Genomic DNA, 54,416 nt, shown 5'->3' on the forward strand with positions numbered 1-54,416 from the left:
CAGCAGTTCAGTATCACTCAAGTTAAAACATCCTCTTCCACTCTGAACAGGCCATGAAAGTAAGACTTGAAATTCACTATCCCTTCTTCTACAGTCCCATTTACTTACTGTGTTGGTGAGTGCCTAAGGGCCATGGATCCTTTTTGCTTACAGCATGTATTATCAAAGTCACTGATCTGTACATCATTTGAAGACTGAAATCCAATTTAATGTTTTCTCATTTACACTAGACATAAGTTGTGCAGCAAACTTTTAAACAATGCTTCTAAATTCACAACACATTTAATCCAAAACTCCTGAATATTTTTGCACTTGGGTTTGTTAATGTTTGCTAAGACCCAAAACAGTCTTCAGCTGACTAAAAGTTTTACATCCTTAGAACGTAAAATCTAAATATAAATGTGGTGGGCGTATGTGGATCTTTTCTCTCTGAGGAGGCTCTGTTACGAATTTCCACTGTTTTACGCCACCACCAAGCCTCTGCTAAGCCGTGACACCTGTTCAGAATTTTCAGCTTCTTAACCCCTTATTACACTTCCTACCATCCACAGCAGAAGTGCAGGAAAAGAGTTCCATCATCCCGGACTTGCTGTATTAATTCTCCATGTCTCTTCAGTGTCCTTCAGCATTTTATATAAATACCCACCTTAAGGACAACTAACTTCATGGATGAACTTGCCTCCCTCATAACATATGCCAGTAGATAATCTGGTTATCAAGCAGACCCTGGAAAGAAAACCTACAAATTCCATAGAAGGAATACCAAAGATAAGACTGTTAATAAATATTATTACTGATAATAATAAATGGTTTATACAAAAATGAAACAGCACTACAGCTTTTATGTAACATTACACTAAATGTATTCTTATAATTCACATTAATAAGATTCACTACTCTTAGGTTTGATATATTTAGCAAACACTGGCAGTGCGAAGTGCTACAGACAAAAAGCCCTTTTAGCATTGCTATGTAGATGCTGTTTTTAACACTTCTGCAAAAATAAACCATGAGGATATCTCCCAGATAAAAGTCAAAATACCTGTTGAGACAAAATGCCTCCATAAGAAAACCTGATTCAAAAGACTCTTTTTCATTAAAAACCACATATATGACTCAAATTCACCACAATATGAATTTTGACCTGATTTATTCACACAAATCAATCCAAATTCATTTTAGGTCCAAAATATATATCATAAGGATACTAGTAAATTTTTCCTAGAGAATCCTGTATAAATGTATCTGTTCGAGTGCTTCTCTGTCAACATCCTTTTCCATATACACATCATAGTTTAGCTGCACCTCTTCAACCCATTGACTGAGCTGTACATCTGCCTGAAACAATGAAAGCAGATCCTTAAATCAACACCATGTTAAACAACAGCAGCAGTTTCAAGGTTAACTAGTTTCAACATTAAGAAGGCAAGACATAATATGAGAGATTAGTCATTCCAAATTACATGGCAACGATAAAAAGCCATTTTAAACTCAAACAGGAGATAATAAAGGTAACTTTAAAAATTATCTCAGTCAACAGTCTAGATATTTTGTTAGCATATTACAACCTCCTTTCTTTATACATTTGTATAGACCTCAAGCATCCTTATCAGAGGGTGACATTCTGACAGATGTTCTGAGGGAGCAGCTAACAGTATCACGGAAGAGTCACAGGTATTTTCTTGTTTTACAACCAGGCAGTATTGTATTAAGGCTACAAAGGGCTTCTCAGTTGCTCTGTGGCTACAGCCTGCTCCAAGAGAAGTTCAAATGACACCACTGCTACTCTTGGGGCTGAGGGTCTACTTCACCCATCAGCATATAGGCAATAAGTGATTCAGTTTCTCAAAGACTAACTACTGTCACAAGTAAGTCACTTTATACATAACCTTGTCATATCTGATGAGTGTTTTGTTTCCCAACTAAAGCTAGGTAATTTGACTAGGTATCACACACATGATCTGATGACCAATGGCAGAATGGACAGAGAGCAGAGCGTGGCCCATTGGGAGTAGTTCCTACTCAGGGAACAACACAGAGCATTCAACATCTTTGACAGATGCACTGTCACTGTGTTTCTTCCAACTGCAATTTAAAGTCATGTAACTGATTCAAGATGCCTGATGGTAGTCACTTGGCTACTTGGGAGACCACATCTCACTAATCTGTACTTCCAAAAGCTCATACTGCCATATTAATACACATGCTAATACAATGATTCATGCAGCCTACTGACACATGCTGGGATTTTCCTTTTCATATGAGGACAATCAAACTACAGGAAGATGTGTTGGTGGCCAATCTCAAAACAGAATCCAGAGTCTTCCACCTTTCAATCTCTGCACAAAGTTATATATATCCTTCCTTACAGCAATACTGACAAGCAGCTAACTACAGAAATTCCACTTTGACAGAAAATAACAAAATGTGTCAGCTGAAACAGGCTGATGGAACTTACCTGGAGCTTTGAAAGTGATTCCTCAAGACTTGGAACTGTCACTAATAAGGACCCTCTTTTCCTTACATTACAAGCAATAAATTCCCAAGCTCTGAAACATATTTAAAGGTAGGTGACCAGTTTTTTTGGGAAAAAACACCCATATTTGATATACAATGAATCTAACACTTGCAGTTTATTGGCCAGAGGTAGATTAAGCTTAAAGACTTACAACACATGCTTATCAGTCATTATTAATGTCTAAGCAAATGTATTTGCAGGAATAAAACCAAGCTTTGTATTAAAAACACAGGACATATATGATCTTACAATGTTAGATTTTGTAACTTTATAATTCTCATACATACATGCATATCATTTGGAAGTCAGGACTTTGAATAAGGATTAAATATTGAGATTTGATACATTTTTCATTTTTGAGTTTGAAGAAAATCCAGTTCTGAAGTGCAGTCCTTTATTAATCTTCACAACAAGCTGCTCTTTACACACATACTTCGTGTACAGTCGTGACAAAGTACTTAAGACATTAGTAATCAGAGTATTTAAATATAGCCCCCAGCATTCCTTTTTTTAGGTTTTGCAAGATAATTTCTCATGACATGGGAATTCAGACTAAAGTGAATTTAATTTCCAGCCTTCTTCAAATGTCATTTGTCTTCATGCTATTAATGCAACAGTAAACCACTATCCCCAAGTAATGACATAATCAAATGAATTCTCAGCCTGGAAACATATCTCCTGGTACTTTGAAACAACCATTATCCTTCACCCATCTACTCTGTGCCTCTCTGGTTAGCATTATCACCTGCTACCCAGGGCAGCATGGCAAGCCTCAGTTGAAGCTGCTACAGAATGTCAGACTTGGCTGGGACCAAGTGGAGACACAGGTACTCCTTCTCTATCTGACTGTCCATTCTAAACTTTGGATGATCAAGTTATTTCCATTTTAAACAGATGCAGCTGGATTAGCAAAAGCTCACCTGTGAGTGTCTTGTACCTGAAAGAGAACCTCAGCCACAGGTTTGTTTGCATCCTTACGAATCCTTATGAATATCTACTAGAAACATCATTCATAACCATGCTTTGTAGTCTGTATGTATTAAAGCTCTGACATCACAAGTCAGTAACCCATCTTACTTCTGAACATTAAGCCTTATGCTAATACAGTAATTTCAGATTCTTTAGCAGCAAGATATTATTTTAACATATCAGAGCAACGATTCAAGCCAAGGTTTGGGTAAACAAAGCAGCAGTGTTTAGTGGGTTTAACAATAAACAACTGCCAGAACACCTTAGCAGTTAAGTATAACAATTAAAAGCAGGCAGTATGAAACAATTTCCTTACATAAATTATGTATGTGCCTTCAAAAAGCACAACCTTAAGGTTTTCCATAATTCACAAGGTTACACATATATTGCCAAAGAAATAGGTAACTTGTTTGGACACAAAGCTTACCTGGCCTGTTCCTGTCTGTCAAGAAAATATTCAAAGACATTATTCATTACAACAACATCAGCCTTCTGCAGAAGTGAGGGCTGAGTACAGATGTCTGCATGAACCACCTGAAGGAGAAAAATTTCCCAAGGCATAAATTAAGAGATGAATACAGCCTTTGAGAAGTCATGACGCTTGTCAGCTTAATACAGCACCTGCTACCACCCTTTTGAACCAGTCACAAAAACAGGTATTTCACTGGCTTCAGAGCAGATAAAACTATCATATGCAACCATAATAACCTTTCAAAAATGAAAAAACAAAAACCAGATTTAACCCTTCTAATCAAAATACTCAATCCATTATGCTAAGTAAAATAAAGTACATCTGAATTTTGGTTTAGAACTGTGTGCCATAAAAGAGGAGATTATGTATGTTATGGCTGTCACTTCCCTATATTTTAACACAAATGTCCAGTGATTTCAGGAAATAAGTTAAGCTAGTTGAAGCTATTTTGAGGATATTAAAAGGAATCTCACAGGGTCAGTGGGTTACTGAAGGATTATAACTAGAAAAGACACTACAGAACCAGATTTGACAGCTGAATTCTCACAATGCATATTGGGACTGGGAATGCTGGAAAGGTAGGATGCTCGGTAGGACTGGAGGATCCTACTAAACAACTGCCTTTCCAGTCAGCACAGGAGGAGCTGTTTTGATTTCATCTATCTTCACCTATATGATATTAGCACATCATGTCATTTTTCAAAACAAGTGAGACAGGAGAATATGGATGCTCATTAACACTCTGATGTGTTTCATTTCTTCTTAAAGACAGAGAAATCAATCAGTCTGACTCAATGATCCACATGGGTCTTTTCAACTCATGATATTCTATTATTCCGCATCCCAAATCTGAAGAGAAATGTAAACTGGAATATCTTTTGAAGGGATAAGTAGTAGTCAGCATGGATTCACTAAAGTTAAGTTATGCTTAACCAATCTGATTGACTACTGTGATGAACCAACTACCTGGATGGATGAGGGGAGATCAGTGGATTTTGTCTGCTTTGACTTCAGCAGGGCTTTTGACACTGATTCTCACAACATCCTCACAGGCAAACCCACGGTGTGAGGGCTGGATGAGTGGACAGTGAGGACTGAGAATTGACTGAATGGCAGATCCCAGAGGGTCATTCACAGTGGCACAGGGTCCAGCTGGAGGTCTGTCACTACTGCTGGCCCCCGAGGCTCAATACAATACTGGGTCCAGTATTGTTTAATTTATCCAGGAACGACCTGGATGAAGGGAAGAGGCCTCCTCAGCAAGTTCACTGATGGCAGGAAGCTGGGAGGTGTGGCTGGTACCATAGAGGGATGGGAAGAGAGGAACCTTCTGAAATTCAGAAAAGGCAAGAGCAGGGTCCTGCACCTGGGGAGGAACAACCCCAGGCACAGGACAGGATACTAATGGCAGTCCTAATATTTTAAACGACAATTCAGAAAGATGCTTAAACTACTGGAAAACTTTGAATGTATGTTGATGTTTCCTTGACTTGAATGATACTTAAGACTTGACCTAAAATGTCTGCATTTACAGAGTAGGTGACCATACTGACCAAAGTGACCTAAGCACCTCATTCTCCCCAAACACATCCTCATTCCTCTTGGGGAATTTGGGACCACATAAGCACGTGTGGCTGAGCCAACCCAGGTACTGCTCCAGTCAAAACCCCAATATTGTTTGGTCTGGTTTCAGGGGAATCGGTTCTCTGATCAGCTTGGCTGTATGCCAGTACAACAGAGGAGGCAGCAACTGATTTTAAAACTGCCTTGTCATCCAATGGAATACACACCATGTCTTTCATGATTACAGGCAATTGTTGAATTAAGGTCTCAAGTTTCCTAAGATCTGCTGAACTGTTTACTTTCCTCCCAGCATCTGTTTCCTCAAATGGCAAAAGATGCTGAGCAACCTTCTATGTACTTTAACAAACACCATTAAAGATACAATTTCACTTTGCTATCCTTTAGGAACTATTCTAATAAAAATTCAGAATATCTTGAAAAAAAACAATCTCTATTTAAGAAGAGTCTCTAAAAAGTTTTTCAAACTTGTATCATGAATTATGAGCAGCATCTGGATTCTCACAATTTTTCAAGCTAATATGTACCTCTAGAGAGGATTCATCTGGGGGTGAAATAAAAATCTAAGATTGAAATGTTCAAAGCAGTGTGATTACAGGAGTCACATGACTAAATTAGCATTTAATGAGACTCAAATAGCTAAGTCCTCGGGCACTACTTTGAAAATCTATTATCTTATCTTTATGCTCCAAAATGAATACTTCAGCACAATTACAAGGTGTGAAGAAAATACATAAAAGCTTATAATAAAAAATAAACAGGGCTGAGAAGCATGCTTACAGAGAGAGTTCCAGCTCCACTGAATTAACTTGACAGAGTTTCTAACTGTACTTTCAGTTTCATCACAATAAAGTGTTATTAACACAAAACATACACAAAACCCAAAGGTTATGGATAAACTGTCAGCAACTGTGAATTGAGCAACCCAATGATACTGCTTACCCTGTATTAAATATTTTATTTTTATTATTTCTTTCTAGTTTAAAATTGGGTTACCTTAATACCCAAGAAATTACTATACTCAGCAGTTTGTATGACTTCACTCAAGAGCACATGCATACAAGACAGGATTAAAGCCAGTATTCTACTCAGCATGTTCTACTTACCAACTTTTGCTGGTAACAAAATAATGGGTATGATCCAGAATGGAATTTTTTTTTTCCTCTTTATATTAGTATATAAATATATATATATATACTAATATAAATATTAGTAACAATTCCCATTTTGAAACATTCACACAATGATAGCATTTTGTTTGAAACCCATTTTGTTTGTGGAAGATACACATACATTGACATTCTATAAAGGAAATATGGATAATTTTAAGTCCTTTAGATGTCCTTAGATGCAAATTTGCAAATCCTACAAACATGTTTCTGCTAACAGAAGTGAATCATAGACATTTACTTTTGTGTTTGTGACAGAAATCCTTTATATACTTAGTTTCACAGATGTGAGTGGCAATGATGTCATTGATTTCACTGGGAGAATCAGGTAAGATGTATCTGTTTTGTGTGAGCCAATGGGGTAAGTCCAGTCAAGGAAAAAGGCTTCGTATTTTGTTAATTTCCCCCTTCCTCTGTGCTATAAGATCTTTTTTCCTAATGCAAAGCCTTTGTTTAGGATCAAAACAAGCAAAGGCAGAAACTTCACAGAACGCTGATTTACCAGCCACTCACTTAAACCAGGTATCTTGAACACAGTGCTTAGAAATACGTAAACTAAAACATATATTTAGTTACCTTTATTCTGTCAATGAACTCGTACTTTGTAATCATCATTTCTTGCAACTGGCAAAAGTCTGCATTCATTTCTACTCCATACAGCTGGGAAGCTGAGCTATAAAGATAACCCTACATTAGGAAAAGGAAATTTAGTAACTGTGATGCCTTTAAAACAAGTTAAAAATTCTCATTTAAAAAGAAGAGAATAAAACACGAGTTAAGATTAAAAAAACATTTTAAAATAGAGAATTGAGAAATGTCTTTCAGTGGATGTGAAATATTATTCAGAGCTTAGCTCCTGATTTGGCAATTCCCACTTAAGCCTCACAAATTTTAGTAAGAGATCCAAAATGACACATCAAAATAACAAGAGGAGAAGGAAAGCTCCAAGTTCATTTCAACTGCAAAACAGATGGAAAATAGTCTAAGAAAGAAAAAAGGTGTACAAAACAAGTTACGAAAATAGTGTGAAGGGAAAAATTCTACATGTAATTTTTGTTTCTTGAGAGAACTGAAGCAGAAAATATCAAGAGGAAAGAACAAAAACATGAGATATAAAATAGTCAAAATGAGTGAACATGGAGGACAGTGTACCAATAATATAGTGAGATATTTTGATACCAAATCTTTGTCAGCACCTCTTAGTTACTGTATTACTGACATTTTCAGATGCTTCATACAGGTACCTATGCAAAAAAAAAAAAAAAAAAAAAAAAAAGCTAAATTATGACTTAACAAGCCCCCAAAAAAAGTTTTGGACTAAGGTTTTGGGAAGTTGTTGGAAATGTTAGAGAAAAAAAGTACAAATACTTGAGAATAGGATGCCCTAACAAAAACTTTTTGCTTTTAAGTCTCCACCGAGAATAATAATTACACTTTGCCAACAATGGCAAAGACAAAAAAAGGTGAAAATATGGAGTATCTGAGATTCACATATATTATAACTTCATTATTAAGATTTTCTGAAACCATTCAACTCACAGAGTAGAAAAGCCACCTGTCAAGGTGAAATCACCCCTCCTCCAAGGCAAGACCATGTTACAAAGCAGAACTCTATTTTGAAAGAGTGCTTTGAGAGTATCTTCTACTGTAATAATACAAGCATTTAAATACTTCAAAACAAATTCAGCCTAGCAAAAGTGTTACCATTTAAGGACCCAATGCTGCAAATATTTACAAATGGGAGTAACTTTCCTCATTTGAGTGATCCCAAAATTAGACTATTCAAATGAGTAAAATCACATGCTCAAGTGTTTGCAAGATTGAGCCCTAAACACACATTGACTTTTTAAAGAAAGTAGTAACGTGTTTTTTGCATTGCTGTTGGCCATATGTTGTACCAGCCATGCCAAAAGCAATCAAAATTGCACTCAAGTTTCTCGATGAAGTATTTTATGTGCATTTTGAAAATGCAGAGCAGGACAATATGTTTTTGGAGACAAATTCATATCAAAGTCTTCCTTTGTATATTTTAACAGTTTATCAGCTTCATAAAGGGATTTAACATAAATAATCTATATATAGGCATGGTCAAGACATAAGAGGACAAACTTACTTATGAAAGAGACAGCAGGAATGAGCAAAGAAGCAGCATGTGTGATAGCAGCAATATGCTACTCTGTTGGACAACAGACTTTTCCTCTCCATAAGCAAGATCATTTGTATTCCCTCTTGCAAGGAACAGAGGAAGAACTGAAATTGCTAGTAAACAGCACCTTACACTATTCAGAGAGTCAGATCAGAGGTGCCTCTCAGAATGACCCATCCAAGATTGAGTAATGAGAGTAGGCAGTCAGAAAAGAGGGAAAATGTTTGTCACAGTAATAAAATATGAATTCCTGTGCTGGAAGTTACCGCAAATAGCACTGCACCAAGCCTGGAGCCAACGTCAACCACTACCTTTCCTGTCAGGTCAGGCAGTACATGTTGATAAAGAAACTTCAGTTCCATGAGGGAAAAGGAATGCGAAATAAACTCTGGGAAATAAGAACAGAACAAAGGTGTTGGGTGGGCAGTACTAACTACTGTGTAGTTAACCACTGAAATAGTAACCTGAAGATTCATCTTCATGGAAAACTTGTGTGGTTTCTTGCCTGCACTAGTGCTGGGCACCCTGGAACACCAGGGTTGCAGATCAGAGGTAATCAGCCAAGCAGCTCTCCCAAGTCTTGGGATTCCTTGCCTTACATGGAGAATTTTGAAATCCTTCATGAAACTGAATTACCTTTTTCTGCATAGTAACTCATGTTAAGGAATAAAAAACAAAGTAACTTGGAACTTTGCAGTACCTAAGGCTCAGCACAATCTGTGCAAAACTTTTTATGGGCAGACATATTAATAGCTTTAATTTCAACTCCAAAATTTTAATGAATTGAATGTTCTACACATAAACCATTCCTTCAATGGCTGTGCTATACTGGCAACAGCACTGATCTGTACCACACCACACTCCAGCTTTAAGACAGATGGTGCTTTCTACTGTTTTTCAGCATGTGTGAGGAGACCAAGGCTAACTGCATGGACTCTACAGTACAGTCTTCCTCTTGCATCTTCCTCTCCAGTGGTACCTAGCCTGCCTCTTATCTGCCCAGTTTTTGTGGGCAACAATTGTCACTCATACACTGCAAATTAATTCAACTTACACATGTAGGAAGCTCCTTCCATTGGTAATGAGAAGTAATTCCAGCCTGTGTATTGCACCAGTCTGGACAAAGTCCTCCATCAGCTGGATGTTGTCTTGTCCAGCTGAGTCACTGCACAAACCAGTTTAGTTAAACTCAATTTGTTTCTCTTGTTCCCGAAAGAACACTTACCTAAAGATGCAGTTTTGTATGAGCCACACTCTGTGCAGTAGCTCCTACTCATTTTTCCCTCCTCACACAATGAATCAACAACATCATCATCATAAAGGAATGCATCGACATGAATCATGGGCAGTGGATGCTGGTGTATCTGAGAAGAGGAACAAAACCTTAGAAAGGCATAACCAAGTCTCTTAACTTCAATTACATTGTCACATGTTAACAGTCCCACCATCCTACCTTTCCCAAAATCTCTGAGATCCATGTTTTTCCTGATGTAACAATTACAAAACAAAACAAAACAAAACAAACCCAAAACAACAGAAATCCTGCATGTAAACTGGACCATCAAATTCCACTGAAATAACCAGTAAGCAGAAGTTGACAAATTAAAGCAAGCTGGTTTTAATACCTGAGTACAGGGGCCCGATGTGAATTTTGTCTCTTTAGTGCTTGCTTGGCTATAGAGAACATATATGGTAAAGGAAGCTTCTTTTCTTTTAATGAGGAGAATGTAACTCAAATTTAGCAGAAAGGTCAATTCTGCTTCTCAGCCTCAACTGACTATTTTCATCATCATGCCTTATGCCTCCATCTAGAAGCACCCCTGATTAACATGGGCGTCACTTTCAATCAAAAGCATACCAGTTGGGACGCTTGCCTTCTCATCATTTCAAGGGGCATGATCTTCATCCTCCTACTCATCTTTCCTCCCTTTTCCAGGCTTGCTGCATGTGGCCAATCCACTTTTCCCATTGAAGAGCCACACACTACTTCTCTGGCAAATGCATTGATTTTTCTTGTATCCTGACAGCTCAAGTAGAAAAGGTGCACTCTCCTCCCACAGGGCTCACAGCCCACCTCTTTCTGAGCCATCAGAATCTGAAAAGAGCTGGATCTCATCTCTGGGCTGCCCACATTATGACAACAGCAAAACACTGGCCCTGTGTTCCTGTTGTCTTTAAGAGGGCTGTTACAGTCTGTTATGGAGCTAGCATTAAAGAATTACTGTGACAGGTGCCATACCACACAGAATGAAAGCTATCCCAAATAACATACGATCGAAGTATTAAAAACTATGAAGCAACTTTCTTGGAGTCATGCAAACATAGAGCAACAGACCTGAGAACCAAACTGAGATTTCCTATACTTTAATCCTTGTTCATTCCCTATTACAAACTACTGCTGAAAATTATATCAGAATAAATTACGTGGTTTCAGCAAAAGCAGACCATAACAATTAGCTTACTTTCTGAAGAGCCTGATGTTCCGAAGTAAACATTGCCTCGATGGGTAAACGATTCCGCAAATCTTCAGCGATATTTCTGAGCACAACATCATCGTTACTCACCACAAGCTCATCAAAGTCATCTACAAATCAAGCAAACAAAAACCCCTGAACAATCATATGCAGATCATGTGGACTAAGTGATAACCAGTACAACACAGTTGCAAGACATAAACAACACCAGATGGATAAGGTTTTTTATTCATATGTATTTTTCAGCCTTTGTTAGCTTTTCCAGCCACTGACAGATTTGGATTGTAATAACTTTGCCACGTAAAACAAATGCACTGCTTTTCTGAAATCCCAGATTGTTTTCATATTTATAAATTTATAACTCACATATGATGGTCTGGGTTGCCACCAAAGTGATACTGTTTCAGCTTAAGATATAAAAAACATCAAAGATGTTTTTGAACTATTGGAGAAATTACAAAATTCAATAGTTGCCTGAATGCAGGCTTTTTTTTTTTTTTTTAATACAAGTTTCTTTTTATACATATGATCTTTCCAATAAACTTACAAAAACTTGGGGGATAGTGCACAGTTCAATAGTTCAACTGTTCAACTCACAATATATTTTACATTAGCTAAACTATCAAAATATTTCAAATGAGAAAGAAAATAGGAATGGATGTAAACCAACACATTTTCGCAAAGCCGCACTTAAATTTTTTCTATTTTTCCAGGATGGTCCTGCATTACTTTAGCACATTTCTTTAAAGACATCTAGGAAAAAGATTGAAAAGGAAACCATGTGAAGACACTAATCCTTTCTTCTTCCAAGGCTCAATCAATAGTAAGTGTCATTACTTCTCCAAACTGCACTTTTAAAAATGCTTGTCAATGTTGGAGACTCTGTAACTACCCTTAGCCATCTATTCCAGTGCTTGACTACCCTTAATATTAGAAAGGAATACCCTTCTTATTTACTGATTTAGATTTCCTTTACCACGACATAGTATTTTCTGCCCCACTCACAATGGAAGTAGAAAACTTTGTTCCTCTCCACTATATAGTAACTATTTACTTCCCTGGAGACTTATCATGTGTCACATCAGTCTTCTTTCCAAGAAAAACCAAGATTTGCCTATCCAGACCTTTCCTGTTTGGTTGGTTATTTTTGTCCCCTCAAGTGTAATGATTCCCAACACTTCCCTTTGGATCTCCTGGACTCTCTCATCCTTTCTGACCTGCAGTATTAAGAACCAGACATTCCAGCTAAAGGTTTACTTCCTCCTACCAGACTTTGCACATCTTGCAGGCAACATCCTGTTTATACCCCCCAATTTCATGTTAAGAGTATGATGTTCCTAACTGGCATTCAGCGCAAGATCTGCTGTATGCCTGTACCCTGCTCTTTTCTTGTTACATTTTCCTCAAAAGAAGGAATAGATGAAATTTCTTTTTGTCTGGACATCTCACTGCTTTGAGAATGCTGAACTGATTCTAAACAAAGGCACATCTCAATTCAGACCTGTAAAAGACAACCACCACCAACAAAAAGCAACCACTAATCTAATCCTGAAAAAATATACCAAACCCATCTATTACGTCTCGTCTAATAATGAATGTCCTCTCTTCCCCACCCCTTCTGGTTTTCTTCTTGTTTTATTTAGACTGCCAACATGTTGAGCAGCCTTTTTAAATGTATGTACACCACTCACAAAAACAAAATCTGACAGCTTTTACAGGTGTTTTAAAAAAAGGCAATGTTTCCTAGCATTGCTGTTCCAGGTGGGAACATTAGCACAGAAAAACTTGATGGCAAACAGGCTCAAAATAAATCTGCAAAACACACTAAGAGTTTCTCTTTGCTAATATATTTTAATCTTTCTTGTGGATCACAGGAAATGAAAGAAAGAGTGAGAAATTTAAGGTTAGTATAGGAAATCAGAAACCTGCAAACCTTTAAACTATGAAATGTTTCTGAAATGGTTTTTGCTTAAGCACTGTAGTGAGAACAGTATGGTTGAAGAAACCATCATTCATGGGTGCAAAATGCCCTCTTCTTAGGAGTGCAAATGTAAATTGTTCTTTTGACACATCTGAAAATGGACCCAAGCAGATACTTCTGAATCCCCTGTAGAAACCAGCAGGAACTTTAAATTATCTGTATTCCCTTAAGATATATTTGGTTTATAATTTATTAAACATACAGCAGTAATGCTCCAAGGCCCTGATTGGCCATTACCATTGGTAGTTTTTATACTTCAGGAAGGCAATTCACTGCTCCAAAGTGCTCACAGTTATGCTCTCCAGAACCTCGGCACCTAAGGAGATGCACACTTTGCAGCAAGGAACACAGGAGGGATAGAGGCAGCAGCTGCAACAGCAGCAACACCAACCAACAGGTGCAATGCAGCAGCTCCAGCTTGTCAGCATTTTAATTTGAACCCTCTAATGAGCACCCATCCAGTGGAACTCACAGCCCATCCAACTATTTGCAGATTTGTTACAAACATCCCAGAAGCAGAGTGATTTTTCCAGTCAGCTCAGGGGAGATTTCTTTAGATGTGACACAGCAAGAAGTAAATCCAGATATTATGGGAAGAGAAGGTGGGCAAATCTAACTGTAGCTTAACTGAGACCATTAGCACCACAACATGCCCTAAGAGTGCCAAGGCAGCAGTTTGCTGAGGTGGATAACATCTGAGGGGGCAAGGGGAAAAATCGTGCTAAAGACAGAACAAGAGAGTAGAAAGCTGACATTAGCAGCTGAGCAGATCAGTGCCTGTGGGCAATAAGCCTCTACATCTGGCACTTGCTTTAAAACAATACTATTACTATGCAAGAGAGCTCATCCAGCTGTTACAGTGCCTGTTAAGAGTATCGAATTCATATATAGCATTTAATGAAAGGCAGGAAGTGTTGCTGGACCACCAGGCCAGCCACATCACACTGCAAATACAGAACTTCAGCTCTCTTCCTCCCAGATCTAGTGCGTCAATAGGATCTGATCCCTCATGGCCTGGGTGACCTTTCCTGGCCAACACCAGTGACGGATAGCTCTCACTGTTCAGTGTTCCAGCTCCACAGAAGAGGAACACACACGTTCGGCGGGACACAGGTAGCACATCCATCTTCCTCTAACCCAAAATAACCCTTCCCTGCCCAGAGTTCAGCCACAACACTCACCATCTTGCATAGGGCCCTCTGATTTCTTCTTGCAAAACAAAGTATGACACACACAAGTTCTTGTACAAAACAAGTCCTAAAGACAACACATACAGCTCAACGAAGAAACTGTTGGAACTCTGACACTGAAAAATAAATTACAAATGGAAATGCTCTTTTCTAACTATCAGTTAATACTCTAAAGCACGATAAACAGGAACAAAAAAGGAGAAGGAGGTCTGAACAGACTTGATCCTAGATGCCAAAATGGCAGCTGCAGCAGAAGCTGTGTGTGCAACACTCCACACCTGTGTGTATAGGCTGTGACTGAACTCTGACACAGAGAGTAGACTCCTTCCTGTCAAAGCAAGAAACAGCAACAGCTACCACAATAACTCATTTACTTTTGCAGTATGTAAATATTTGTAGATTGCCATCAAGTAGGAAACACCAGTGCCAAATACGAAAATATGCATCTCTGCTGGTAGTTTTATCAACTCCACCCTCGTGTTTAACAAATTGTTCACTCTTGAGAATCTCAGTATGCCTTAAAAGGGATCTTCAAAGAAGAAACAAAAATAGAGAACTATTTTATGTACCATTTTAGTACCTGTTATGTACATGAAATGTATACAACACAAAATGGAGAGTGTGCAAGCCAACTTGTGTTCATTGAACACAAAACTAACCAGGAAAGAAACGTACAGTTCATGAAATACTGCAAGATGAATCACAATCATTTGTTTATGGAGGAAGCCTGAGTGCATAGTGTTTGTATTTTACTTCAAAAACCGGTTCCACTGGATTTACTCAACATGCATTTATAAAATTTAATTAACACGTTGCAAAAAGCCTCATTATCACCCTGGTGCTAGTCAGCCTTTCTACACAAGCTAAGAAAACATCACAAAGCCTCACACTAGATAGAGAGCATCACCTACACCAACATCTGAACACCCTGGCACTGCAAAATACAGGATTGAAGACAAGCAATGTGCAATTTCCAAATGACAACAGAAGATTACATGTCACTGAAGAAGAGGAAAGAAGAGGATTTAGCACATGCAACCATAAACGCAAGCACTTACGGTATTCTAGATATATACTCCGACTCACAGAAAAGAAAAGCAAATATTAACAGCCATGTTACCCAATAAAAGATTAAATTAGTAATTCAGCATGTTTTAATAATACTGGACAACTAAGTCAAGGAGGAAGCACCACATCCCTAAAACTTTAGTATTGCCCTTTATAGTTAAACAATTTGAGAAGCAATATGTAACCTCAGTATATCAAGTACCTCAGGAACCCTAAATATTATTTCTATCCCAAAGCATACATAGTTATTGGTAGAAAGTAACTGGCTTTTTCCAACAGAATTATAACCAGATCTCATTTCATTAGTTTAAGTCTTTTACATTAGTTAGTTGAAAGCTTTGAAGTTAAATTTTAAACAAGGTAAGTCTCATACCTAGTTTTCCCCACCACTATTGAGTTTCAATGACTAACAACTAAGAAGTATTTGGTATTCTTGAGACCTCTCTCACACCAGTATCACTTGTCACAACAAAGGAAATTAATGCAAATTCCCAGAGTTGATGATTCATCCAATTATAGGTAACATCCCATTTTTGTTTATCAAATAGAATAGTGGAAAAAGTTTTTTGGTATGGTATCATTTTAACAAATAAATCTATTCCAGTTAAAGTGAAAATGCAATGTTATTTTTATTTCTTCTGAAAGGATATTTTACTTGAATAAATCACTTCTACAAATTTGGATATGAAGCCTTGTACTAAATTACTTTTTCACACACATACAAACACAAAAACACATACTATATTTGTCCCATTGCAGAAACACACATTTTCATCCTTTTTGAAGATACTCATTCCACTTTAGTTCTAGATGCAGTGACTAAAATGAAACATTTAAAGAACCACGTTTTTTCTTATAATGTTTCCTTCTCTTGTCTTGTGAAAATTATAATCTGATAACTTTACCTAGCAGGTCAGAGAACATGCTAATTCCTAGATAATAAAGTACATGATACAAAATGCTGGACACACGTGGTCTGCTCCTGTGAGTATGATGAGAAGTTTCTTCTCTGTATGCAGAACACTGTACTAAAGCAGCACATTCTCCACAATCAATTAGGTTGATTTGATCAGATACTCCTCTCTCACTGCCTGTTAAAAGCCTGAATTTACAGCACTGACTGCCCTAAACTTTCAAGTCAGAAGACTGAATTGTACACCAACCTCTTAAAAAGCTGGTTTGTTCCCAGTACAAGTGAATCCACAAAAAAATTAATTTGTACTTCATTATATATTGTTTATCCTTACATTAGAAGATTTGCAATGAGATTTAGAATAATTATTACTCTATTTTGAGTAATACTCTTGATATTGAATAGTTTGAGTACAGTAGGAACAATCAGCAATTCACACAGTATATCACTTTGAAATCTTAGCTTCATATTTAAAAGTTTCTCAGGAAATGTATAGATTGGACAAGGTTTGCAGGAGTGTTTTATTACATTGTTACATGAACTGAAAAAATTTTAGAAGTTAGTATCACAACAGTAAGTTTTAGCCCTGATGGAAAAATATTTCAATCTTAGACCCCATGGCAGAACACAAGCATGAAAGGATCTTAGCACCTCATCTGTGCTTCACTGACTTTGACTGAGAGACAGGCTTTGTAATCTGCATTTAAGTGCTAAGTACAGCAAAAGCATACAGTAGTTGCCAGTAAGTAGAGTGGTTTGGTGACTTCAATCTCAAACTCAAGATTCAGATGCCTGTATTTACTTCCCCTGATTCCTGTGTTTCTGTTCATGTAAACAGATAGCTTGGTCAATTCACTGGTTATCTCCTCCAGCATTCACTCTTACCAACGTATCTTTTCTGCTACTGGAAATTCTAGAAGTCTGGGCAGTGGAAGTTCAAGTGGGAATATGTCCCAGCTACACATGAAATAGTGAGACCCAAGTGAGGGGGATCATCAGGGAGGTTTCCCCAAGTGGTTTGAATTAGCTCTTGGGCTTCACCCAGGTTTTCTTAGCCGGAACTCCTGGAACACGGTTATTGCAAAAGGATATTAAAGCATTAATCATCCTATTATAAAAAAAGTTAAGACACCAAAAGTTCCTGTTCTTTTTTCCAACTCTTATTATTTAATTTTCTTTATGATCTCAGACTAACTCAAAAGAAAAGCTGGAATGCAAGTCACCGTGAAATGACGTACATTTCACTGCAGTGTGTGGGAAGAGCTGGCTGATTGTGAAACAGCCAAGCAGTGTTGCTAAGCAGCTGCCTTAAAACAGTAAGGTCTTCTTCCATCACACATAAAGATTCGGAATTTCTAAAATTCTCAATACAAAAACCCCCACATTCATACAAAGAAAAAACAAATAGAATCTTTCATTCACTTAGATTCCCGTAATTACTAAGGAAGGCTAGTCAGAAATCATTGGAGTGAGAACACATTCAATATTCTTCCAGTTCAAAATATGTAAGGCTTTACTTCAGGTAAGATAACTCACTTCACTATGAATCAATTTGTATCTTCCATGAAGTTTTTCAATAACATTTCATGCATTCATTGTGTGAGTCAGAAAACACCGGCTAAGTTACAGTAATAAATAAGGTTGTCTTTGCAACAACACTAATCCTAAAGGTCAACAACTTCATGCAGGACTTTAAGGATACGTGTACACTTTAATTCAGAGAGAGGCGTGAAAACAAAAAAGTCTGACTACAGCTAACACTGGAATCATGCCCAGTTCTCCTCAGCTGGAGGTAAAACTATAAGCTCAACATCTTGACAGAAACAGGAATGGGATGCAGACACTTGGCAATGTCTCTCCTAAGAACCCGTTTGGGTGGGAGGGCTGCATGCCTGTCAAGGACAGTAAACGCTGTTCCCAGCTGGTTCTCTTCCCCTAAATCCAGCAGAGGGCCTGCTCCACCTGAGAAGGATCTGTCCTGCCTCTGCATCTAAGTGATTCTGGGAGCTGCAAACCACAGGGCAACTGAGTTTGCAGTTCCAAGTGTCTAGACAGCTAGACAACTTCTGCATGTCAGAGCTGGCCTTTGTGCCAAGGTCCCTGTGTGCTGGCTTAGGAAGTTGTTTTCACCCTGAAGTGGACATGCTGGAACAAAGACCCAAACAACAAGCACAACCCGAGCAAAGCAAGGCATGACTTGGGGAAGTACTGTATTGTATGATGAATGTCTTCTAACACATGATCATCAGAGTAGGTTTATCATCCCAGGAGAAAATCATTAATAAACAGGACACACACACAGTGGATGCCTGATCACAAGATTGGAGGGGTCTTCCAGATTCCTATCTGCAATGGAAAAATACACATATACCCTGAGACTAAGCAACACTTAGACTTTATTCAGCACGGCACTATGTGACTACAGCTTTAAGGCACTGCCTATGTTGAAGTTTCTCGTGTCATCCTTTAGGTTCAGTTGCAAATTTACAGCTTCTGCAATCACCCATATTTCCTTTCTTCATCTGCCACAAAATGCAGAGTGCAATACACAGATGAAATTACATCCAGGCATAAACAAGGGAGTAAACAGAAAGCTATGATAACTTAAGATGACATAAGTGCGGAAATTAGCGCTTGTAAATTAGCTCAAACCGCTATTTCCAAACTTCTGAAAGACTGCTGTGAACACGTGTGAAGCCGAACAACGCAAGCCTACTACCTAAAGCTGCCGCTTTAGCTGCGGCAGGAACGGGGCGGCTCCGCACGACCTGTGCTGTTTGAGGGTCACCCCGCCGCCCGTCCTGCTCCGCGACACAGCCGGGCCCTGACACGGCACCGTGTGGCGGCACGGCCGGCCCCGGACGGGCAGGGGCAGCTGCGGCACGGCCACCCCGACCGGAGCCGGGCAGGGCGGGGGCACCGGCCGCGCTCTGCCGGCCGCCCCGAGCGCCGCAGCCGGACCGAGCCCCCAGCCAGTACCGCCGGTACCCGGCGAGCCGCGTGCCCCCGGAAGGGGCGGCGCCCGGCCCGGGCACGCTGCCCCGCGCCCAGGGTCCGCTTCCCGCCCCCCGGCCCTGGCTGCCGCACCGCGCCGCTGGGCCCGACGGGGTGCGGGCCGAGCCAGGGGCGCGGTGCGGTGCGGGCGCGGCGCTTACGGGTGTTGCGCATCCAGTGCAGCAGGCGCGGCAGGTCGGCGGCGCGCGTGCCCCTCACGGCCGCCAGCACCGCGCGCCGCGCCGCCTCCAGCTCCATCGCGCCGCCGCCGCGGGGGGGCGCCACGCGCGCCGCCTCACGCACGTGCGCGCCGCGGGAGCCGCCCCGCCCACCCACCGCCCGCAGTGCGCATGCGGGAGGGCGGCACCGCCGGAAGGGGCCCTTCGCGCATGCTCAGTCCCGCCCTTCGGCGCCCCCTCCCGGCGCCTGCTCGCGCTGCCGCTTGGCGCCGCTCCCGGTCCCGCCCACGGCTGATGGGGCGGCCTCGGAGGGGAGCTCCGCCCCCTTCCCCGCCCACGGCCGCGCCTCCCTCCCGTTCTTAAGGCGGTACGGCGCGGTTCCCGCCTATGCCGCGCCGGGTGCGGGGGGCGGTGTCTACACGGAGCTACCTTAATAGTGCAGCGGGACCGCTCGCGGCCCGGAAACGGAAGCCAACAGGGGCCTGTGGGGCGACAGCTAGTGCTGACGTTTCCCTGGTCGGCAGCGGCCGCGGCTCCTTGCGCTTCCAGCGGAGTCTCGCTGGGCGGCCTCGCCCCGGCGGGCTGGGCGGGCCCCGCGCCGCGCTCTCGGTGAGTGCTCGCGCTGCCGCCGCGGCTGCTCCGTAAGCTCCACCCGCGGCGGTTTCTCGTGACGCGGAGGGTCCCCCGGCCCAGTCCCGGCGGGGCGGAAGGAGGCACCGGCACCTGCCGACCCCGGGGATAGGCGGCGATCTGTGCTGCGGCAGCCTGGGCCCTCAGTCCGCTGGAGCTTCGCGGGAGCAGTTCTGGGCCTCCCGGACCCAGCCGCCGCTGGCCGCAGCACCGGGACGGGACTCGCCCGGCCGGTGTCCCCCCGCTGTCCGCGGCCAGCCCTGGGTGCCCGTGGGAAAGGGAGCGGCCGGGCAGATATACCAGGCTATGCCTTAATCATTTTTCCTTTGAAAACGAGGGCACTGGGCCATAAGTGAGACAGCCGTTCCCTGCTGCTGCCTTGGGGGCGCCTTCCCGTCATCAGCCGGGTAATTTTAGAAGGTGGAAAGTCGCAAGTTGAGGTTGTGTGTAGCTGCAGTAGCTCAAGGCATTCCCACCTGTGAAACAGCCGCTTCTCCGTTACAGAGTTAAACTTGTAGTTGGTCTTAATCCATGTAGTTGTAGTTCAAGTTTACTGTACACTTTTTAACTATTCCTTTTGCTTGTTATCTTTTTAAAATGCTGTTATCTTTTAAAGCAGCTGTTCAGACTGCTGTTACTCGTTAAGCCTTATTGTTTTTCAAAATCCTGTACATTGGAGTATTACTAGTTTAGCTAGACGAATTTGGTTGGAGGTTTATGCTGGGTGGGTGGGCAGTCTGTCTCTTCAGAGCTGCTTCACTGCTGGTTTGCTGTGCCATGGTGAGACATGCTGCCCCTTTATGCCTGGAATGCCCGTTTATGGCTGAAGCACAGAGCTCTCGGGGCTGCAGCAGCACCATGACCTGGGAGCTCAGTGTGGAGGGGGCTCAGACTGCGCAGAGCTCGTGGCCTTGCTCAGCCCGAGGTCTGCTGGAGGCAGCCTGGCTGTGACCTGGGGGCCCAGCTGGGTTTAGCCCTGCTCGGTGTGGGGTGCTGCATTCAAGCTAAACTTTCCAGAACTATGGCTGCTCAGCATATACAAGTTCTGCAGTGCAGTTATTGCTAATGCCCTTCTGGCTATCTGCCAGCCCAAGCTGGCTACCTGCTAAAACATCTTATGTGTCTTTTTGTCTGGAGTGTGGCTCTTGACTTGGATGGACCATGTCACAAGTTCTGTTAATTTCTATACTTGGATGACCTTAGAATTTCTGATGGCTTATGATTTCTTAATGTGCTATTGAGAGCAGTTTATATGAAAATGCTTGAACTCACCTCTTTAGCAAAGGATTTGAATGATTCCTATTGCAAGGCCATCGAAGAAGCTTTTGGAATTCTACAGAGGAAACATTCACTTACTAGGATATAATTAACCTTCTGTGTTTGGAGATCTGTACAACTCTGGAAACTAATTTTAAATATTGAGTATTCAATGACTTCTGTGTGTTGGTCATCCTGTCAAATTTCTTAACTGATATATCCATGTATTATAATTAAGTTTTGTCATTGGTTGCCATTTTAGTAGCTCAACTCTTAGTTGCAGTGCCATTTTTAAAGGTTTGGGATTTTGTTTTTCCTTACACATTGGGATTATTACAGAAAATGACCTGGAAAATGTTTTGAACATCTGTTTTGCTGAGACTGTTTGATAGAGCCTATTAATAATAATGCTTTTTTAGAACTAATTTTGCAATAATGTGATTTGTATGTCTTGTAAAGAAACCTTGGAGTTTTACCACTTCAGGTAACATGTAGAAGTCCCCTTCCAGCAATGTGAAAAGATGGACATCAATTTCTATTGGTGTACTGGTTTGCAAATACTCTACTGGCGGAGTTCCTTAGGAAATATAGACTAACTTTTAATTATTGAGATGGCATTGTAATGGATATCATTGCTCATACATTCAATGTACATTAAATCTAAAATGTGTAAATATATTTATTTGTGTCATTTGCCATACCCAACTCTCTTACATGAGATTTATTTATCCTACATCTTCTGAAGCCCCTGGAGATTTTGTTCTGCATTGTGACCTCAGTATCAGGGGAGGGTGAGTTAGACTGGCAGTTGGTTTTGGGGTTTTGTTGCTGGTTTAACCTATCAAGTTGGTAACAATAGTAACTCTCAATTAGACAAAGCAATCTAGAGATTGGCTTACATGGGTGCCTTGTTTTAGCTCTTTTGGAATGTATCTTTTAGTATTTATCAACGCATTTTAAACCATTTTTAAAATGGCTGCTTGGGATTTGTGCAGCTGATAAATCTCAATGTGTGTATGCAGTGAGCTGCTTTGTTAGCCACATTGGAGCCCTCCCTCTTAAATAAAATCAGAATGTAGCTAGTGGTGCATTCTTAATTTCCGTAAATGGACCGACCTTTTTTTCTGGTTTTTTTCTCATTTGAGGCAGGAGGAAGTCCCAAAAATCTTTGAAACTCTCATCTGTTTTGATTACAGAGAAATAATCTCCCTTTATTGAGAATTTGGCTTTCAGTTGTGAAAGGAGGAGCCCAAATGTGAGGCTCTGATTTGGGCTATCAGCAAATAAGTAGTTTCAGCTGAGTACAAGAAAGCAACACAGAAAGTGGAAAATAAAAAGCATTTGAGGTGCCCCATTTCAGCAGTAGCTGCGGTGTTGCAAATTTTTGCTCTTCAGATAAGTTTTCCTTTATTCAGAATTTTAGATTGCTGATTCTACCATGTGTTCTCCTGAATATCTTGCCACTTAATATGGGGGGAGTGGTTTAGCATGTTGACTAGAATGTAACCTTCAGAAGTTAACGTTTTATAGTTTCCCAAGTGTAAGTTATGGTATGCTTTAGACTTACATATAAGATTTGTGTCTCTAGTGAGCAAAAAAGTCTTTTTCCAATACAGCTATTCAAAACTACTATATAAATTTTGATTATTAAAATGCAAGTATATTTGTAGGGTTACTGAAATGGGAAACTCAGTTGGATTTAGTGAAAGTTAAATAAAATGCAACTGATTAATATTGTTGAATTTTGCTAGCAAAATATTTTGCTTCTGGTTATACTGTCCTTGCAGGATGCAGAGTTTCTAGATTATTTTGCTTGATTTTATTCTGTCATGTAGCATATTGCTGGTAAGAGGATAAAAAGAAGTTGGCATTCTTTCTGAAAGTCTATGTGGACTGTTTTGGGTTCTTTTCATGGTGAATTCAATGCACATTTATTCTACACAGTGAAATCCTTCCTAATTGAAGTATGGTATCTCTTTAAGTAGGCCATCAGGATTGCCTAAAATTAACTTCAGGCCAATATTTCCTAAAAATAACTTTAAAAAGTAAAACTTGTGCAGTTTCTGGAATGCAAAACAGGATTCTTATGCAAGAGTTACTTGAATAATTACTTCGTGAAGGCATAGCTTCAACTAGTTTAAAATTTTTTATTTTTTTTTTCCAGATCCTTCTGAGTTGTACTTGAAGCCGCCAAAATGGTTCTGGCAGATCTTGGAAGAAAAATAACTTCAGCATTGCGCTCACTGAGCAATGCCACGATTATCAATGAAGAGGTATGTAATGTACAAATGTGATGGCAATAACACTGGAAGAGTTCTGAGAAAAAGTTCTCAAAGGCTGATAAGAAGCTTGAAGTGGGCTCCCTAGATTTTAATTTTTTTTTTCCTTCAAGTAAAATTTGTACTAGAGGTTTTAACCCCTTAACAGTATGGCCCAAAATTAAAGCTAGATTTATAAATTAGATTTATAATAGTGGGTCCCATGGTCAAAGGGTCCTTGAGCCTGGTGGCTGTGCTTAGGGAGATTAGTGTTCTGTGAAGGCAATGTGTACCTAAATTTGGATGGAAGGTAGGTGCCTGCTCTGATTTCTGTGGGTGCACAGGCAGACCATAGAGATGTGTTCTAGGCTGCTAGAAGCTAAAATGTGGAAGAACAAATGTAAAATTTGCTGTCTGAAATGTGTGGAAAGTGTTGCATTTGCTGCCTTTGTATTCAAGCCACTATGGGATTCTGGAAGTTTGTTTGGCTTAGTATGGTCTGTATTTTCTCTAATTAAGAGTTTGAAATTAGAACTCGGTGTGTTCTGTCATAGGAGTTCAATGCAAAATGGAAAACTAACTAAGATGATGGTTTCAAAGTGTCTCTGAGTACATAGATTGCTAGAAACTTTTCAGGTGGAAAGATGGATGACTTAAAATAACTAAAACTAGGATCATTGAGAGCTGTAGGGTTAGAACTTATCATAGAGAAAGTGTTTTAATATGTATCCTGCTGGGAGACAAAATCCTTAATTAAATCAAATACAACCCAATAAAATTTTTTCAGCAATGGAAAACTTTTATCCTGAAAGAGCTCAAGATGTAAAAATGAAGCCATTTATGCAGGTGTTACTTTCAGAAAAATCTTTCTGTTCAAGACTTTGAAAACTCAGAATAAACAGGGTTTCTAGCTGAGGCACCTGCTTGCCTAAAAGGTGTACAATCAGAGCAGCAGTCCAGTTTCTGAAAATGCAGGTAGCAGGGTGTCCTTCTTTAGCTAAGGAATACTGTTACTTACAGAAATGGTGTTGTGATCTGAGATTTTTTTTTTTGTGTACTCTCTAGGGACTAACCAGAGGGGAGTTCAGGAAGTCTTGCTGCCATATGGACCGTTGGCCATAATGCAGTAGGAAGTGTTTTGTTAGTGTTATATAGTGTGCAATTGTTACAATTGAGAACCCTTCCCTTTCAGATTTAAATTGTATTTATGTAGGAACAAATCCACAGACTTTTTTTGTGACAGTCAATTTAATGATAGGACTACGTGTATTTAATTTGTGAAAGTCATGGTTATATCATAAATAGATGAATCATCATCGTCATGGTTATACCATAAATAGACTTCCACATTTTTATTTTGACCTTATACTGGCCTAGTTAATCTGTGTATTGTAAAACAATTTTCTGATTTTTCTTTTATACTCCAAAGGTTTTAAATGCTATGTTAAAGGAAGTATGTACAGCATTACTGGAAGCTGATGTTAATATCAAACTTGTGAAACAACTTAGAGAAAATGTCAAGTAAGTGAAGTAATTAAAATGCATTTAACTTTTGATATTTGTAAAAGTTGTAATTTGTGATTACAAAATAACAATTAATTTAAAACTTAGTATGTTGGGGTATTTTTAGACACACCCAGTTTACTTTTAAAGGAAAACAGCTGTTTGAACTAAATGTTTAGCCAGTTCCATCAAAAGAGTCTTTGGTCAAATTTAGCCACTTATTGCTGTTACAGGCTTGTTTAAAAAATCTGTTGCTGCCACACCAGTTGAGTCGCCAGATAAACAAGTTCTTTATTACTTCCTAGACACATCATCTTCACATGTTCTGTGCTGGCTATAAATAGATCTTGTCTGTGACTAGCACTGTTACCTTGCCCATTTTCAGATAATTTAAGTAAATGCAAGTCTGAAAGGTGCATTGTAGAAACCTGTTTTTGTCCTCTGCATAAGAATGTCTCCAGTCACTTCTTAAGTACATCCTATCTGAAAACTCAGAACAAATCAGGGTGCAGTTGCAAAAACTGTATTACTAGGTTCATATGATGCTTTAAGTTATGCTAGTGTGTCATGCTTTTCTTAAACTCAGGTCTGCAATTGATCTTGAAGAAATGGCATCTGGCCTTAACAAAAGGAAAATGATCCAGCATGCAGTCTTTAAAGAGCTTGTTAAGGTAGGACTTCAAAACTCTGCATTGCATCACTTTCCTCATACAGTCTGGGCTTGGAAGTAGTGCAATAGCAAGCCAGGTGGTTATGTGATACCTGCAATTATGCTTTCTGATGTGAGGCTTCTTACTATTGCAAACAGTAGTATTCTCATTGAAACTACATCTTGGGCATTTCTCTAACTGTAGCCTGTGCCCAGACATATGGTGGCTCTCAGGAATGTATGTACCTCCTACTCAGTTCAAAAGTGAGGCAGCAGCCTTAAAAAGCTTCTGTGCTGTACGATTTTCACTGGAAGAGGCCCATCCTGAGCAGTGACAAGAGGGGTGGAGTGTGGGGGGTTCTCCTTGTGCCATATGTACAGGCCACCCTGACTGTGCTTGGTGTTAAAAAGAAATTAACACTGTTACTGTTGCAGAATTATTATGCAGAACATTATATACTACAGATATCTTGTAAGGGCTATTGTTATTCACTGTAAATCAGCAAACATCTAAGCCAAATTAAGATGAGACTGTGCAAAAACTGTTTTTTGAATATGAAACCAGTCACCTAGCATTACTGTGACATCAACTGTTCTGTGCTATTGAAATTTGGTTCTGCTACCTGTGTTACTCTTTAGCTTGTAGATCCTGGAGTCAAGGCATGGACACCTACTAAAGGAAAACAGAATATTATAATGTTTGTTGGTTTGCAAGGAAGTGGTAAAACAACAACTTGTTCAAAGGTAACATGCAGTGGATCTCTTTGCATGGTTTTTGGTTTGTTTGTGGGTTTGTTTGTTTTTTTGGAGTATTTTTTTTGGTTTTTTTTTTGTTTGTTTGTTTTGTGTTTTTTGGTTTTTTTGTTTTTGTTTTTTTTTTGCTTGGGGAAGCTGGTAGTCATTGGGCTTCTTAGGCACGATTGTCTTGTTATCTGTGCTGGTTTTGTTAGTAGGAAAGTTCTAACTCATTACTGTGTAAAGATAGGTTTGCAAAGGAGTTTCTGAGATGAGATGAATGTTGAAAATAATATTCTTTTGGGGCAATTTATGGCTTGTAGGACTTTATTAAAAAATCTTTAAACTGAACTCTTGATGAAACAATACCCTATAAAAGAGTCTTTCCGTTTGTTCTTCTACTTAGTGAAGTTAAACCACAACACTTTCTAGGCTTAAGACTAATACTAAGAATGGATGCTCATTCCATTACTTATTTAGAAAATCCAGTGGAATTTGGCCTTTGTATTAGATACCTCATTTAAGTGTAAGTTGGTGATGTGAAACCTCTTCCAGCCCCAGATTCATTGAGTAAATTTGCACTTGTGTTTTTTTAAGGCTGAAAAAAGAATGCTCTGAATCAACCTATATTCACATCTGCAACAAGGCCTTCCCAGTTTGTTAGTGTAAGGTCAAACAACACACCATTCCTTGTGGGATCATCCACTACCTGTGACAGGAAGTTGTAATCTCTGCTTTCCACTTTCCAGGAATCTCCTGAACTGTTTGTGCTTCACTATGTTGCTTCTCCAGCAGATGTCAGAGTAGTTAAAGTCCCCCACAAGAACCAGGGCCTGTGACTTTGAGGCTGCTTCAAGCTGCCTGTAGGCCTCTTTCACTTGCTGCTTCTGATGGCCTGTAACAAACACACACAACAGCATCAGCCTCACTACCTCTTGACTCGCTCATCATTCACCCCAAGACAGAGCTTGATACATCCAAGCTGTGAGGAGAAATTATTTTATGGGAAAAAGAGAGATCTTTGTTTTTTGTCATCTCCTTTTGAGATTCACACACAGTGAAATATTCAGTATAGCCTGCTCTGGTTTCAGAAGACTGTTAGTGCTTATGTTGGTGAACTTTATTTTGAATGTTTGTCTTTGGTCAGTGTTTTGTGAATATACATAGCACCCGTGAAGCTGAGTGTTGTAGGAAGGTTAAGGATTCTATCCACTGCTTTAAAACATGTCTTTCAATGGAAATATCTTTGTTCCTCTGGAAGTACAGAAACATAGAGCTCTACGAGTTGTAGCCATTATGGTACTTGATATTGAAATATTGCTTTGGGTAGTTTCTACAGTACTAACATTAAGAAGAATTCAGGAGTTAGTAAAATGGGAACTTAAGTTATTTGTAGTCATTCATAGAAATTGTTATTGCAAGAAATTGAATCAGAAGAATCAAGCGGGTGTTTTCATCTTGCCATTAATTATTCATAACATGCTTTTGTAAATAATGGCCATGCCAACAGTGAACAGTCTTACTGTGTGGCCTCAGTTATAGAAAGACTGGCTTGAGTTTATATCCTGTGTGTGACTTCATGCTGTTAGAAGTATCTTGTCAATGGGACTTTAGTGTAACTACTTGTTTTGGGTTTCATTTCACAGTTAGCATACTTCTATCAGAGGAAAGGCTGGAAGACTTGTTTAATATGTGCAGACACATACAGAGCAGGTAACACAGACTTTAATGATGTAGTGCTCTATAATATTTGAAGATTTTGTTAAGTAATCCCTTGACTATACCTGTCTTACAGGTGCTTTTGACCAGTTAAAGCAGAATGCCACAAAAGCAAGAATTCCCTTTTATGGGAGGTAAGCATCTTTCAGAATCACTTTGAGAGCAACTCCCAATTATGTATTGTTCTGCATTGAACATCTTGCACTAAACCCTGTCTAGCATTGCCTAATTGCTTTCATTTTAGTAATACATTCTGATTATGTATTGCTCCAGTCAAATGAAAATTCTGCCCAGTTCAGTATACTGACAGGAGTAGTAGGTAGGATAGTGTACAAAGAGATCAGGTGTCCAGGAATAATTCCCTATAGTGCTTAGTCAATGTATAGCAGTTCATAGACTTTTACCAGACATGGGCAGATTTTTGGCAATATCTCACAAATCAGAAGATATTATTTTTGGATGCTTAATTTTTATTATCAAATCAAAACGGGGTGGACCTGAAATTCCTTTTACAAAACAGTAAATTATTTTCCCCTAAGCTTCACTGGAGGTGAACTGTCTAGATGCTCAGCCAAATCTTATTTGAGAGAGAGCATGTTGTAGAACTTACTGCAGCTTCCAGCAGGTGATACAGACTTCAGTCTTTGTGCTTCAGTTCACTGAGCAGTAAGGGTGAATGGCTTAGGAAGACATATTTTTAACCAATTTTTGCTTTACATAAGGGGAATTCCCTCTTGAAATCCAGATATATTTATAGTTAACAAGTTTATAGTCCAATGAAATTGAAAAGAGTGATGAAATTCTGAGTCTGTTTCTCTTTTTGATCAGTTATACAGAAATGGATCCTGTAATAATTGCCTCAGAAGGTGTTGAGAAATTTAAGAATGAAAACTTTGAAATAATCATTGTTGATACAAGTGGACGTCACAAACAAGAAGACTCTTTGTTTGAAGAGATGTTACAAGTTGCTAATGCCATAGTGAGTAGTTTTGAGAAATACAATAACTTGGTATAGTCATTGGATGATGACTGAGTTGATTCATCTTTATGCTGATGTTCTGTGTGCATTTTGCTTTAACTCCTAGATTATATTAGAAGATGCAAACAGATATGAATAAGCAAGGACTGAATGACCAGGATTTGTTAGTTTTGTGACAGTTTTAATTATTCAGTTCTTCTGTTCAAAGATGCTTGTATATAACCAGACTGCCATTCCTGCTTTAACTTTTCATTTTCAGGATCTTTGCATTGAAAAAAACAGATAAAAGAGTCAGTCTGGTCTGGTTTCCTTTAACTTTGAATACTAAACTTACTGTGATTTGTCACAAATAATTGCACTGAAGCAGAGAAGATGGTTGGATAACTTTCAACAGTTTTGATATGTAAATGAAGGTGTTGTTTCTATGGGCTTAAAAAAAAGTCTGGCTATTTGTTTGATTCTGTGGTCTTGCATGACAATATGACACCACACATTTCTGCTAACGGCTAACTTATTTTTAGAGGGATATCTTAAATATCTGAATGTAAAACCAAATGGAAGATGTTAGCTATTAATTGCCTCAAGATACTGGCTAAAATCACTTGAATCATAACTAATAAGCACAAACCTATTAAATTGTAATGCTTTGTGTTGTAGATAAATCATATAGTCATACAGTATCAGAATTTTTAAAATGGTCCTTGGATAATACTGTTCATAAAACAGTGGTTCTGTTTTAAACTCTAGCATACAGCTCTTACATACTGTTATTGCAGTAAGTTCTGCTATTGAACCTACATAATAATAGTAATGCATGAACATTGTTCAGTAAAGCAGGAAATGATTATTTTGTGTATCTCATTTCTCCTAGCAACCAGATAACATTGTTTATGTGATGGATGCTTCCATTGGCCAAGCTTGTGAAGCTCAAGCTAAAGCTTTCAAAGACAAAGTAGATGTAGCTTCTGTTATTGTTACTAAGCTTGATGGACATGCCAAAGGAGGTGGAGCTCTTAGTGCGTAAGTACTGTGGTATAATGTCCAACATCTGGCTGCCATGAAATGCATTAGTGTCTCACAGAAACCTGCCCTGTGGAAGTGTTGCTCACGTTGCACAGAATCTAAGTCAGTCACAGTCACACTTAGATTTTTATCCTCCTTCTCGTGGTACAATCTACTGTTGATATTTAACATTGGAATCCAATGATATGATCTATTTTCAGTACAATAGTTTGTATTGTCATAGGTCAGACTTTTGTCTTCTGAAATTAGCATCAAGCTATTTTCATTGCATATTGTGTATTAGGCATTTTCCCAGAAAGATAAATTTGGGCTCAATAGATACAACTTACACGAAGAGTTTTGCATCTCAGGAGTTTTTTTTCCAAAAGGGGAAAAACTCTAAGGTCACTAGATATGATGAGGTAAAACTGTAATGCAAATCAAAATTCTGGATTGGCAGTGTCCAGAAACTTGGTGAAAAGTTGTCTGCTGTCATAGTTACCCAAATCCCATTCTTGTTGGACTTCCTGTGTGTTATATCTTGGCAGAATATGGACTAGAAGATGTTACTTTTTATCTTCAGCCTATATGATTGTTTCAACTGCCTTTCAAAGATACAGCTTATTTGGAGCGGAGATGTTTTGCCAAAATAGTCAAAATAACTGACCCTGACTTGCTAAATCCCTGCTTATCTTTGATCTGAAGTGTTAAGAGTCCTAAACTGCCATATGTATTTTGCTTTATTTATAGCATAATGTTGGAAGAGTAAAGCTCTTGGTATCTTCATTTTGCTCATTGGAGTTGTCATGTGCTTATGTGCCTTAAGTGTGCTGTGTTTCCTTGTACTGTCTGTGGACTGGAAACTGAGTTTTATCTAAAAGCTAGTGCCAGTGTAGCAGAAAGGTTGAGTTTTCTTATGTCTGAGCTTTTTCCTGTGTTGAAAATGAGATTCTGTTGTATGAGGTACCTTGAAGAAATTATAATCAATGCCTGTCATCTGACAGTATTATCATTAGTATCAGTGTATATATCAGTAATATCCCAGTATTAGGATAAACTGAAGATGATTCTATCCTCTCAAATTTCTTAAACTCAGCAATGAAAAATTAGCAACTTCTATTTCTCTTGATGATTTTTGTTCCAAACAGAGTTTGTATTTTATAAAGTACTAATTAGAGAAAAATCTTTTTAAGTACTCTGAGCTAAACATCCAAGTGGGTGTTTTTTCATTAATAGTTTGAGGAGTAAGGGAGATACTGCAGATGGAATGCATAGTGCTGATTATGCCTAGCTGATTGTAATATAAAAGATGGATGGTGTTAGAGAGGCCATTTCATAAAATATATTTTATTGCAGAGTTGCTGCCACGAAGAGTCCTATTATTTTTATTGGAACTGGCGAGCACATAGATGACTTTGAACCCTTTAAAACACAGCCTTTCATCAGCAAGCTGCTTGGTATGTCCTGTGTACAACTGTACTTAAAAGATACTTAGAATTAGATAACGGAAAGTCAAAGTGTAATCTTTTTAATGCTAATTTCAGATCCGTTTTCTTTATCCAGGTATGGGTGATATTGAAGGATTGATAGATAAAGTAAATGAGTTAAAGTTGGATGATAATGAAGCGCTCATAGAAAAGCTAAAACATGGTAAGTTATTGCCAAGGCCTGAATAGCAGATGCATTACAGTGACCTGAGTGTGGCAGGTTTTCTGCAATGGAAACCACAGAGTTAATTTGTGCTGTGTGTAGACACAAACAACTTGTTCATGTACACAGTGAAGAATGGTTATTCTTTCTCTAGTAAATGTGGCAGCCAGGTAAATTGAATTGTGTTTTTCAAATAAGTGTGTCAGACTACAAGTGCAGAATAACTAGCTTGATGGTTCAGCATGTGTCATCTGAAACTGTTTAGACATAGTAGTAGTGAAGAGGTTTATTTATCTACTTATCTATGTAGTATACTATTTACTTTATGAATATGAAGAATAATTGAAAAAGGAGAGTAAAAACCAAAATGCCAGTGTGACTTCTGCTAACTTTTCTTTTGTTGTTGTGCTTCAGGTCAATTTACATTAAGAGATATGTATGAACAATTCCAAAACATCATGAAAATGGGACCATTCAGTCAGATCTTGGTTAGTTATCCCCAAAATAATTTTATTAGATTTTCATTGATATTTGACAAATTTCTGTAAACTTAAAACTCTTAATTGAAATTTGTTATAATCTGTGCTCTGTTTTTCAAAAAAGTGAAATGATTTTTCTACTGCAGTATGTAATTACTGAACTAACAGTTGCTGTCTGTATTTCTTTCTGCTTTAATTAAAGCTAGCTTTGCCTATTCTGACACAGCTTTTGTTTTCCATTCTTAAAATAAGGGCATGATCCCTGGTTTTGGAACTGACTTCATGAGTAAAGGCAATGAACAGGAGTCAATGGCAAGGCTAAAGAAACTCATGACTATAATGGACAGTATGAACGACCAAGGTAAAACAAATTTCACCTGCTTTTTTATTTTTTTCTTGATTGTTGAACAAGCTTATTTAGAGAGATCTTTCTGGAAACAAAAAGACATTGCAGTATGTACAAAGATAGAAAATGACAAGAAATACTTAACTTTCTTGGGAATAGCAAGGAGTACAAATTTCTTAATAAATCTAAATATTTAGAGATACTTTGCCTGTTGCTGTTCTGTCTTGTATAGAGTAGGATTGGTGGGGTTTGGAATAATTTCCATTCTGTTGGAAATCAGTGTATTTTTATTCATTGTATTGTAACTGTTCATAAATTATTAATTATATACTTGCAAATTAATAAGGTATGTTAATCTTTAATTTGGCATTGCTGTCTTTTCCCTACCCACCCTCAAATTTACTTGGTGACATTGCCTGGTCTCTAGAGTTCAGTATTGTTTCTAGTTCACCTATTATTCCTTTAGAAGTATGCTCTTACCCTTGTGCTAAACCCACTAATATGGTTTAAGACCAAGTATCCCAGCAATATAATTTATTCACACAGCTTTTTTTCTGTCATGGTGATTAACATATGAAGATAAGAATTTTTTAGTATTACTTCCTAGAATATTATGTCTCAATGATTTATGTAAAATTTTGTGTTGTCACTTCTAAAAGTTTTTATTCTCTGACTCAAAATTAAGTTCTCAACAATGAGAACAGGTTTGCTGCCAATCGTAACTGTTTTTAATGTCACTGACTCAATGGATTTTTCTTTTCCACACTGTAATTGCAGAACTTGACAGTACAGATGGTGCCAAAGTTTTCAGTAAGCAGCCAGGAAGAATCCAAAGAGTAGCAAGAGGCTCAGGTGTTTCTACCAGAGATGTCCAGGAGCTTTTGACCCAATACACTAAGTTTGCACAGATGGTGAAAAAGATGGGAGGCATCAAAGGGCTTTTCAAAGGTAAAACAAACAAACCAACCAAAAAACAAAAACCCAAACCAACACCAAAAACCCCACCCTAAAATTTATTTACAGAGGTAACTGTGTTTGAACACAGATGAAATGAGAAAATACTGATCAGGGAGAGGAGAAAGTGAGTTGTAGTTCTCTCATTTTCATGTTTGAAAGTTTGTGACTGGTAAGAGCTGGACTGTTCTTCATTACACCAATGTGTAACTTAGCAATGAAAGCTACTGTATTTCTATCAGTGCAGACTTGATTACTACTACAATACTAATACTTCAGTCTGTTATGTGGAGTGCAGGGACTGTTGTTCCTAAATGGACTTTTAAGTGGCTGATATAGTAACTTGTAAAAATGTACTCATGGATTTGAATCTAGAATTAGGAGGTAACATTTGGATTTATTTTATTTCTAGCACCATATGTTAATCCACTTTGATTGTTCTTTTCTTTATATGTAGGTGGTGATATGTCCAAGAACGTGAACCCATCTCAGCTGGCCAAACTGAATCAGCAGATGGCAAAGATGATGGATCCAAGAGTTCTTCATCATATGGGTATGTGCTGACTTTTTATAGCTTCAAGAGAGGACTGCCAGTTACAGTGGAGCATTTGAGATAGTCTCCCATCGCCTTCCTCACTTCCTATCTGCATTATATATCAGTATTAAGTATTTTTAGGGTTTTCTAACAAGAATCAGAAAGTTTAGTCCAAATACTTTGCACTTGGCAGTGGTTAATCTAGTCTTTCATTTGGATTCAGCTCTCAAAACGATCATTTGGACTGGTTGTAGGATGTCTGTGGTAAAACAAATCTTCCTAGACTTCCCTTCTCTAAGATTTGCCTCAAGTAATGAAATTTGACAAGAACAATTTTAAATGAGGACTCCCATACCTGAACTTTACTTATAGATAATAGTCATTCCATTCAGTTTTTATTCTTTTGTCTAGCTCCTAATGCACAAGTCATATTAAAGCCTGATGTTTTGCAGACCTTTCTGTAATTACTCACTCAGGTCTTTATTTTCAATAGCTGTTTAAACCTAGTTTGACAGTCTTGGGCTTCTGCCTTTGTATGTTACTGGAATAGTATGTGTACAGTAATGATGCCTCAAGCAAGAGAGCTGTGCTTCAGAGTCCATTAACACATTCATGTTCTCACTTATTTTCTGCAGGTGGCATGGCTGGTTTGCAGTCAATGATGAGACAATTTCAACAAGGTGCTGCTGGGAATATGAAAGGCATGATGGGATTCAATAATATGTAAAGAAGCCTTAATACAAATGGACTTGGTTGACTCTTCATTGCAACTTCAGTGAATGAATTTGCTTTCTTCCTTTTTACAGTGATGAGAGAGTGGTCTTTTGAAATCTTATCCAGGCTTCTCAGTTTCTACATCTAATTTCTGAAAACTATTTTTGCTTAAATTAGTTCCTCTCCACTAATAACTGATGGCACAAAGAGTAATTCAATTTAATAAAACAAAATCATGATGTAAAATTTTAATATTTAGAGACACTTTTTAATTGTTTACATCAAATGGCAGCCATTATATTTGTAAACAACCCTGATCTTTGGTTATAGTAACATAAAATGTCACAAATATACTGTAAAATAAAATTTAAGTGGTTATAAACAAGGGAATGGCCTGTTTCTTCAGTTCCTTTTGACTGTCCTTTATCAGTATGTAATGAGATTATTTTCTTACTGTGATTTTTCTAAAAACTGCTGTAACTCATGTTTGGCATAGGTCCTATAAGATTAGCTCAGTACCTGAAACTGTGCTGTTGGTACTCATCTGTGGAGCATTTTTAGAATGTGGATGTGCTGTGCTCAGGTTTGTACAAGACTTTGTTGTATAGAATTTCATTGTTTTTTCCCTATGCACAAAGAATCAAGGGACTGAAAAAATACAGGTATGCAGATACCAAACTGTCTCTCATGCTGAGTATGATTTTCATACCAGACTGCCAGTTAAGCAGTTCTTTTGTTCTAGAGATAATTTTTAAAGCACAATAGGTAGAATTCTGTGCTGGTACAGAACTTTAAAACAGAGAGCTGTATCTGACAGCATACTGCCCCAACTCAGCTACAGTCTGATCTTCACTTCTTATAGTAGTTTAATATTTCAGTTTACTGTGTTGGTCTCAAAAGGATAGAATCCACAGGAACGCTTCAGAAACTAGGTAGATCAAGGTGAACCTTGAAATCCAACAGAGATGTTGGCAAATATGGTAAGATTTTTTACCCTTATTTTAGGGTAAGACGTTGTATTATAAATTTCAATATACAGCAGTGTTTGGTTTGTGAATGGACACCTATTGCTGCTGTCTAGATGAAAAATGCAGTAGTTAAAACAAGTGGGTCCTTCTATCAGCAAGATAGTTTCACTATCTCCTGCTTGATTAATGGTATGTGTTCAGTATGTGGAGGATGCTGAAAATTCTTGAAGTATTCTAACTACCTCAATGCACTGCATTTTATGCATAGTATTAATCTGTAAAAGGATTGGTTAATTTGAATCTTTGTATCTTAAATATAACAAAAGAATGAGTTCTTGCATATCACCAGCTTGTAGGGAGCTGTCCTCAGCTACTGAAGTGGTGTGCTTTCTAAAACCTGATTTTTCTTTTTTATAGGATTTTCAGTTCCTGAGCACTACAACCCAATGTAATATGCAAAACCATGCTGGGAAGAGTATGAAATCTTGGTTTGAAATGCAGTCCGTAGGGGAGAGTGGATGGTTAATGCTTTTGATGGAAATCAAACATGAATAGGGATATTGAGGATGAACAGTGAAGCACTGTGCTCCAGGACAGGCTCAGTCAGAGTGTCAAGTTACCAACAATTAACTCTATTTTCAGCTTGTGGCCTACATTTAGTTTTAACTTTTAGTTCACCATTTCCAAAGTATTAAAACTGCAACCAGATACAAAAAGAGCTGTTGCTAGCTGAGTGTTGGCAGAGACAAAGGCAAGTTGAGAGTGCATTTCCTTTAAAGTATAACATGTCAGTTGTTACTTCTTAAGATATATGCTGGAATGAACAAAGTGTATATTGATCTTACCTTAGCAAGCCAGGTACAAAATACTTTGGAGATTGCTTAGAAAAACTGCCTGAGGATCTCAAGTCTGGGGAAAAAAAAAGCATCCATGAAAGAGGCACTAAGAACAAGAGTTCAACTGTATAGGAGTACATCTAAATGGATTGGTGACTTACAAGGCCTTTCATAGCTTGATGCAAATAAAACTCTCCTGGCAAATGTGTAACAACACTACCAGCACTATTTTCTTGCTTAGGGGTTTTGTACTCATCCTCTACATCATCTCAGAAAAGTCTGCAGAAAAGTTTTCCCCAGCATTGAAGAACTAGAGTTATGCAAAACTTGCTGGAAATGCTTAGAAGACTGAGGTCTGTCCTCCTGTGTATATCTTGCTGTTGCTGCTGTCAGACAAGCTGTCTGAGCTATTTGAGCTCAGGCTGCTGCTGGGCAGCCTACTAAGAGGAAATGATGGTCAATAGATAGCTGCGTGATAGAAGCTGGACAATTAACTATTAGCACACACAAACAGTTCTGGCTGTGTTAACTCTTTACCTTTCCATAGGGCTTTCAACATTAATGTGCTAAAGTTACTAACTAAACTTGTCCAAGTTGCACATGCCAGTTTTTCTGGGAGGTAACAGATTTAGTTCAATATGACTGTACAGCTGATATAAACACAGAAGAGGTGAAGGAAAGCAAGTTGGTTGGTTGATGATTTAATGCTGCTCTTGAGGAGCTGTTACTCTATTCCAACCAGTCACTGAACAGAATGTATACTCTTTTGAGGGTAAGAAATATTTGTTTCCTAGCATTAGTTTGTTTCTTTGCAACTTTAAGTGATGTATGCTTGCTGTAATCCCTTAAGAAGATATTCAGCCCTGTACTGTCTAAAATAATACTGTAACCTTTCATTCTGTAATCTTTCTGTAAGCGTACATTGTATGTAAGCCCTTTTCACAAGGGAACATTTTCTGCATCTGTACTTTACCTGGGCTTTTGTCATAGACTCTGGATTATGCTTTGATAATATGACTAAGAAAGTCTCTAAGAGCCCATATTGTGCTATGGAGTGTAATTTTTTGGAAACTATTCTTAATGATGCAGGATTGAAAGATGACTCTTGCTGTCATGTAAGTGTGTGTTATAGCCATTGGTTCCACCACCTACCCCCACAAAAAAAAAAAAAAAAAAAAAAAATTAAAAAAATTAAAGCCACTCCCTTCTCAAGCCCATTAAAAAATGTTCCAGATGCTTCCACCTCCAGCTGTTCTCACTGGTAGTAGACATTTACTAATACACTTTTTGCTAGGATCAGTGCACACTGGAGGCAGAAGAGCTCTCGCCTCTCCCCAGGATCAGCTGAGCAAACATCTTACCTGTAAACATTTCTCCCACCCTCCTGCGCAGCCTGTTCTTTTCCCAGGGGCCAGGGCGCTCTTGGGGCGCATTTCTTTATTTTTTCAAAGCTTCGTTCTTTACAAACGGCTGAGCTGCCTGAACCAACACCCAATCCTGCAAGGTTCCTGGGCCAGCTTCCTAACTACTCTCAAGGAACTCCATCTGCTTCTAAAAATATTATTCTATTATTTTGCAGGGCCTCACGCTATTTTGGGGCGATGATGTGTGTGTTGCCCTAGAGCGTGTGCTTTTCCCCCAGTGCAGTGGGTATGTTTCTGCCCCTGTGGGGGTACGGCTGACCCTGGCAGCCCGGCTCCCCTGCCCCTGTCCCGGCCCCGGTTGCTGCCTGGCTCCGGAGAGAACGGAAACGCCGGAGGCCGGTGCGAGCGGCCCCAGCCCCCGCCGGGCGGGTCGCGGCTCCCGAGGCGGCCAGCCCCGCGGCCGCAAGCGCCGCCCCGGCGGGCGGTGTGACGGGCGGTGCCGCCCGGCCGCTGCGCTCCCCGGGCCGCGGCGGGCCCGCTGCCGCCCTCCCCCGGCGCCGCGGCGGGCGGGAGGATGGAACAGGGGCTGGCCGCCATCACCCTCTACTGCGCGCCCGCCGCCGGCGCCATGGAGCCCGAGCAGGTGAGCGGGCGGGCAGCGCGGCTCTCCGGGCCGCTGCGGGCGGGCGGCGGGGCCCGGGCGCTGCCGCTGCCGGAGCGGGGCGAGGCCGCGGCGGGTGCGGCCGGGCGGGGGTGGCGGCCGCGGCCTGAGCTGCCGGGGGTGTGCGGGGCTGGGGGAGCCCCCGGCTCCCCGCAGTGGCCGCGGGAGAGGAGGTGTGTGCCAGCCAGCCTGCCCTTCCATGCGGCGCGCTGTAATTACAGTCAGCGCGGCGGGCACGCGTGGCTCCGGTGTCTCCTGCTCTCGGCGGACAATGCCTCTGACAGACGAGCCTGATGAATGTTCAAGTGAGACAGGTTTCCACTTCCCTCCGTGCTGTCAAGTTGGCGGAGGCGTGGGAGGTGATCAGGGCAGCAGCTGTTAATTACAGCGCAGCCGGGCGAGCTCGCCTGTCCCTGCCCGGCCGCTCTCGCACCGGCCTCGGCTCCGCGCTGGGTGTTGTGAGCGCTGTCGCTGCCCCTTCCCCGCTTACGGTGCTTTCCAAGGCGTGTTGGGAGGGTGGCTTTTCTAATAGTCGTCCTCCGGCTCTGTCATCTTGTTGTCTTTTGTTTCTGAAAGATTTATGCTGTTTCATTTCATTTGAAACACAAGGGTGGGAAGTCAAGCAATATGAAAAAAACCCAAACCACTCAAGCCTAAACAGCCCCCTCTTTTCCAACCCTAGCCAAAAGAAAAAAAAAAAAAAAAAAAAAAAAAAATCAGTAAGACAGCCAAGATAGCATGATAGGAATATTTTTCATTAGCTATTACCAGGTTTCTAGTGACTAGCAGTATCAGGTCAGGAGATCTGTGCAAATTGAATTGCTCGTCTTTCTCGCAGAGAGTGAATATCACACACTTTGGTGCTTTGGGTCATAAGCTCTTGCAAGGATTTCTGCATTTGACAGGTTAAAAGATGCCAAAGTGAATAGCCTGATCTCCCTGTTAATTTTTACTTTTCTTCTTCGTCTCCTTCATGAAACTCATGTTATTGCATCACCTGCTACTGCCTGTGTCAGCTCTCCCAGCTTGCCTGCAAGTGTCCGGGAACACCTTATCCTTAATTGTAGTTTATTTATTTTAGCATTTTATATGTGGACTAAAATTCTTTTGTGGTGGGTATTTTGACAGTGGGTACCAGCACTATCAAAAGATCCCCTGCTCTGTTTTTGTTTCTGGAAGAGGGTGAGATAGAGTGGGTGTAAAAAGGGTAAACAAGGAACACGAGTTTCAGATCCTGGCTGCCTAACAGGCAAGGTTTGTATGTGTGCTATAAGACCAGGAAAAATTCCAAGAGGACATTTAAAAGAAAGGGAAGGTTGCCTTACAGTGTTTACCAAATACCTTAAGAGTGTTAGGTAGTGTGGAAAAGCACAAGAGTCATCAGCCTTGGTGTCTAATAGTTGCCGTGGCAGAAGCCAAAGTAAATACTCCTGTGACGTGGGCACTTTCAAGACCATAAAATGTCTTAGAGAAGGAGGAGCCTGTGGAAAAAAAATGAGTCAGAAACCTGACTAAAGCCATACACTAGAAGAAAGATCATTGTAAAAACTTCCTAAATTGGAAAAGAAGATCAAATTTGTAAAGGAAGATCAAAAGTATAAATTCTCAAACAAGAAATACTGTAACATTTGAGCTATAAAGTGAATCTAGGTGATAACTCTAGAATAGATCTGCATTAGCACAGTTTTGTAAAGATAAAATTTATTGGTGCTGAACTTTCTGCTCATACCTGGGACAGTTGGCTTTTATTGATGCTGTGCAGGCAAAACCTATGAGGCCGGTGATGATAAAACCCTCACTCAGGTTTGTTGACTAGATAATAACAAAAAAAAACAGATGACATACTTTATTTTATTTAATAATGTAGGACTTTGGGCCAGATTAGCAAGGGAACCAGATTCACTGTCCCTTGGTGAATCCTTACTGTCTTGAACTACTGCATTTGTCTGAAATGTACCACTGCCAGCTACATGGAACTTCTTACTGTAGGTAGTGTGAGTGTGGGATGGGTGTTCAGGGAACTAAAGCTTGCTTTTAAAACCTGAAATATTAAACAGCATTTTTTAAAAGTTAAAATATCTCTCAGATGAAGAGACTGCTTTTAGAGGAACTCTAAGGAAGAGCTCTCATTGCTTGCTGTTTTAACCACAGTGATGTTTATGATGTATTTGCAAGAAACAGTGCTCTTCAGTACTGTGACTAAATATAAAACCAGTGATATTGTATGATGCCAGTAAAGGAGTGTGGAATGTTCATGAAAAGCTGATTCTGTGGTGCTTTTTGCACAAAAAGAGACAGAACCGAGTCATAGGAAGTGGCACTTTTATAATGGCAGCTTTTATAATGGCAGCAAGGAGTGCTCCCTGTGCTCAGGTTGCTTCACTGTTTCAGCATTTGTGTTTTTATAGCTTTGCTCTGTTCCCAAGACTGATAGACAGCAGAGAAATTGCACTGGGCCCCAGATAATCAGTTTTGTCTTTCTACATGAAAATGTGCTTCTGCCTGAAAATACAATCCTGTTTCGGCTGAATTACCCCTTTGAAAACTTGCTGCTGGATTCTGCTCTGCTCAGGAAAATGCCTGAAATGACGTGAAGACTTTCTACCTTGGCTAAAGAAATGCTGGGGGAAGCTGAGATGACTTGCAGTTTTGAGAAGCAGTGGCACAGGGCTCGGAGAGATGATGGATGGATGTGCTCCCTGTCCACGCTGTAGAGTTCAGCATGTGATCTCTACCTCGCTCCTCTTCTCTATGGGCATGAGAAGAATCCGTGGCTGGAATGAAGGAAGCAGTTCTGCTCCCCAGGACCCTCTGCTGCCTCTCTCTCCCATGCCCACTGTCTGTCCCAGCTAAGCAAGCCTGCTTGCCTTGCAAAGCTGTGTTTTTGTAATCTAGCATGAGAGATGAGGATGGTGATGCTGCACTTTTTTTGCATCAGTTAAGGGATGTCTTACAACAGCGTGTTAAAACATATATTTTTATCTATAATTTTGAATTGTGCTCTGTGGAGATCATTAGGTTAGTATAGGGAAGAAGCTGGAATGCATTTTATACAATCTGGATTCTGCACAAACTACGCATGTCATTCCTTATGATACAGTTTCAAATTACAGGAACTCATGCATTTTTAAAAACCTTCATGGTACATTAAAAACATGTGGTTGGCATTTCCTAACCTCTGTGGCCCTCTCTACATGACAGAAGTGTTTTCAGCACAGTTTTGTGCATTTGATGCAGTAGCATCTAAAAGCTCTACCAGGCTGAATGTTCTGTTTTGATAGCTGCAATACCAAACCTTACTAAAATTCTCTGCCTGCAGGAGAGACTAGCCTGAAGATTTATTGACTGACCTTTGAACTAGAAGTATATATTTTTAATCCTTGTGACCCAAGGACTGCATTGTAGCATTCAGCAGTGGAGAACACAGCCAGACATTGTACTTCTCACTTTATATGTTCTTAGCCACAAAACTAAGTGTTATTCTTTTACCCTGGTCCCTTGTACTAACCATGGTTGCTGATGAGAGTCCACAGGGGCAGATTCCTTGGTGCATCTTTTTAAGCTTGAGCCTGGCTGCTTAGTTATTCAGCTCTCTTTTGTGTTAGAGGTGTCTGTCTGAACTTGCAAAGAGGTGGCTACAGCCTATGAACTACTTGATTAATTTCATTAGATATAAAATCCAATCCCAGCAATATTTCTAAGTATTAAAATATATGTACTTATCAAATTATTTAATGAAACATGTTCCCCCGAGAGGAAACCTTTTTGTTACTTTCAGAGAAGGGATCAGTTTTTACATATCTACAAACAAGAATGTTTCAGTCTTTTACCTACAGGCAAGCTCTTATAAATGTCTACTGTAAATGGTAACTCATCTAAAATATTTTAAATATCTCATGAAGTTTGTTATGGGTGAACTTTCCAGTTCCAGAAGCATGTACTTGAGATAATGATTTTTTTTTCTCCTTTATAGCAACTTTCAAAGGGAGATATTGGCTTCGAGAATGTGGAGCTGGGTGTCATAGGAAAGAAAAAGAAAATTCCAAGGAGGGTTATTCATTTTGCAAGTGGAGAAACAATGGAAGAATATAGCACAGATGAAGAGGAAGATGAACAAGAGAAAAAAGACCTGTTGCCACCTGTAGACCCTGTAGGTATTTTACTTGATAAATTGCTACTTCTGGTTTACTGGGCAGCTATAAACATTTTATACTTAATTTTTTGTCACAAATCTCATACAGTCTTTAGTATTATAAATTCTAATAATTTGATTCGTTTAATGGACTCAGAAATCTGGGAAAAGTATTAGTGGGAAGTTTTGTCCTGGAGTTCTCCTCCACTAAAGTAGCCTAATTTATTAGAAGTGGGTTTAATTTCTTCACAGTTCTAGTTTGTCCTCTCCAGCATTTCTGTTTCTAATAATATTTCCCTTGTATCTCCTTGACTTGTACTGTTGTTTAAAAAAAATTGCAAGGGAGATATTTTTTTCCTTACGTTTGTTGACAGTGGAGAGTTAAACCTGTAATTTAGGGTTACCATAACAACAATTTGATATAATTAAAAGAGTATAGGAGGGAAAGAAAGAGATGACTTGCAGAAATACAGGAAGACTGGTGTAATCCATGATACATAAAAAATAGATTTTAAAGGACCTGCCTAGTCCATGTAAGTAATGTTCATCTGTGTTGTAAGCTATTGAGAATGAAAGGATGAGGAAGAAAGAAAAAAGAAGAAAGAATGAGGAAGAAAAAAGGAAAGAAAGAAAGAAAGAAAGAGTAAGAATTTGTATGGATTGATGCCATTGCTCTTTATTGGTAGGCAGTTGTTGTATACAACAAAACATGACATTAGCCTGATAGCAGGCAGGATATTTTCAGTATAAAATACACACGAAGGTTACAGTTGGAAAAGAACTGTATTGTAGTCACAAACAATGAGTAAGATTATAAGCTGCCTTGCTGGGTACTAGAGTGCTTTTTTCTTCCTTAAAGATCTTCTCAAAGAAATGCAGGAACTGTACTATTACAGTAATGTTCAGATATCTTCAGAGTGAGGTCTGTTCCCCACTAGGCAGTCATGTCAGATATCCATGGATGTCTGAGAGATTTTTGTTCCCAGTTACAATGATCAGGGAACAAAATGTGCCCAATGTTTTGTGCCATTTCCTGACAGTAAAAGAGTTCCATGGTGATGCACTGATGGAAGGCTCACAAGCCTTGGTGTAGGCATTGTGGGGGCAGAGACATGCATGCTGCTGTGCAAATGGACACTTAGCTAAAGAGCCCTCAAGTGTGCACAAAAGCCAGGAATGCTGCATGGCTGTTCCCCTCCTTTTCTAATACAGATTTCTTTTTTGAATACCAAAAAGTGTATTTTATGGTGGATTTAAGATTGTGTTATTCTCCTTTTATAGTTTATTGAATCCTTAATTTTGAATACACTTTTTAATAAAAGGACCCCCCAAACCAGAGTAGTTTATTATGGAGCACACTATGTCTTAATATGTATTGCTTTTTACCTCAGACAGAATGAACTCGATTAGAGCAGGGGTTGCCATTAAGTGAGGTTTACTTTATCTCCTGCATGGTTTGTGTATCCCAGCTGAGCCACACAATTGAAGAAATGTTAGTCCAAGCTGAGCTTTGATGTTTTAGCCAACAGCTGCTTTTAAAATGTTTTTTTTTTGGGTAGGATTTCTATAAAAGCAGTTAAATAGTCTGTTTGCTGCGACCAGCATGTCTAAAACTTGTTATCTCAGTTGGGATACAAAAAAGTATGTTGGAAGTAATAGCTGTTTCTGGACCAGTTTATTTTTAGAAAAAGCTTAATGTTTTGAATAGAAAGTTTCCATCATGAAATTTCAAAGCTCTGCTGGTATTAGCATCCTGGAAGTTCTTGAATGAGTTTAAGGAAAACAAATATTTTGCTGTGTTGTAAAGAAATGTCTTCATTAAGTACCTTGGTTTAATTGTGTTTTAGAGCTAAGCAGGCAATGCCAGTGTGTTTCTAAGCAAAGTAGTATGTATATATCTTGGTAACACCATAATCAGAACACTTGGTGTGGTGGATTCCTGTTACTGATAACAAAACAATTTCCCAAAACGGACTGGGTTTTAAATTTTCTTTGAAACAACTTCCAGTGCTTCTGTAGGTCATCACTCAATTCATTAACATTCTTGGACTGGGGTGTCCATTCTTTTGTGTTTTGTATTTTTTAATCCAGAACACAGGATATTATCTTTTTAGATAATAGCATTCAGTATTATCTGAATGTTCTCACACTGAAATTCAAATGCTTTAATAGCATAAATGTATTTTTGATTATTTTGTCCTAACGTGTAGAAGTTTGCACTCTACATGTATATTTTCTTTTGGTTTTGTCCACCAAAACTTTATTTTGTATTAATTAAGAAGATAATCCTTGTGTTTATCCCTGGAGGGAAACTCTTTGCTGCATTCACCTATTAGATGAGTAGGCAGAAGGTGTAAGTCTTCACAGAGGAACTGTGAGTGACATGACTGTTAGTGTGGTAACTTTAGAATCCATCCCAAGAAGACATCTGCAACAGAGCTCCAGGAGAGATTTAATTTTATTAACCTTCAGAAAGGTTGCTCAGAAAGATTGAAACAAATCCTTGCAGGAAGGTTATCTTGATACCCTGTAGTTAAAGGGCCTTAACTTCAAATAGCAAAAAAATCCTCTCTTGAGGACCATCAAACTCCAATATTCTTTTAAAAATTTGAGGATGAAGGAGAAAGAGTCACTGACCAAGTAGTAACTACTCATAATGTGATAGAAGCTCTTGATGGAGGATGATATGTGTGTTCCTGATGTTGTTTTCACTGGCTTGTCTTAGATGCCACAGTTTTACATGGTCTTACACAAAAGAGCCTGTTATAGCATTGAACAGTCAATGATTGAATTAATTTAAAATTGATCTTGGCACAGTAAATAATGAAAAAGTATCTATTCAGTGGTGTATATTAACTGTTTAATACAGGATTTTGTTTTTCCTAAATCAAGAAATTATTATTTTCTTATTTTACCTTTTTCTCTGACAAAAAGAAACCCTACTTACCTTGGAAAGTTTAAGTGTTATTAGGGCTGAAATCTGCCAAAAATAAATACATATGTAGATTGTTTAGGAACATGATGCACTCAGAAATTCAAGGGAACATGTGTGCTCCCTTCAGCAGCCCCATACTAGGAAATAAAATCACATTCTGTTATTGAACCAGAGGCCCCTTGGTTTCATCAATGAATCCATCATGTTCATTCCTATTTAAATTAAAATTATACCTTAAGATTTTTTGTAATTTAAAAATTAGTTGTCAAAACTATTGTGTTTTTCACATTAACAACAAAATAAAGTCCGGATAGCTGAATAATATAATTAAATATTGTAGAAACATCTACTAAAGAGACTGATTGCAGGAGAAATACAATAAACAGTGTATGCATTTCATACTATCCCTTGTTTCCTGTCAAGAAATACAATATTGCTGCATCCTTGAGTTGATTAAAGACTGAAGATGAAGGCTTCTCTGGCTGGCCAAAGGAAGCTGACATACAGTATCTGGGTATGTGGTTCTGCACATCTGTAGGACCTGACTGTGGTATGGTTTTACAGTTGCCAGTTCAGTGCATTAGAGCTACTTCACAGACAAGGATTAGTTTGATTCATTTGTACTGAGCCATTGCTTAACAGCCCTGTTCATGTCACTGGAATGGTTCCAGTTTCCCCAGTACAAGCTCTTGCCTCACACCTGCCATTTCTGCTTCCATCTCCAAGGTGCTCTGGGAAGGCACCCAAATTTACCCTGAAGAGGTAAAGGGGAATTGCATGGAAAAAGAAGGTGATTCCTTCGATGGGTTCCCTTGTTCCTGCCTGTTCCTGGTGGTTTACTCTCCAAACCATCTCCTTTTGATTTCCCGTGAAGTAACCTTTCCCATGATTTTATATTGCCTTTTGAGACACTGGAAAATAAGTTAATTTTTAATTGAGGAGTCTGGCAAAGCCATGCTTGTCAGGGATGAGGAAATGTCTGGTTGGGCTTTGTCAGAGAGCAGAGGTTCTCACAAAGCTGAACTAGAAGTGCTTCCAATGTACCAAACTGATTTTTAGCTGTGGTGGGGGAAGAACAGAAACAGAACCTCTGTGTCTGCTGAGCCTCAGCTGTTACCCACGTTTGTGCTACCACAAATTTGTTAGAATGTTCTGGGTCTGAATTACTTCTGTCACATTGAAGTTCAGCTTGTCTTTTCACTCTGAAGTATTGTAGGGACTCTTGTAGCTTCTTTCTTACAGCACACAGCAGGCCCTTGTTTGTCCTGTGCCCTGCATGAATGCTTTTTAACCCTGTCACCTCATCATGAAGGATTGTACAGAGCCCTGTCAGTGCCATTATTTGCACCTGTGGCAACAAGCTTTTCCAGCACTTTCTTTGACTTCTTCAACTGAACAAACTCCTCGTTAGCCTGTCTGCCAGCTGAGCACATAATCAATGAGCTGGAGGTGCTTTTGTGTGAGCAGGATAGCAGCTGGTTTTGCTTACACTCTTACCTTGGCAGGACATTTTCCATATCCACTGCCAAAAATATATAGCATCCGGCTTTTTGTCAGCCTGCCCAACTTGAGCTTCTGGCTTGACAGACAATTTCTTGCTTCACTGATTTGTAGAGACTATGCTTGGAAAGCACCAAAGTCTAGTAGCTTGTGTACATGCAGACTGAGGCTATACCAGGTAGTTTCTGTATTATTTACAATAATAATTGGTTGTTCCTGTCCAGATATCTGTTAAATAAGATCATAGGTAAAGGTTACTGTCTAACAGTTCTTAGTGGCAAGTTATAAAGACTTATGTAGCGGAGTAGAGCTAATGTGTTTTACTTAATAAAAGCTGACACTTTTAATTACTGTTTTCCAAAAGAAAAGTACTTCTACAGAGATCTTTTCTGGGGGGGAAATATGTGTCATAGTGCTTGCCTTGAATACAGCAACCTGTTAACTATAAACATGTTTTAATTCACTATGAAAGTTGAGTTTACCTATTCACAAAAGGCAAAGCCTACAATTTTTTCCCCATTAGCTTGGAATTAGCATTCCATTAGTTTGGAATCTGCTTTCCCCCTTTTCCTTTTTATTACATGGCTTTGTTTGTTTTTTTTGAACAGTGTGTTCCCTTGATGAAAAGCATAGCCTGCGCACACTCATTATTTTATAATTAATTAATTCTAAATCTTTAATATAGAATGTATATATCTATATATCGGTTTGTATGGAGGCTGTAGTAGCTGTGAATACACCTCTAGTCATGCAAGGAGCAATTCCTTTTCTTTGTCTTCCTGGACAGCCCTTCCTAAACAGTGTGTATCCCTCCACAGCAGCACTCAGTCCATTCACTGCATCTCTGGGATCCTGATGAGCTCCAGCCCCTGCAGCTGCACACATCTCCAATTTCTCACTCACATGTCCCATGTTATGTGTCCTGGTGTGCAGGCTCTTCAGAGATACTTCCCCTCTGCCATGCAAATGCTGGAGGTGACCCCAGCTGAGCCCTGGTTTATCCATGTTGTTTTCCTCGTGGTTCACATCAGCCCAGGGCTTTGTTTGGCAGCCTCTCCATCCCTCCCTCAGAGCTGCAGTAACTCCCCCCTCCCTCAGGGCTCCTGGTTTTGTTTTTCAGGTGTGATTTCAAGGGATAATTTCTACTTGGTTGTAAATGTTTTAAAGCAGCGTCTTCCTCAGAGGTTTGAAGGTTTGATTTGATTTTAAACAGTCTTTTGCAGTTTACTCATTATTGTAATGAAGGACTTTGTTACCTCGCTTCTCCTCTTGCCTGATAAAATTCAGAACGTTGTGGAAAGCTTTTTCTAGTCAGGGATTGAGTTGGCTGCTTGTCACTTCCCAAATCTGGAAGCAGGTAATAAAAAGAAGTGAAAGAAATTTTCCCAGAGGTAAATCATGGTTATATTTATACGTTACAGTGATACTTTGCTTCTCTTGTCTGGTCTACACTTATTGAAAGTAAAAACATTGTAGTAGCTGGAAAACAGAAAACATTTCAGGTCTTTCATCTTTAGCCATTTGAGGTTTTGCATGTGTTATTTTGTGCCATGACCATACAGCTGTACATACTCATACTACTCTTGTTCCTGCAGACAACACTCACATGGGGACCCTACTTGTGGTTTCACATGCTGCGAGTTGCCACATCAACCTTATCAGGTATTGCTTTATTTAATTTTTGGGTAAACCAGAAAGGGAATATTGAAACTCACAAAGTCATGTTGACAGACTGTAAATCGTCTTTGGGTTCTCCATGTTGTGTTTTCAGAAGTATGAATTGAACTGTATTTAATCTGTGGAGACATACTCTCCTAACTTAGGCACTTCTAAAATTTTTTTTTCAACCTTCAATAAGCCACTCTTGCATGGAAGAATGAACAGAAAATACTCTTTTGATGAACACTTTTTCCACTTTTTCTTCATATGGAGATAGACTGATATTGGCAAGGGAATATATTAGTTTTCTGTTAGATTTTGTATGGAATTATCTATTAGATTTTGTGTGATGTTACCTGAAAAGATTGCTGGCTGGTGTAACTAAACTGACAGTTTTTCTGAAGACAGCTAGAAAGTATCCCAAGAACACATTTAGTTGTGTGCTGTACAATGAACTTCTGAGGTTACAAAATAAACAGGACTATTGTCAAGGGTCTTAAACTCACTGCACACACATTTATTTGACTTGTGGACATCATAAAATTTTGCCAAGTTTTTGAAAATGCTTGTCATGATCTGTATTCTTTCCAAGGTGTGAAATATCTTTATTGGGTTTTTTCCACAAATATTATGGAGTTTCTGTCATTGTACACATAATTTTGAATATTTTTAAATTTTTTGGCACTCTGTTGTATTAGTTAACCTATCCTTATTTTTGGAAACAGTTTCTCTCTAATGTACAGTGTAATTATATTCCTTGACACATCTGTTCTTCTAATGCAAGGGTAGATATTGCTTTCCTTTTTTTAGAAGTCCTTTATGAATTTGAAGATCTGTCCTTTCTTCTTTGCACTTCAGTTTTGGCTCTTACATCTGCAGTTTGAACTGGTCTTTTGCACAGCACTCAGGATGCCAGGATTTCTATAAAATTAGTTACTGTGAATGTTCATTGAAGCAGTCAATGACTGACTTCTTTTTTCCCTGAAGATTATTAACTCATTCGCATCCTTGGGGCAGATCTACAATTTGAAGTGCAGAATATTTGACTTCTTGCTTGCCTTTACTCAACCAGTGTTATCTGTAGTCATCACCATGGTAAAGAAACTGACTGACACAAGCTTTCCCCTGTTCCATACTTTTGGCTGTGCACTACCTGTTTCAGCAAAGAAGCACTGAATGTAGTCTACAGCTTGAAAATTGAGACAGCTGAAACATAAATATTTTATTAATCCATTAGTATGCAACACAGAACATTGTTAAAACTGACTTGCAATATGCTTTTATCAGTAAATACTGTCTAGTTTGCTAATACCACTAGATTGAACTGCCAGTACATTTGGTACCCATGTACTTTTGTCTAACCTTAATTTTCAGTTAAAGTTCAGCTCAAGGCTTACTCTTTAACTGATTCCTTGCGAAACAAACTTAAGATTCAAAGCCGAAACTAGCAGAATTATGTATATTTTCATTGAATTTCATATTCTTCTCCTTTTGTTCATTCTTTATCCTAAAGAACAATTATTAGTATATTCAGCTAATAATTACCTACAAGGAGATTCACCTCACAGATTTTTATTTTGTGCACAAAGTAGGACTGCAGAAAACCATTCAGGAAAGATGGTGGTAATTTTTATAACAAAACTGCATTTAAGAATTTTCTTCTAGATACTAATCCTACGTAAACCTGTCTTTATTTTTTAGTGTGTGATTTCCTGGGGGAAAAGATTGCATCTGTTCTGGGAATAAGCACACCAAAATACCAATATGCCATTGATGAGTATTACAGAATGAAGAGAGAGGTATGTGTGTGAGCTAGGGTTCTTACACTCCTTTTCTCCCAGCTTGTCTTCCCTGGTATTCTAAAAATAAAATTTGTATTCTAGCATTAAAATGAAGCTTTAGGCCCTCAATTGCCTCCAGTTTTCACTTGATGCATGATTAACACTGTATTATCCATCAACCTTTTCTCTCCAGCTCCCCAGTCTTAGAAACAGGTGAGTCCTGACCTCTGCTCTGTTTCTTTTGTACAATGCACTTTCAAGTCAACACTGTGAGAAAGTTGGATGGACAGCTGCTGAACACTGTAAAGTGGTGGCTGCTAGCAACACTTTCCAACTCTAAAACTTGTTCAGCAGTGTCAAGGGTAAATTGAACTTGAGGTTACCATTTATTCTAAAGCATAACAGGGCAATACTGATAGGTAGCCAATGCTTTAGGCAAGAAAACCTAACCCTTAGTAATCTTCATTTAGAAGAGATGGAAAATATATTTAAGGCTTTATTACTTTTTTTTAATTGAGAGCTGAAAAAACTTTAGAGGAGGTGGATCTGTCACTATTGCTATTAACTAAAGCTGCTTATCTAGATAGGAGTCCTTTTTCCGTGTTTGTTTAACATGGTTTAATCCTTCACTTTTGGTGATTTTTTTTTTTTTCCCATTATGGGAGTTCTGGAATGTACCTCATCTTATGATCAACTACTGACTCTTTCCTAGTGGAACAAATGTGCTATTACCTTGTAATAGCAACTGGTATGCTCTTATGGAAAGACCTCAACTTAATCTAAGTAAGTGGTAAATAGTAGCGTATGAATCTGGTTATCTCTTTCTAGGCAGAAGAGGAGGAACAGGAAAACAAGATGTCAGAAGAAGCAGAAAAAAAGCATCAGGAACAGCAGAACAAGCCACAAGCAGAAGCTCCTGTCCAGACAGACCAGCCTGGAGCAACAGCATGCTCTTCATTCGTGAATGTAAACTTTGAAAATGAGGAAAATTGCCCGCCTGTTGTGGAAAATAAACAAGATGTAGTTCCTGTCCCTCCTTAAATGTAAAGCTCTGTATAATGTAGGAAATAAGAACTGTCAGGTGTCACAATCTGCCTATAAACAGGAAAAATAGGATTATGCTTGCTCAGTGAAATACAACTCCTACCATTCTTATTGATCAGGAGAGAGCTAGGCAATGTCTGTTCAGTCTGTCTGCCTAATAAAGGCTGGGGCATTCTGCCAAATTGGCACTTCAGTTAAAATGAAAATTGCACTACAAACATTTGGTCTAAAAATCAACATTTGAATGTGTGAGCTAATTTCTGTGTAAAGCAAGTAGAAATGTCTTTTCTTTGAATTGCTGTGACTCTAACACCTGTGGATTGCAGAGGCAGTGCTGTTTCCTACTTCTAAAACCTTGATTTGCACATTGTTTGCAACTCGGCTCTCTATGAATAGATTAATAGGAATTAATATCCTGTAACTCAAAAGTAATTATAATAGAGTCTTATTCCCCCTATTTATTGTCACTGTTGTATGCATGTATTTTTTTTTCTGTTGTTAACACAAAAGTGTTAGATTTAATGTTAATTAGATTAAAGAGTCCACTGACTTTTTTTTTAAGTAAAAAAAAACCCAACTTACCAGGAAGCTGTAAGTACCCTTAAGAACTTAATAACAAGTACCAGCACTCTTGGAGGCTGAGAGTGCTCAGCTGCTCCATTCAGTGCTGTTGCAAAGTTCAGAACTAACATCAGTGTAGGATGTTCTCACTCCAAGCCCAGGAATTAAGATATCTATGTGCTTGATGCATGTTCTCAGTGGTCCTGGGAAAGAAACTGAAGTCTTGCTAAATTATATTAAGTGCACTGGACACTCTGTGTAGTACCAGTCTAGAACTATGAACTTTTTTTGGACATCAATTACCCAAGTCTGTGTACTTGAGTAACCTAAACAAACTAGGTGTTGAATTGCCAGTAAGGGACGTTCCACTGCAGATGGTTTTCACCCTGTTAGCACAGAATACATAAATAACTAGAAACACAAAACCAAACTTAAAACTCTTTCCTTCTCTTAAATAAATATGTGTTGTGATACTGAACTTGAAACGACAGGAATTTTTATTTTTGTCTAAATGAAGTGCAGGTAGCTCCACATCTAATATCAATTAAGGTTAATTTACTGCAATGACTGTTGTACCTGTAGCTTGTAAAAGGTGAATTATTTACTTTGCAAGAATCAGATGTCATTGCCCCAGTCATTTTCTGCGGACAACTGTTGTAGGTAAAGGAGCAGAGAACCTGCACTAGTTACCATGTAGCACACCACTTCTGTCCTTGAGATTTCTAAAAAAAAAAAAGTTAAAAACCGTCCTCGGTGAAATTGGGTGGTTGAGTATCATGACATGTTCCTGGCCTTGCTCCCACTGCCAACTGAGGAGCCTGATGTGACACCGCAGGCTAGGTACCTTGGCTGTTCATTTCTGGAATTAATTACATATATCAGATGACCCTCTGTCTGGACTAATATTCTGTACAGCACAAACTCTTCCTCTCATCTGTCTGTACCTCTCCAGCACTACAGAAAATCAAAGGAGGAAGATTCAATCATCAGCTCTAATCCATCTGTTTTGATAGTCCATTCTTTTCTGAATTGTAAGACAGGGTGCTGACCACAGTGTAAAATCACTCCTTAGCCCTGAACATCTGCAAGGGAGAGCCTGATTCAACACCTGGGGAATACACAGAAAACCAGCTTACTAGGAGTTCTTATAGCATAAAGAAAGTTCTTATAAAGAAAACCTCAGATAGCTTGCATAATACCTTGACAGCTGAAGGATACTTTGCTTTTCTTCCAGTAAATTAATGTCATTCATTTTTTTTATCTTCTTTCCCTACTATTTGTTGTGTAACAAATGCTCTCACTGCCTTCTTTGTATAAAATACTGTATTACTCACTGTGCCTTAACTTAATCCTTCCTTTTTTTGCAAACTGTATGAAAGTGGTTACTTTCATATTGGTTTTTCTGTCAGTGCATTAATGGTTATTTTATATTTAATATAATTTTTGAAATGGAAGTTGGCTGTGACTTTTCCTTTAAAACTGTGTGGTCTTTGACACTTTATGCCTATATACGGGTGCATGTGCTTGTTTATTGTTTTCATCTTTACTAAGTCACACATCCTGGTTGAATATTCAGGCACCAGAATTCAAGAAATCACTCCCACCCCTTCCTTAGACTCTCATGTAGTATTCTGTGTTCAGCACTACCTCAAACTAATAAATAATGCAGGATTGCAAACACTTCTGGCCTGGAGGTATTGTAATTCTGTCTGAAAGTTGAAACAGTTTTATGCCTTTGTTAAGGATTAAGAGAGTTAAACGGCTTTAACTACTGCTGTAGCTCAGTTATACAATTAAGACAGATTGCATAAAATACTTGCACTGGAGGTTAACTTGATGAAAGTCTCTGTGTAAGTGTTTGAATTAGGTTTAACTCGATCTAAAGCTAGTGCAGTTTTATTTCTCTTAATG

General features: G+C 39.1%; 2 protein-coding genes across 6 annotated transcripts; one reads left to right on the forward strand and one right to left on the reverse strand.

The window, feature by feature from the left end:
* Window positions 1-1,133: 1,133 nt before the first annotated feature.
* LOC130253973 (uncharacterized) lies at window positions 1,134-19,802 on the reverse strand. Its single transcript, XM_056493074.1, has 8 exons — window positions 19,637-19,802; window positions 11,318-11,439; window positions 10,081-10,219; window positions 9,122-9,243; window positions 7,286-7,396; window positions 3,915-4,021; window positions 2,459-2,549; window positions 1,134-1,338 (listed from the first exon to the last, which is right to left on the reverse strand). The coding sequence occupies exons 1-8, from the start codon at window positions 19,731-19,733 to the stop codon at window positions 1,222-1,224; spliced, it is 906 nt and encodes a 301-aa protein (XP_056349049.1). The 5' UTR covers window positions 19,734-19,802; the 3' UTR covers window positions 1,134-1,221.
* On the forward strand, window positions 19,786-53,959 carry LOC130253972 (signal recognition particle subunit SRP54). 5 transcript variants are annotated; one of them, XM_056493073.1, is made up of 17 exons: window positions 20,120-20,263; window positions 23,706-23,814; window positions 25,229-25,320; window positions 25,889-25,973; window positions 26,591-26,695; window positions 28,333-28,399; window positions 28,482-28,539; window positions 29,234-29,384; window positions 30,256-30,404; window positions 31,743-31,843; window positions 31,950-32,036; window positions 32,451-32,524; window positions 32,768-32,876; window positions 33,639-33,809; window positions 34,273-34,368; window positions 50,821-50,918; window positions 51,729-53,959. In XM_056493073.1, the coding sequence occupies exons 2-17, from the start codon at window positions 23,737-23,739 to the stop codon at window positions 51,939-51,941; spliced, it is 1,734 nt and encodes a 577-aa protein (XP_056349048.1). In that variant the 5' UTR covers window positions 20,120-20,263; window positions 23,706-23,736; the 3' UTR covers window positions 51,942-53,959. The 5 variants fall into 5 exon arrangements, with proteins under 5 accessions (XP_056349044.1, XP_056349048.1, XP_056349043.1 ...); XM_056493069.1 differs by lacking the exons at window positions 50,821-50,918; window positions 51,729-53,959 and adding an exon at window positions 34,986-35,449 and having other exon boundaries at window positions 19,786-20,263; XM_056493068.1 differs by lacking the exons at window positions 50,821-50,918; window positions 51,729-53,959 and adding an exon at window positions 34,986-35,449 and having other exon boundaries at window positions 20,137-20,691.
* The last annotated feature ends 457 nt before the right edge of the window (window positions 53,960-54,416 follow it).

This window comes from Oenanthe melanoleuca, chromosome 5, assembly GCF_029582105.1.
Source record: "Oenanthe melanoleuca isolate GR-GAL-2019-014 chromosome 5, OMel1.0, whole genome shotgun sequence".
In the NCBI taxonomy this organism is placed as follows: Eukaryota; Metazoa; Chordata; class Aves; order Passeriformes; family Muscicapidae; genus Oenanthe; species Oenanthe melanoleuca.

Excerpts from the sequence above, each read along its gene's own strand:
- LOC130253973 (XM_056493074.1), bottom strand. The coding sequence starts at position 19,733 with ATGGAGCTGGAGGCGGCGCGGCGCGCGGTGCTGGCGGCCGTGAGGGGC. Across the intron at positions 10,220-11,317 it reads AACATCAGGCTCTTCAGAAA|ATACACCAGCATCCACTGCC; the intron begins GTAAGCTAATTG and ends TCCTCTTCTCAG. Across the intron at positions 9,244-10,080 it reads ATACAAAACTGCATCTTTAG|AGTTTATTTCGCATTCCTTT; the intron begins GTAAGTGTTCTT and ends CTTATTTCCCAG.
- LOC130253972 (XM_056493073.1), top strand. The coding sequence starts at position 23,737 with ATGGTTCTGGCAGATCTTGGAAGAAAAATAACTTCAGCATTGCGCTCA. Across the intron at positions 31,844-31,949 it reads TTTCATCAGCAAGCTGCTTG|GTATGGGTGATATTGAAGGA; the intron begins GTATGTCCTGTG and ends TTCTTTATCCAG. Across the intron at positions 34,369-50,820 it reads AAGAGTTCTTCATCATATGG|TGTGTGATTTCCTGGGGGAA; the intron begins GTATGTGCTGAC and ends TTTATTTTTTAG.